This window comes from Camellia sinensis, chromosome 9 (assembly GCF_055761805.1).
Source record: "Camellia sinensis isolate YWXY chromosome 9, ASM5576180v1, whole genome shotgun sequence".
NCBI lineage: Eukaryota > Viridiplantae > Streptophyta > Magnoliopsida > Ericales > Theaceae > Camellia > Camellia sinensis.
Genome location: NC_138969.1, coordinates 25,957,534 through 26,029,622, shown reverse-complemented (window position 1 = coordinate 26,029,622; position 72,089 = coordinate 25,957,534). Strand labels below are relative to the sequence as shown.

The window sequence follows — 72,089 nt, the reverse complement described above, 5'->3', positions numbered from 1 at the left end:
TCAAAGGTGGAATGTTGCATAGTTGTTAAAAGAAACCTCCCCCCTCCCAAAAAAAAAAACTATATTTTAATTAAGTGAAGAAAAATAATGTTCGAAAAATTTCTAAAAATAGAAAAAATAAACTCCAAGATAAATTGCCCAAATTAGAATAACTTTAAAAGAAATGTCCCTAACCCAAAAAACAAAATATTTCATTCAGAGGCCTGAGTAGAGTTTCATTATTTCTAATTCACTATTTATTAAGAATTAGATCTCTTGTAGATATAAAATCTCTTAAATCAAAACCCTAATACCATCTTTGTATATGTAGTGAGGCTCTTAAAATTGGGGTTTTCTTGTGTCTTGACTTTGATGGAGCACTAATACGGTGGAGCCATATCTAATTTTTGGATGGTCCAAAACTTGGTAACTAACTTAGGAATTAATAAGGTGAAAGGATTTATGATATGCATTGTCAAAACTCGAAGGGGAATAGTTATTCATAGATTGCCCAACTCTTTCTATACTACTATCCTATAACTTTTTTTTTTGTTTATTTGTTTGTGTTTTTTTAACATAACCTTCTTTCTTTCTTTTTTTATGTGGTAATATACTCTTTGCAAATAATTATAATTTTTTAACCCTAATTTGTGACTCTAAGGGTAACTTGTAAATGTTTTCAAAAAAGAGGGTTGATTCCAATAATGATGAAGGGGAGAGCACTTAAATTTAAAAAGTTGAAAGGTCTTTCCCACCACCCAAACAAATGTCAAGTTGAGAACTCCGTCATTCACTTACCCTTCCTACTAATCAAAACTTTTCACAAAAGCTGTTTTTTTACACAATTGATTAATTAATTACAAAAAAAAAAAAAACAAAACAAAACAAAACAAAACAAAAGGGTTTGAGAGCAATATATTACTGTTATTATATTATATAAAACTAAGCCAAATGAAATAAATTATGATGTGTCCCGTTGCCTCCCGCCATTTTTATTAATTTAGTTGAAATAATAATAATAATTATGGAAAGTAGCATTTGATGGGCCATTTGAAGTAGACTTTGAACCCTCTTGCTCCCAAACAAAACAGCAACTGATACTTAAAATTAAAATAAAAAATTTAATTAATTAAAAAAAATTATTACTAGTTTCGACTAAAAAAAGGTTAAAGACCCACCCAATTTTTCCACTAACAAAAAAAAATTAACATTTACTAAACGCATTAGCTTTTCTAAATTAAGTCCTGATTTGACTATTATTTTGGAATTAAAAAAATATAAAATAATAAAATATGTTAAATAAGTTAATAAGATAAAATATCACATCTAATCTATAATCATTACACTTTTTATCTTACAAACTTCAAAGAAGCTAAAAAATCCAAGCCAAACTAGGCTAAAAAAGTTTCAACACAAAAAAATTGACTATATTAGCCAATGCCAAACGAAACTTAAGAAAAATGAAAAATTATAACTCAATGTAAATTTTTTAAAATAATTTCAAATTAATACTAATCTTTTATAAATGTTAATAACTAAAATTTTAAACTTTTTCGACGAATTTATAGTTATTTTGTCAAAGAACTATTATAATTTCAAAATAATAATACTAATATTACTAAAAAAACTATAGCCAAACCAATCCTATATAAGGTTGGGCTAGTCTACAATGTACATACAGTTGACTAGATCAATCCAATCTACGTTTATGGACCCACACACAAAGAATTCAAATTGTTGTGTTCATTTTATAAATTTTATAAGTATATAGATTTTTTTGTTTATAAATATGATAAAATCGTATAATTATAATAATCAAAGTAATCTGATATTTTTATGAATGACCTACACTCAACAATAATATAAAAATCAACGAGTTAGATTATCAAAATAGGACTTTCACCAATGCCCTGAAAGAGATAATAGGACTAATAGGACTGAAGAGATATGCCCATTCCAATTATACATAACATAATGGTACTTGGTTTACTAGAACAAAATGGAATAATTATTCGTTAGTTTTCTTATAAAATAATTATTCTCTTACGCTCATGAATGATGATTCTATTTATAATATATTTTTTATATTTTTTTTGATAAATCAAATATAAGAAATAATATTATGATGAAATGATTATTCAATTTCACTTCATTCATGTGAACCAAATAGAGTATAAAAATTTGTTAGTTTGGAAATATTTGTAAAGGCCAATTTTTTTTCTTCCTTTCTAGTGAATTTTTTCAGTGTTGGCAAATTTTTAAATTTTTTAACTAATTTTAGAAAAAATTACTCATAAATCCCATTTTGGTAAATGTTACTCTAGTTAGTCCTAAGTGTTTTTTTAAAACCATTTAATACTTTTTATTTTTGGTATGATATATGTTTTTGGTATATTATATATGGAGTTTACATTTTTACCCATATTGATTTCATTTTACAGGTCCCCCAATCTCTCCAACAATGGCAGCTCCTCTGGTAGAGTCCGTCCAGTGCTTCAGCCGAAAGAAGACAGCCGCCAAACCAACAAACACAAGGTTCTGAACAAACTCTGAGTATCTATCCTGATGCATTTGCCCTCCGAAATCCTCACCGTCGGCACAAACTCCTTTTGTGCTGCTCCGAAGCAGCATATCAATGGCAGGTCTTCGTATGGAAAGTCAATCCCATCATCATAGTCTTCGTCTTCAACATCGTTTGTTGATTCTATGGTTCCATTTGCTTCAATTGTGTCGTTCTGGGACTGGGTTTTTCGGGTTCGTTTCGGTTTCGATGAGGATTGAGTTTGGGAAGTTGTGGGGTTTTTCTTGCGGCCTCGGCGATTGGGTTTGGGGGTTTGAGGGGAGGTGGTAGGCTCGCCATTGATGGAAGCTCTGGGAGGTTTTGGGTTATGCAATTTGGGAGGTCTGGGAATGGGGATTGGAAAGGTTGTTGAAATTGTGAAGTGGGTTGATGAGTATAGGAGGAAAGAGTGAGAGTTTGGAAGATTTGATGGAAGAAACTGAAGTGCTGCCATGGAGGATTGCTCGGGTTTATCCATGCGTCTTCTTCACGATTCACTCTCTTCCAATTTGATGATATTTGATGATGTTCACGATGTTGATTTCTCTCTCTCCTCTTCTAATAAACCCATTTTCAATGATGTTGCTCTACAAGATTTCATCTCGTTTTCCAAGGACCATCGTGGCTCAGTACCGGAACTCCTTGCTAATATGTACCCGTCACTACCACCCTCTTCCGATCCCCTCCAATTTGATGATGTTCACGATATTCACAATGTTGATGATGTTGCTGATGTTCACGATGTTTTGATGATGTTCATGATGGTTTGATGATGTTGATAATGTAGTTGATGTTTGATGATCTTCACGATGTTTGTTGTTTTGAAGATGTTTGATGATGTTTTGATGGTGTTGATAATGTAGTTGATGTTTGATAATGTTTAATGATGTTCACAATGTTTATGATGTAGTTGATGTTTGATGATGTTTTGATGATGTTGTTGATTTTTTATGATGTTTTGATGATGTTGCTGATGTTCGGAAAGGAGAGAAATCATAAAAAAGCATATAGTAAACTTTTTGGGTATTTTTGTCATATCAACATCAGTAAAAACTTACTTTTGCCTTTCATCAAAAAAAATTACGTGTTAAATAAATAGGTATATACGTAATTAACATTCAAACAGGACTTATCAGTCTACAAAATAAAAGGTAGGACCAAATGGCTCAACAAATTAAAATTTGAGATTTATTGGTGTTTTGTCTTTTTTTTATATATAACTATATTTTTTAAAATATAATATATGAGCTGTTCCTGTATAAGTATAAGGGAAAAATTCAAATAAGTGTATATTTTTAAAAAAATACAAATAAATAATAAATTTTATATATATTTGTAATTAAAGTTATAAGATTTATCATGAATTAGTGATAATTTTATGGTAGTACCACTGAGAAGTAACCGTAGAAGAAGAATATGAAGTATAAAAAAATAAAAAAATAAAATCCTCTTTTGAGGGCATCAATGCAAAGAGCTTTTTTGAGAAAAATAATTTAAGACAATAATATTATAATTGTTACTTTTTTATATTAATTTATTTATGACATTATTAGTCGTCATGGCATTAGTAATACATACAAGCACTTTGACCGATTATTAAATTAATGCAATGATGACAATTTTGGCTTAAATGATAAAATAAATATGATATAAATTTTTATGTACGTATTACTAAATTTAATAGATTTTGTATGAATTTTAAAATATTTTTTTCTCAGTTTCTCACTTATTAAGCATTTGCCCACTATTATAATAAAATCAAATAAAACTTTGTGTCACAATCGCATAGGATCGTAGTTGTGCCCCCCATTAAATACGTTTAGAAAATAAAAATAAAATAGTCATATTTTATTTGGTTATTGGAGTGACACTATTTATATTTATGGACTTAACTTTTCGTTAGGAAAACTAACACATGTATATGTATGGGGTGTGTTTAGATTATAAATTTAAATACTAATTTTAAAAGGAAAAACAAAAAAAAAATAGTATATATTTCTTTCATATTATCTTTACATTTGCTCTTTCTATTTTTAAATATTTACTTAAATCATTGATCAAAACAAAACCATAAATTTTGTGTAGATTCTACGTAGTGATAATAATTCTTGATCAAATTTGTGAGTATATTAATAAAATTGTCAGTATGTATTGAAAGCATCATTCAAATAAACATAAAGGGTGAGTGAAAAAAATTATATAAATTTTTTTTTAATAAATATTTGTGAAATGTAAGAATAGAGCTATAAAGTTTGGAACATAATTCACATAAACATTATGGGCTGGCTTGAAAATTTGGCTATTTTAGTTAGTTTTTAAATTATTTTAGCTTAATTAAAAAAGTTGTGCTTAGGATGAAGTTGATTTTTTTTTGCAATTGATTTGATGATTATAAGAGAAAAAGTGAAATAATTATAATTTAAATGTAATATTTTATTTTATTAGTTATTTTAACCTTAACCAAAACCATCTTTCTAAGCACTATGGTTAAAATAACTCATATGACTGACCGAAAAAATTTACGAATTTATTAATTTATATGCTTTTCTTTTTATTCATTTTTATATGCACTAGTGGGTATGCTTCCATCCGATGAGTGTACTATTAAATCTATAAAATAAAAAATATATTTTGAATTGAGTTAGCTTTTTGACTTTTTTGACTATTTTAGCCTGGGCTAAAAAGTTTGGTTTGGGAATGACTTTTTGGCTTTTTGACTTTTTTTACTTTTATTGTGAGAGAAGAGTGTAATAATTATGAGTTGGATGTGATATTTTATTTGTTGTAGCTAAAATAACTTATTTTGTCTTTTGTGACTATTTTAGCCAAAAAAACTTAAAAAACCTCTTCCCAAACAGAGGCTTAGGGTCTATTGCTTAATTGGCAAAAGTGTTATTTACTTAATTATAGTCTTAAGTTCAGGTCCCTTTCACTATATTAATATTTTATTTTTTATTTTTTCTTAGATAAATAGATGACACATGGCATAAGAAAAAACTTTGGAAATCAAATGATTTGTTCGCTTTATGCCCGTTTGGGAACCATAGCTTTTCGCCTTTTAAATTGTCACACTATTTTTAATTTTTTTACACATTTTTTAATAAAATTTTAAAAAATTAATTAAAATTATTAATTTTCAAACAGGGTATAAATAAATAAATAGATGACCAGTGTGATGAAAAACAGATTAGTGGTTCAAACTGATGAAATAGTGACGAACTATTTCAGTTATAATTTAATTATATTAATATATTAATTTTATTTTTTTTTAACAAGTAAACTCTTTAAATTTGTCATTCGTCGATTTTAAAATCAACTATCTAAAATTGATTAACCAAAATAAGACTAGAGACAAAAACATATTAATGTTATCTCTACCAAAAACAAAAAAATAAAACAAAACTTAGGGAGGTTTACAATGATCTAAATAAGTGTATTGAAATATGAATTAGGTATAAGTTGAATTTGAAATGATATAGTAAAAAAATAATATAACTTAAATAAATAAATATAAATTAAATAAAATAGTAACTTTTTAATTTTTTTATTTTTTTTAAAAATATCTCAGACAAGACCTTAAGTGACACGATCCATAGTGTGAGTGTGTGTAAATTTAGAGAGAGAAGGGGAGGCAAAGGCCCGTGTCCTGGTCTGAGAGAAGGGTCAGGCGTGGAATCAACGAATGCGTTGGTCTGGACTTCTCGATGAAGGAGACAGAGACCACGTGTCGCGGTCTTCGTGAAGCACCAGAATATGGACTTTTTTCTTTTTCTTTTTATCATTTATTTTTTATTACAAAATATGTAATTTCGTTAATTTATAAAATTAACGTAATCAAATATTTAAAATTTTGTGATAAATATTATAAAAATTTATAATTTAATTATAATATTTTTTATTATATTAATTTATAATGAGATTATACATTTTATAATAAAAATATATATGATATGAATGAGTGCACACTATAAGAGAACCGTACTACTGTTATTACCTCTTAATATAACATCCACCCGATCTCTTAAAATTAATTCGAATCAATTCTTTATAAGATGAACAATTTTAATAGTTTGAATAGATAGATATAATATTTTTCTCGATTCACCGTAGGTTCGATGGATAATGAATGGGAGGCTACTCGAGCCAACTTAATCCGCCAACACTCCTAAGAAAATGAAATTATACTTTTATATTTTATCTGTTAAAAAATAACTTTTTATTTAGTAATTATATTTGTTATTTATAAAATATAATAGTTGCCCCTTTTTTTATTATAAAAAAAATAAAGAATAACAAATTTTGGACACAAAATAATAAATAATTACTGAAAAAATAGTCTAAAAAAAGTCTAAACCACCAAATTAATATGCATTCACCCAAACGTACTGCCCGATTAGTTCTCATCCTCTAATTAAGCAGACTAATGCGAATTGATTTTTCTCAATTTGTCTAAGTTCAAACGTATGGCAGATGAGAAGTTCTGTGACCCAACCCAATTCTCAAGAATATGTAACATATATTTACTATTGTTTTTTTAACCTTCACTTGTCATTTTTAATATTGTACTAGATTAATATATATATATATATATATATATAAGTCTATTTTTAAATTTTATTTTTTAGATTCAATGATATATAAAAAATATTATTGATTGATGATTAGAGAAAACACGAGTGAGAGAGAATCGCTTTAAATAATCTAATAGACCGACACACTATTAAATTTAAAAAATAGATTAACTTTCAAGTTAAAGTTGCATGGGTAGATGTTAAGGATGCTAAAATGTTTGTATATTTTGTATAAATGTGTGTCTAATAAAAAATTATATAAATGTGTGTGCATATTAATAAAATTTTTGTTGTATTTTGGGTTAAAAAAAAGTGAGACCTATAATTTGAGTTTCATAGTTTTATATATATTAACATGATAGGTTATGTGTCAACTTTAAATTTGTCATGAATTCAATTTTATAAATCTTAACTTTATTATCATGTCATTGTGAGTAAATTATGAAAGTTAAATTGTGAGTCTCTAATATTTTTCTTGTATTACTGTTTAAAAATTGTAAACTAATGAAAAAGATGGTAAAAGTAATTATGAAAAAATAAAAATGCAAATAGAAGTAGAATCTTTATTAACATTCATTCATTTGAAATAAAATTAAATATTTCATTTCATGATTTACTCACTTGTATTTTTCTTCTTTTGTTTGTTTGTTTTCATTGTTTTCTCCGATGTGTTCTTAACCTCAAGTCCAATTTGAGCATCTTATCAAAGTCCACCAAAGTGGCAATGAGGAAGGTACATTTCAACACTAACTAACTTTTTTGGATTAAGAACAAAAAATTCTTGTTTGGTTCCAGTTTTTAAAAAATAATTTTTAGAAAATTTTATTTTTTTATTTTTCATATTTTAATGTTTTCAATGAATTTTTTAATATTTTAAGTAATTTGTTTTTAATTTTTAGACACACCTAATACAAACACACTTAAAAAGTATAATAATTGTGAAAAAAATGGCTAAAAAATACACTAAATACCAAAAAATATTTTTAAAAAAATATGAGAATTTATTACATTTTCATATTTTTGTGTATTTATTAATTTTTTAAAATATTTTTTCACAAATATTTTATTTTTAGATACATCTAAGTAAAATGCATCTAAAAAAGTAAAAAAAAAAAATACTTAAAATTAAAAAAATATTCACTAAAAACAAAAAAATATAAAAAACAAAAAAATCAATTTTTAAAAAATTGAATTCAAAAAATTTAAACCAAAACCCAAATACATGGATTTTCCCCTTTTTTTCTTATCCATGGGTAGGGTATGTGATATTCTTTAAATATCCACAGGGGACGGGTTGGGGATGGGTACCCACTAATTTCCCCATATGTTGCTTTTTTTTTTTTTTTTTTTTTTAAGATTCACAACTAAAACTAAATATACATTCAATCTTTTTTCTTTTATTTATTTATTTATTTTTTCAAGTTCACAACCAACTTCTTCTTCTTTTTCTTTTTTTTTTAAGATCCACAACCAAAACTAAATATACATCCAATCTTTTTTTTTATTATTATTTTTATTTTTAAGGTTCACAACCATTTTTTAAAAATTCAAATAGCTTCTCCTGAAATTACATCCTGAACTAAATAAATTACATCCGAGTAAGCTAAATAAATTTATAAACATCCTGAACTTCTCCGAATTGAACGGGGGAATTATCACCTGAAATTACAAAACTAACTGTGAATGTTACTAATATTCAAAACTTGGTTGCTAAAACTGGTAATAAAGAATAGAAATAATAGGGAATTATTTTTATTTTTAAGGTTCACAATTTATACAACATATATATATATATATATATATGAATGTATTTGAAAATAAAGAAATTGTAGAGGATCAAAACAAGCATGAGTCGTGATTGGTTAGAAAGGATGGGTACAAAGATTTATTTGCTGGAAAAATAAAAAGGGGATACAAAGTTTTACTAAATATTTTTTTTTTAAATAAAAGAATTTTTCTTAGTTATGAACAGATTTAACTGAAATCAGCTTGTTTCCCAATGTTATGCTTCATTTATTTAGATAGAAAATATTTTTTAATGAAAAATATTTTTTATAAAAAAAATTAAAAATATATTTTTTTATATTTGGTGGTGGTGGTGATGGAACGAAGGTAACAGATATCTTAAAATGAGTGGTTCAGATTTGTTAAAAGATATAATTAGATTTTGGATAAATTAAAATGAATGGTTCAAATTTGCTAAGAAAAAGATGGTTTAATGTTTAAAATGTCCGTGGCTAAGAGATCAACAAACAATTCCTTGTTTATGCCCTGATGCAATTTAATATGGGTCTTATAACACTTTCTTCAAACAGGTTCTTTCACATTTTATTTCTTCAAACAGGCTTTTATAACATTGTAATCAGATTCTTATAACATGTAAGGGAGAGAGTGAGAGTGAGAGAGATGGTTGTAATTTTTTTTTTAATCTTCCCTGTTTTTCTACATTTTTTTTTTCAATTACTAAAACTTATTTGATTGTCTCAAAATTATATATTTGATTATTATAAAACAAACTTTTTAATTAATTAATTAATACGTATTTGATTTTGTTGTTGAACCAAATAAAATAAAATAAGATTGAATGTATATTTAGCTTTTGTTGTGAACCTTTAAAAAAAAAAAAAAAAAAAAAAAAGAAGAAGAAGTTGTTAACATTAAATATATTAAAAAAGAAAGAAAAAAGATTGAAGGTATATTTAGCTAAAACCCTTAAAAAAAAAAAAAAAAAAAAGGTTGTTAACATTAAATATATTAAAAAAGAAAGAAAAAAGATTGAACGTATATTTAGTTTTTGTTGTGAACCTTAAAATAAAAAATAAAAAAAGTTGTTAACATTAAATATATTAAAAAAGAAAGAAAAAAGATTGAAGGTATATTTAGCTTTTGTTGTGAACCTTAAAAAAAAAAAAAAAAAAAGGTTGTTAACATTAAATATATATATATAAAAAAAATGGGGATTAAAGTGAGTTGGGAAAAATCCATACCCATTAAGAAATGGAGAGGGTGATACCCATGGGGAATGGGGAATGGGAAAAATTTATTATAGGAGAATGGGGATGGGGAATTAATATCCACCCCATTAACCCCCATTACCATCCCTACAAACACATTGATTAGCTTTTTTTCAATTTTTAGGCCAACACATTTAGACACTAATATAAGTTTTTGGAGTTTTGACTAGTATCTAACACTTTGGTGGGCATAACTAGAATTTGAGTCAAACCCAAGTATCTTTGTTAGGCAAATTTCCACAATCAGTCATTCCCAGGTTAAATGCGCTGGCTTGGTTAAATTTTGACAATTTTGATTTTCAATATCTAAAAATGATTTTACACATTTAGAGATACATATTGGTTTGGGAATAGGTTATTTATTTATTTTTTATTTTTTTTAGCTAAAATATAAGGTGAAAAAAATTAGAATGTTTAGAATACTTTTTAACTTTTTATGAAAAATGTGCGAAAAATAGAAATGAGGAAATTTTTAACTTTTTTTTGTTTAGTTCTTTGACTTTTTAAAAAATTTAGTGACTTCTTGACTATTATTGTAACTTCCCTAACATGTCCTAATCACAAAAAATAATTCTAATCATACATACCAAATGGTAGAAACTCGTGGTTAAAAAGATTGTTTTACTGAGATCAACCTCGATATTTTTATAATTAATTTTGTGACTTCATTTGGCTGCAGCTAATAAGTTGACATTTTGCTTTGTCTTTGATGAATATTTTTCAATTTTGAGTAGGTGTTCAAACCTTGTCACAAAAAAGGACTTTAATGTTTGGCAAAGGTTTTTTTTTTTTTGTTTTTTAAGCTAAAATTCACAAAATAGGTTAAAATAGTTAATAAAATAAAATGTCACATCAAACCTATAATCATTTCACTTTTTCTCTCTCAAGCATCACATCCAACTATAAAAAAATCTAACTACTTTTCTAAACACAAAAATTTTAACTTACTAAAATAGCCAAAAATTAAAATAATTTATTAAAATAGTAACTTTCCAAACACCAACTGTAACAACCCTCGCTACTGTTTACCGACAAACTATTGATTACCGTTAAACTGAACTGATTATGACTGATAAGTGAACCGATTAAAAATACTAAACTGACTGACTGAAATTTGAAACTGAATTGACTGAATATGTATGTTAATTTACATTCTATCTGTTCGACTGTTTGAATATCTGTTCATGTTTATATGTTTAAACTGTATATTGAAGGCCTTATCGGCGGCCGAACCGGAAAGCGATTGATGTTTCATGATCCTTAGAATTAATGTGATTTTATGATACATTTATCTGAAAATTGATTTAGTATGATTAAATTAGATTAAATATTGATTAATTGCTAGTCTTGGACTTAATTACCAAACTAACCCTTAGTGGCCCACTCAATACAATATATTTGAGCCTCCTTACAGACTTAGGCAACATTTTGATCAGCCATTTTCTTGCTCTTGCCGACTTGAGAGGGAGAGAAAGCTTGAGTTCTTCACAATTTGCTTAGAAACTTGAAGAATTTGTAGGGGATTTGCATAGTTGAGCTTGTGCATCTTGCATTCAAGACTTAGGTAAGGGTTTCAACCTCTTAATTGTGTCTTAAAGTTGATTCTTGCATGGTTCATGTCATGTTGATGGAGTTTAGAGCCAAAACATGGTTTAGATGTTGAATTGTAGCTTGATTGTTGCATGCATGTTACCATTCTTGAGTTTTGAGGTTGTAAGTTCATAATTCCTCACAGGCATGTCCATCTTTTGATCATGCTCCATGAGTTCATCTTGTTTTTGGAAGGTTTGAGCTCTTTTGAAACAGCATTAAAGCTTTGAAAATGATTTAAGCTCATGCATGTTCATTTGAATTGTTGTCATGAAGATTGGTTTGAAATTGGGTTTGAATTAAACACCCTTGGGCCTTGCTTTTACAAATTGAGGTTTGATATATGTTATTCTATGTGTTTACAAATGTTTTCCAGAAAAGTCGCCCAAGAGGATCGAATTTGGAGCACCAAGACTTGGTTTTGAGCTTGAGGTTCAAATCTGGAATTTCCAGATTTTAGACTCACGCTCGAGCGGGGTGATTGGCGCTCGAGCGTGGAAATCGTTGTAATGACCCCAAAGTGCGTATAGGAAGTAATCCTTATTTAATTAGGGGTTAATGTGTTTGCTATCGGAATTGAAGAACGATCCGTTGGGTTATGCCTTTGAAACTGGCTTTTGTGACCTTTACCAAACAATCTGGAACTTTTTCCCTCCGCTCGAGCGGAGCAGTAGGCGCTCGAGCGTACTTTTGGGGTTTCCAGCAAATTGTGCAGACGACCTGAGATTCTGGGAGTTGTGATTTTCCGTTCGAGCGGGGGAGTTGACGCTCGAGCGGACGTCTTTGTTGGTCTTCGCGCTCGAGCGCAAGGTTGGGCACTCGAGCGGGTCTCCAAGTTGAGTTGTATTTCTGAGGCACAGGGGTTCGTTTTTGGACATTTTTATTAGTGTTTTGGAACTTTCTATTTTATTTTGGAGTATTGGTTGAGGTGGTAATATGATGGTAAAGTAAGATTGGACCAAAAGCTTGAACTAGAATAATTTGTCTGCGACCAGCCGTCACTCTTTTGTCCTTTTCTTTTTCCACATTTTGAATTTGGATGTGAGGTTAGAACCATTGGAAAGCTTATTTCCGGGGCTTCAATTTGGACACAAGAACGACCTAAAACGGAGTTCGGATGGGAGAGTTACATCTGTTTGAAGTTTTGGAATCTGTGCTGAGAGCAGGTCCGCTCGAGCGGGAATAGGGACGCTCGAGCGGAATTTTCGGGACAGCAGCTTTAAAAACGGGATTTTGGATCATTTCTTATATTTTCTTCTTTCCTCTCCCTTCCTTCTTGCCTAAATCCGAAACCCTAACCCTCAAACCTTTGATTTCATCCATTTTTACCAACAATCCATCATGGATCGTGCATCAAGGGTGAAGAAGAAGTGAAGATCAACTTTTCCAACCAATTAGATTTTGGGATTTCGAGAGGATGCGTTCAACCTAGCTTCTTTGCTTCTAATTTCGAGGTAGGGGGTTCTCTTAGCCTTGAATGTTTTGTTGACATTTTAGAATCTTGAGTTGATTATGGGTTAGGGACACTTATGGCTTAATGTTTATGCACAATTGGGGCTCCCACTCTACTTCTCAAAGGATGTTGAATGTTTTTAGCATATTGGCATATAGTAATTATTGATTTGGCGATTTCACTAAGAAAAGAGGAAAACCCCCAATTTTCTTGGAAACCCTAGGTTGATTAATGATGATAACCAATGAATTGGCTCAAGTTGAAAGTAGAGTAATGAAATTGAAGTATTGAATTATGTGTGTTGAAGTTGAATTAGAATTTGGGAATGTTTGAAAATTGTGTTTAGAATTGCGAATGAATTTGTTATAAATGGTGGAATCCATGCTATCATGTAAAGGAAAAATTAGGGAAATAATCTATTAAGGATATAGATGATATGAACTTCGTTTTAGAAGGTTGAAATAGGATTCAAGGATTTATTGTGAATTATGTGAAGTTGCAAATGGTATTGATGAACCAAGTGATGCTGACTTTGTTGGATAATGTTGTATTGAATAATATTGGAAATTGAATGATGTTGTACTATGATGAATTGTGTAGGGTCAGCTACAGGGGTGGACCAAGCATCTGAACACTGTGAGTAATAGTACTGTAACCGTACGTTTACTTACCGTTAATAATTCTTATTGTTAATGCACTGTTCTTTGTAAGCATTTATGTTGTTAGGGATCGGTGAGAACTTTGAAAGATGATGTGTACCTCGGTATGACTCTGAAACTACTGTACATTCCGGTTAAGGTTAATGGTTAGCATTAATGTGTAATAATCTGTAACTTACCTATGACTCTGCACAAGAATTATTAATACCATCCGACTGGTTAACCTTTGAGGAATTATGAATATAAACCCCGCTTAATGGGGATATGATATTTTGAACGTCCTATCCTGGACTCCTACAGCCTTATTTAGTTCGATACATGTTTTATGACATAGACATCTGCCTAGAATGGATTAACGAAAGGAAAATCGAACAGAACCATGGGTTGCCTTAAACGTCAAAGAATTGAATATCAATAACATTGTTATATGACTCACATTACGCTGTGAATTGTTTTATCCCCATGAATAGTACTGTAACGACACATGTGTTTGTGTAAATAATTATTATTAATGCTTTGTTATACGTATGACGTCTATGGCACCATGTAATGACTCATGAAGGGAAATTTATGTGCACCATTGTGAACGGTATTCGTACGAACCTAGCATTATTCTATTCTGTTTATCCACTTCGTTTATGCCATGACATGATATGAATTGTTCAGTCTTCAAGAACTATTGATTTCTAGTATGGAACAAAGTGTTGTACGGAACTAAGTGCTGCAATGCGAGTCACCTCTAGAATCCGTACGAGCCACCCCTTGAGTCCATACCTATGTGAATTGGGCTTAAAGCTAATGTGAAAGATGTGAGGCCTATGGCCGTTCTATCCAAGATATAATTTGTGAAGTTATGAAGGATACAATTTGTGAAATTATGAAAGATATAATTTGTGAAGATATGAAAGATACAACTTGTGAACTTATGAGGCCGAGGGCCACTTTGTGAATTTGTGAACCTAGGAGGCCGAGGGCCAACTTGTGATTTCTGAAATTATGAGGCCAAGGGCCAACTTGTGAAATATGAATATGTAACTTATGAAACTATGAATCTCAAAGGCCGAGGGCCAATTTGTGAAGTTGTGCATCTAAGTTAAGCCAAGGGCTAATTTGTGAATGTGTGAACCTATCAGGCCAAGGGCCAATCTGTGAAGCTATGAATTGACAAGACTGTTCTGAAATGTGTACAGAATCAGACTAACCACAGGATTTTTGCATGTACTTATGTAATTAGATGAATGCGTACATTGTAAGTAAGTTAAGTTAATTTTTAAGTTGTTTATGTACTATTATTCATTGAGTTTTACTCACTCTGTTTTGTCTATTTCTGTAGGTAATCAACTGGGAAGCCAGTCCTGACTTAAGGGACTTGTCTTCTCTTGTCAACCTCAATGTGTCCAGGCACTTAGGATGGAGCCCACGCATCTAGTAAAGCTTTAACTAGGTTTTTTGGTTTGTGCTTTGATGAGTTACTTATGGTTGGATGTAAATGATCCTTTCCCTCTTTTGTACTTTTGTGTGAATGAGAATCACTGTAACTAAGCCCGGATATATGCTTCATGTGTATTATATATTTAATGTAATGATTGCGGTCCTGGCATAGTAGTAGTAGCTTAATGGATGTTATATTTAAGTTATTTTTTAAATTGCTAATGCTTCCGTTCGGGCCCCACTTATTATATATATCAGGTTAAATGTCCGTCTTCGAATAGGTCATGCCCAAATCTTTTAGGGGCGGGATTGGGGCGTGACAATCGTGCTCCCAGCATTTTTGTTCTGTTTTGAAGTCCGCTCGAGCGGATTAATTGACGCTCGAGCGGGACATTGTGTCTCATGCTCGAGCGGGTGTCGAGCGCCCAATCGAGCGTGATTTTCACCTATCCAACACTTTTGTTCTGTTTTGCAGAACGCTCGAGCGGGTAAGTCTACGCTCGAGCGGAAACCTTTGTCTGCATGTCCGCTCGAGCGGAGTAACCTACGCTCGAGCGTGACCCTTGTTTTCCGAAAAGTCTAAAAATGTTTTCTAAGTGCATCTTTGCATCCTCATCCCATCCTAGGCATTCCTAGGCCTAGTTTAAGACATCTTATGAGGATATAGATGTAGAACACACCAAGGCAATTTAGGGATTAAATTATTATCTTTCCCAACTGTGAAACTTAGTGTGTGTTCAATCTGTTAACTGTCTAGGGTTGGCATTCCAGGGAGACGCGCTCTAGCTTACTGTAGCCCAAAACTCTGTGAGTAACAATTGTGTAAAGATATGTTCAACTGAGAATGTTTTCTGACTGTTTAACTGAACTGTTTTCAAAACTAATACTGTTAATTGAATGAATGTGTAAGAACCTAAATTTTTAGACAACTAATTAGTTTATTAATAATAATATTAAGCCAATCAATAGTGATTGTTAAACCATTAAATTATAATATTAATAGGACCATAATTAATGTCAATATTAAATTCTTTTAAATAAAATTATTTATCTTGATGTGATTAAAATTCTGTATCAAAATACAGTTGTGAAAACTAAATGGATTAAATTGATAGTAAATAAGCTAGTTAGAATTCAGTAGGAAGAAAACCATCCAGTTGAAAATAATAATATTAAATAAGTAAACAAATAAATAAATTATATATACATATTAATATTGTATTAACACCAATTTCAATTCAATTCAATTCAAAAAAAAAAAAAAAAAAAAAGAAATGATCAAGTTGCAAGGAAAGTGGCTGACTGCCACTTCCTTTTCTCTTTATCTAGGTAACATGGCTTGCATGCTTATTTTCCCCAAGTGCCCACTCAACCTCCCTTAGAGGTGAGCATGCAATGGCATTCCAAGCCTTGATAAGGCAGCCACGGCAGCAACCTGCAAGCTGCCAGCTACCATTTAAATCATTGGATGAGAGTGCCTAAGCTAGAAGAAGAAGTCAGAATTTTTTTGGCTAACTTCTGCCCAATAAAGCTGTTGCCAAGGCATGCTATGGCATGCAAGCATACTCTAAACCCCTAGCCCATACTTGTAGATGACAATTCCAAGCAAAGAAGAGAAAATAAAATAAAAATAAATTAAATTCTCCAAGCTCTCCTACATATAGAACACAATCCAGCCCCTTGCTTTGTTCTCCACGGCTGAGAAAAGAGAGAGAGGGAGGGAAAGGAGAGAAGAGAAGGGAAGAAGGGCCAACACTTGGGATTTGTTTTACCTCACTAAAGTAAGAATACATCACCTCTACCCTCCCTTAGATTCATATATGCAAGCCTAAGCATGGTTAAGTCATCTATAGCAACATAGTCCATGCATGTTTAAAACTTTGATAGGATGAGAATTTCATTGTGCTATAGTTTCATATTCCTTCTTGATATAAATATATGGCTTAGCTATTGTTCTTTTTATGTAATTAATATTCTCCATTGTTGAAATAATCTTGCAAAAGAGTAAAATGAGATGAGAATGACCCCCTTTACTTGAAGTATAGATTTTTCTCACTGTTTTAGACTTTATCGGGCGAAAAGAGAGCTCTAATAAATTGAAATTAATTGATGTTAAAAATCTGTGTATACTGGAAGTATATTTAGATGTTGTACACTGTGTAAAATTTTTACAAAATTATCGGACACCATTTTCTTACCAAAACAAATATTTTCCCTAAGCATCACTTACAACACAGCAGAAGCAGCGACTTCAAACAGGTTCCATTTTCTCTACAAATAGTATTTTTCTGCACGACCACTTGGAAAAGTTATATTTTTAAGTTACCTTTCAAACGCCGCTGGTTTCATAATTTTTTATTAAGTATTGAGAGAGAAACACCAATTTTTCCAAAATGTGACAGAATCTGTCCAGTTTTCTTATAAAAATTATTTGACCATCTTCGACTGGTTTTCAGTCTTCACACTCTTCTGTAAATATGTTCTAAACTTAAAAATTTAGCAAACCTTTCCGACCATTCCTCTTTTCGACACCGTTTGAGGACCCTTTTTATTTTTCGAACACAGAACATCTGTGCTGGAAGTGAATGAAACTCACTGTCCAGAAAACCAGTTTTCTTCCAAAAAAAATATTCTCCATTTTAAAATCGTTTTTAGCCCTGGTATTCTTCTCGAAATATTTTCCTAACTCGATGAACTAGCACCAGTTAAAATATTATAATGGTTGAACATCATATGGTATGGGTTTCATATTTTTTTGGTTAACCATACAGTGCTGAAGGAAGAAGTATGCGAATTCTTAAGAAATCTTGCAATGACTCCTAAGACACTCTATCATATTTATTTTGGTTGCCATATATGATTGTGTTGTGCTATATAAACCTTATGTCACTGCGGTTCTCAAACTAAAACTCACACATGCATTAAAATGTGAATTCGATGAAGTAAAGAAACACGAAATTGAATAGATGCATTTAAGTTTACAAGTGATGGGGTGAGCCCGGTTTAGAATCTTGCGCAAGTGAGTTGCGAACCCTAACATGGCACGGGAAGGTATTTCGGCTCTTATCGGTGTAGGCGATATAAGGTTGGTGGTGCGGGTGTCACAACATAGACCGTTCCCTTGGGGCAGACCGTGATGTCACGACTTGGGTACATAACCCTGGTGCGTGGGCATCATTGGTAGTTACAGTAAGTAACATTTGAATATTTGACCAAGGGGGAGTCAGAATTGCCCGTGGCCATTGCTTAGCGGTTGAGTGGAAATAGTGCTCCGCGGGGAGTTACTTAAATTTACCTGATTAACTGAATCTAAGAAAAATTAGAAAGAAAAGCATGCATTTTCCTTATGATGAATCACTATTTCCATTTGTCATCTTTATTTATTTATCTATTGTTATTATTTCAACTATTAGCATGTCTGTTATGCTTGCTAAATGTTGCTTACTATTCTGTTATTATACGATATTTATTATTTATGAGTATTATTATCGGGGTGGGTATTTTCGGGTTGTAGTATATTACTGAGCTCGTCGCTCATTGGCATTCTCGTTGCCCTGGCGTTTTATGCCAGGTACCGAAGAAAACGAAGGAAACGTCGAGGCCGTGCAAGGTGACGTTCAGCCTTGGTTAGCTTGAAGAGTCCCCAAATTCCACAAACCATTTCCTATATTTCTCTATCTTTTCTTTTGCAGTGGTTTTAAACTTCTTTTTGTGTACCGAGACTAAGTTTTAAGTTCTATTAGAATTGTAATTTGAAAACCTTGAAATTTGTGGGTTATTAATTAATGGATATTAGTGATGTTTGATGGCAATATTGATTTCAAGCCCTAAATCTTATTATGATGTCCAAAAAAAAAAAAAAAAAAAATTTGGGGCGTCACAGAATGTATGTCCTATATTCTGAACTGTATTGTGGCATCCTTAGTACCTACTGTTTACTGCTACTGTCACAGAGATCTCTGTCGGTTCCCTTGTGGAACCATTACTATTTACTGATTGATGGCCATCATTTATTGCTGGGTCTGTTAAGACCTGGTCTTCCAAGACCTACTGTTTACTGTACTGCTATGCTAATGGATGTACCACATATGACTGAATGACTGAGATACTGATTGACTGAAATACTGTTTAATGAACTGTTTTTATTACTGTAAGGACATTCATTCTAAACCCCTTTACGCATTATGTTATTCACTGGGCTTTAGCTCGCTGCTCATATATATATGTAGGTGTACAGGCACCAGACCGGAGCTAGGAGCGTGGGGTAGACTTCCCTTTTGTCAAGCCAACCACTGTGCCTCACTGCGAGATTCCGAGCCTGCCAAGCTATGGCTTAGGGGTGTTTCGAATTCCCCCGTCTGTCTCTGTATATGCTTTTGTAATACTGTGTAAACTGGCAACACTGTTACTGTACTGAAATCAGGGATTAAGTCCCTGTACTGAATGATTGTATATAACGGGTTTACCGTTTTGCACTGATTGTGTATGTATGTTCTAAAAAGTCTTTTTGCATACAGACTGTCACAGCTCATGGACATTGTTTACTTACTATATTGGCTTCCGCCATGCCCCTGTAATCTGTTTTCCTGTCTTACTGTTAAGCAGGCCTTCGGTAATCTCGGATTACTGGTCTGTTACGGTGCTAAACCCATAGGGGCGGGTTTGGGTCGTGACACCAACTTTGTCAGTAGTCTCCCATGTATCCAAAAACAAATAAAAATAAATGATTTCACCCATACTAAAATAGGACACAATGTTTTGGCGCAAAAAGAAAAAAGAAAAAGCAAAGTTTGTAATTCAAATTCATATTAACTTTTTGTGTTAAAAAAAATTGGATCTGTTTTTTTATTCCTTTGGTTGATGAGATAATGTGCCTGTTTGGCACAACTTATTTTCAACTTAAATCCACTTATAGCTTAAAATAAGTGGTTTTGGAGTGTATAGTGTAACTTAATGGGTATAGATTATAGCTTTTTATAAGTGAAAAATGAGCTTTTTGGTTGAGTAGGGGAAGGGGTGCTTAATTTTCAGCTTAACCGGCAAGCTGCATGTGAAAGACTTAAATGTCCTTCATACTTTGAAGTAATTACCAGTGAACTAGGTATATAAATAAAATACACTCATTTTCTCCCTCTCATGAAAGGACTCTGGCGATTTCCGATGGACAGAAGCGATTTCCGGCGACGAATGGAGCGATTTCCGACACTTATTTTCCCCCTCAACACAACACAACATCTGTAATGCCCGCATCCCTTAATCCTTTGGAGAGTGTGTTTAATATCCTTATTTTTATCATTGGAAGTCTTTAGAGTTGTTGTCTATTGGTTTTGAGGGAGTACAATCCGATTTAAACTCGTTGGGTTTGATCGTTTGCGTTTGTTCTTGTCAAAAGTTCCTTGAAAACTTAGAAATTTTGCCTTAGGGTCGACACCAGCCTTCCTAAGGGTCGACCCTTACCTGTTGGTGAAGTTTTTGGAGGTGTCGTTGGAAAATAGGGTAGACACCAGTCTGGAGAGGGTCGACCCTCTTATGTTGCAGAATTTCTGTATTGGTGGCTAGAAAATAGGGTCGACCCCCTTCTGTCTAAGGGTTGACCCCCTTGCTTGTACCAGATCACCTTTTCTACATAAAGAGTCGACCCCCCTGCCCAAAGGGTCAACCCCTGCGTGTTTATTTTTCCAGATTTTTGGACTGGTTTTGGGCCCTACCCATGGGGGGTTTTGGGCCTATTATTTTATTGATCTTAGGGCTACTTCGTTACTACTATAAATAGGTTCCAAACATATTTCATTTCACTTTTTCTCCTCTTTCCTCTCTCTCAAACCGTGAATTCTTCTCTCTCTCTCTAAACTCAAGCTTTTGGCACTAAGATCTCTGGATCTACCCACCTAGAGTGATTGTTTCACCATGGTCCTTTGAGAAAAAGTGTAGATCTCGTCAAAAGCTTCATTTTGGTCTGATTGGTTCGTGGTTTCGTCGCCATTGATTTTTGGGTCGTCATCTCTTGGCTTCAAGAGGTAGGGGTTTCTAGTTCTCTTTCAATATCCTCGTTTATGGATAGATTTGTGGTATTTTCTTTATATAAACACAAAAGTTTATATTTTTATGCATATTGTGATGAATCACGAGATTGGGGGTTAGGGCTTGAAGAGAGTTTGGTTTATTTGTTGGGTTATTATCTTGGGTCTTGAGTTTGGGTGTAAAAGTAATAGAAGGGTTGGAATAAAATGTGTTTTCTGAAAAGCTTTAACTTCTCTTAAAAACCCTAGTTTGGCTCATGAAGATGGTTAATGGTTTTGCTTCAATTAATAGTAGAATCATGAAATTGAGGTTTTAAATTACACATGTACAAGTTTAATTGAAATTTTAAAGAATTTGAGAAATGTATGTAAAAGTTGCGATTGAACTCATAATGTTGATGTCTTAAATTATGTTATAATGTGAACTAAACTTGGGGGAAAGGAAATTACTGATGTCATGGATGGTATGAGCTTTGTGTTAAAAGGGTTGTGTTGAATCTTGTTGTGTGTTATGTGAGTTGTATTGGGTTATGTTGTGTTGAGTTGGTTGAGTTGTGTTGTGTGGAATTGAGTTGTGTTGGGTTGAGTTGAGTTGAGTTGAGTTGAGTTGGGTTGGGTTGTGTTGGGTTGTGTTGTGGTTGGTACCCGCGCGAGGAGTTGAAAAATGATTTTTCGGTACCTATGACCGTCCGTATCATAGCCAGTAAATGTGAGGGATTGTTTTAAAAATTAAAAAAAATGATTTTTCAGTGCCCACAACCATCTATATAATAGCTGGTAAATGTGGGGGATGGTTTGAATTTAAGGTGCCCAATTGCCCTGTCTAGGCTTATCGCTGAACGAATGTGGGAAAAGTATTTTTGGGTGTCCACACAGTCCTGCCGTATTGTAGCCAGCAAAAGTGGAAAAACGAATGGTTTTCGAAAATGTTTTGGATGCCCACGTCCAGCCGTATAATAGCCGACAAATGTGGGGGACGGTTTCAAAAAGTTGAAAATGGTTTTTTTTGAGAAAATGATATTGGGAGTTCACTTCCCGCCGTATAATAGCCGGCAAAATGTGGAATCTGCTATGAATTTGGTGCCCGCTATCCCGCTGTATCAAGTCGGCAAAATGTGGAATGTGTTGTGAAGTGTGTTGAGGTCAGTGATGATATATGTGACTTGTGATGAACTTGTGAAATTACCATGTGATGTGTAAATTGGTATGGAATGGAAATGTATATAGAAATTTATTTGAAAAGAATGGATAATGAAATGGTAACTGGATAAGGGATTGGAGATAAAGAACTCACCGGGTTGTTTGTATCTATAAGGAAAATTTAAGAGTTTTGTTTTATGATTAATTGAGAAATTGAATTAAAAGGATTTATTATCCTAGGGATATGTTGAATTATGATTGATAACACACATGTGGATATGATGTAGTTATGATATGTTGAATTATAGTTGATAATGCAAATGTGGATATGATGTAGTTATGATATGTTGAATTATAGTTGATAATGCAAATGTGGATGTGATGTAATTGTCATTAGACTTCTACATTAAAGAGTTATAGCAATAAAGGATTGACAAGTAGGAATGGAGTGTGTGAGGATTGTTTTGAGTATTAAGTGAACATGAACTTGAGGGATAGAGTTTTAGTAAACGCAATTAGTAAAAAGGGAGAGTGGAAATAAAAAGGGGAATGTCAAGATGGAAATAAGGAACATTTCAAAATGGGTTAATAAATTTAAAATGATGTTGTTCCTTAAATATATTCGTTTTCCAAAGGGATTTATGATTTTCTGATAAAAATGGATAGTTTTGATGGTTGAAGGTTTTCTTTAAATGTTCAAATAAATTTTGAGAAAAAGGTACTCTACGTATGATATTTTGAAACTACAAGACATTACTTTACTATATGGTATCACCTTGCATGCATGATCATTTCTATCTATAGGATGGTTATTGTTTTAGAACTGTGAGACTCCTACTGGGCAACTATGCTCACCCCTTGTTGTTTCATTTTTTTTTACAGGAAGAGATTTCGGATTGATTGGTTGAAGAATTAGGAAGTTCATGTATATCGTGTGTGTAATCTCATTATACTTTGTTGTTCGTAATTATTTATTTGTAACTTCGTAGCGGGAGCTTGGCATGTATTTTTATTATTATTGTTGTACTCATCATGAAAGAGAACATGTACTATTATGTTTCTATTATTCAAAGGTAATAGATATTTTTAATTAAAAAAAAAAAAAACGGACCTAAATCTCAAGCTCTTGGTAATGTTTTCAAGTAATTAAAATTTGGGGCGTGACAACATCCATATTTATTCCGTCTTTTCTCTCTCTCTCTTTCGCGATCGAGTGGAAACCCTAGCACCGTCGTGATCTCAATCTGCTCCGTCACAATCGTGAGTCGCGATCTCTTTTCTCTCTCTTTCTTTCTCTCTCATCTCTCTCTCTTGCACAAACCAGAGGAAATCCTAGCGCCACCACAATCGCGATCGCGATCTCTTCTCTCTCTCTCTCTCTCTCTCGCACGAACCAGAGGCGATAAAACCTTAGCTCCTCAATCTGAAACACTAACCATTATCTCTGGTTCATCGTTTCGCTATCGTCACTTTGCCACCGACAACGTACAGATGAAGAGGAGAAGGAAAGTAAAATAATTTTAGAATTAAAAAATAATTTTAGTATTAAATAATTAAATAATTGTAGAAAAAAATAAATATTAATAAAATATAATTGATAGAATTAAATAATTTTAGTATTAAAAAATAAATATTAATAAATTAAATTTAATATATTAATTAATATTAATTGATACTAATTAATAACAATTGTTGATTATTAATATTAATTGCTACTAAAAATGAAAATAATAATAATAATAATAATAATAATAATAATAATAATAATAATAATAATAATAATAATAATAATTAATCCATTAATTGACACTAATAATAATAATTTTACTAATTTTACTAAGAATAATAATAATATGAAAAAATAATAATAATAATAATTAATGGACAATTGACGATAATTTTAATAATTGATGAACAAATTAATAATAATAATAATAATAATAATAATAATAATAATAATAATAATAATTGATACTAATTTTAATAATTGATGAGCAATTGATAATTTTTATACTAAAATCACAATTAATAATAATAATAAAGAAAAGAAATATAGTTATAAATAATAAAAATGAATATATGAAAATAATATGTAATGAAATCACAACATTAATATAAATTAGAACATGAATATTAATTTTAATGAATTAATAAATCTAAAAAATTAACAGAGAAAGAAGAGAAGAAAAAAAGTTTTTAAAAAAAGAAAAGAAAATAAGGTGAAAAAGAAAAGAAAAGAAAATAAAATGAAAAAGAAAAAAGAAAAAAATGTATTATAAATGAAATCACAAATTTTATATCTTATAAGGGCAAAAATGACAATTATATAGTAAAAAATTATTTTACAACTTATTTACCAAACACTACTCTGCTGCTTAAATCTATAATCCTATAGTTGCACTAAACAAATTACCGGCTTATGTTCACAGTTATAAATTATAATCTGTTAAGGTATAATTTATAATCACTTTCCCACAGTTCTACCAAACTGGCCAATAAAAGTTTGGCTCACATCTAATTTGCTAGTGAGGAAGCCCAGTTGTATATGGGCCTATCCACCTCATACGGCCCACTATTGTTAGACAAAATCTTTTGGATCTACCCATGAAAGTAAATTCAAAATTAAGAGATTTTGGCCCTATTTAGTTTCATTCTATGATTTTTAAAATTAAAAAAAAAATATATATATATATATATAAATTAATTAATTTGATAAAAATAAATATCAAAATTTTATTTTAAAATTTTTTTTTACCCTCCAAGGTGATAAAACTATATAAAAATGATAAATATTTTAAATTTTAAATTTTTTTTTTCATGAAACTAAATTTTAGTTATTTAAAAAAATTAAAATAAATTTATGAAAATCAAATCGAATATGGTCAATTAATAAATTAAACAAAAGAATGGGATTCGAACTCATCATCAATAACATGGGGAGCTTGCTTGCCCAATTACTGACTTGGATGGCCCTTAGGGATAATTAATTTTTATTTTAAATACCTTTTACATATATATAACTTAACATTTAAGAAATTCAAAATACTAAAATATTGTCTTATTTTTACTTGTTTTTAGAATAAATTTTTAGTTTCTCCTCTCACCTACCACCTTCAGTCACCACTGACCACCACACTACAAGAAAAAAAAGGGTATTTGAGTCTAATAATTTGCTTTGGTAACAATTGCCATCACAAAAGTATCAAATTGGCGTCAGCAAAAATGACCATCTCAAAAAAGACATTTTCGTAGAACTATTTGAGTTAAGAGAATTTGCCGTCTCAAAAGATAGTTTTGCGTTAGCAAATACACCGTCTCAATTAGCTTACATCATTTTATTCCCCACTTTTCCTTTTTTCTATTTTGGCCCCTTTCAGTTCCCCATATCATTTTTTTTTCCATCCTTTTATTCCCCATTTTTCCTTTTTTTCCGTTTTGGCCCCTTCCATTCCCGCCTATCAATTTTTTTCCCCATAAATATTTAGTTGTTGTCACAAAAAGCATAAAACTACGTTGTTTTGTACCTTATGTTTGGTTTCAGTTTTTTGAATTTAATTTTTTGAAAATTGAGTTTTTTGTATTTTTTTATTTTTAGTGAATATTTTTATAATTTTAAGCAATTTTTTAAATTTTTTAAATGCACATTACTTAAATATATCTAAATAGTAAAATATTTATAAAAAATATTTTTAAAAATTAATAAATGCACAAAAATATGAAAAATATACTGAGTTTTCAATTTTCTTTTGTATTTTTGGTATTTAGTGAATTTTTTAAAGATTTTTTTCTACAAATATTATACTTTTTAAGTGTATTTATGTTAGATGTATTTAAAAATTTTAAAAATTACTTAAAATATTAAAAAATTCATTAAAAATAAAAAAAATACGAAAAATTTAAAAAAAATAGAATTTTCTGAAAAAGCATCTTCTGAAAATCAAAACGAAATAAGCAGCTTTTTTTTTTTTTTTTTTTTTCCTCCTACAACATTAGCCCTAAATCCATGTCGTTGTTTGCATTAGGTAAGCTCGTTGTTTGCCTTTCTATGAATTTTCTCCATCTGCAATTTAGGTAAGCTCTCTCTCTCTCTCTCTCTCACTTCGTCTTCCTTCCTCTTTCGGTCTCCCTCACTCTATTTTTCTCTGTTTCGAGATTTTGTGGTTTTAGGTCACCATTGCTGGCCAAAGAGATTGTCGACTAGGTCACAACCAACGATAAAATGTTTATCCCCTTTGTATGGTAATGGGGATTCAACCTTGTAAATATCCATAGAGACACAATCCAAATATATAGACTATGTTTGATGTAGCTTTGAAAACTTAATTCCACCATTCCATTTGCATACATTGTTTGGATGGAGTTTTGAAATTGTGATTCCACCACAGATTTCAAAACATTTTTCTCTTTCCTGTTTGGCTACTCTCTCTCTTTCGTGTTCTCCATTATGAAAAGCAGAAGGTTTTTGAATTTTGGGTATACCCAGTCATCCTTCCGGACGTTCCCCCAGATGTCTGATCGGTTGACCAGAACAGTATTCATGTTTTTTTTATTTTTTGGCACCTGTTATTTTTATATTTTAAATAAAATATCTTGGATTTTTTTTTATTTTTTTATGAGTTTTGAATAGAATTTTGGATTTATGTTTGGTTATGAGTTGTAAATTTTTAAATCAAATATTATATGTTATATCAATCAATTCAAAATTATTTTTAAAACTCATAACCAAATTAATTTTTTACACTCAAATCATAATATCCAAACTCTCAAATTCAAAAGATAACTCCATTCTTAAATCATAATTTTAAAACTCTATCATACGTAATCAAATCCCGTTGGATTAATTTGTGTTTTTTAAATATCCAAATGATATGGGTCGGGAATGGGCACCCGCCCAATTCCCCATATGTTGTGTTCAGGGTTCTCATTCGCAATCTCATGGTCTTCTCATTCTCATTCTCACATAGCAGCGAAGGCAACGATCTCCGTCGGATTTGCGAAGGCAACGATCTAGCGGCAGCGATCTCCATTGGCGTTACCACGATGGTTCTTCAGCGTGGTGAGTTTCGCTATCTCGTTCTCTCGTTCTCTGGATTTGTTTAGTAGATTACTAGCAGTTGGCACACGCGATGCGTGTGCTATTCAAATAAATGAAAATAAAATAAAAAATTTATTATATGTTGTGTGTTAGTCAAGTGGTGAGAGTGTTATTCATTTGATATAAGTTTAAGGTTCAAATCCCCTCCACTCATCTATCTAATTTTTTTTTTAATTTTAAATTAAAAAAGTGCATACGTGGCAGCATAAGAAACAAAGCTTCTGGACACCATAAGAGGTGTTCACTTTATAATAGTATAGATAGATAGATAGATAGATTTTGAATCATTTTTAGTTCCTTTGGCTACTCCAAATTCCATCAATTCAGCCTCTTCTCACTCTTTCAAGAATCAATCCAAGTCCCACATTTTTTGTCGGTTTCGGAATCGAAAATCTCTGCAGAGAAAGAGAATAACTTTCGCTTTTGAACCCTCTGCCGTATCAGAAGTTCTTCCCCAACTTGGCACTCCACTTTTCTTCTACTATTTGAACTCATTTTTCTTGGTGCCTATTGGGTTATGTTGATTCTTAGTTCAGGGCTAGTTTGTTGCAATTTTCACATTTTTTTGCCAATAACTTTAATGGGTTTTATTTGGTTTTAAGTCTGTAGGTAAGAAGTTGTGAAATCAGTACAATAACTAGTATTTCTGCTGAGAATTTGCAATTGTGTGCATTTTGTAAGTGGTTTTTGCACACCCATCATGTGCTTGTGTGTTTGTTTGAAAGAGACAAAAAGTTGCAGTAGACTATGATTTGGATGTGCAATTTGTTTGACTACGTGGCTAATTAGTATCATTTTCATTGTTTGAAAGAGGCAAAAAGCTGCATTTTGTACATTACGTTAAGAAAGCGCCAGTGTTTTGGAACACACATAAAGGGAAGTGGTTAAGTGTTTCTAAGAAGAATAGAGTAAGACACTTGCATTAATCATATCCATATGTTCCAAGGTTTTTGAAGGTTGATTGAATCCAAAACGTAAAGGCATAGCTACGGTTGACATGTATGACTAAGCCAGTTGAACATAGGCGGTCAATGAACAATGGCTATTGAAACAACTGATCTAGTTGGGTAGAGGGAACTTGAAAAAATATTCATTTCAGCTGTTAAAAGGGAATTGTAACTTTTGATTTGTATGTTTCTTTGGTTTACTATCCTGGTCTACATATATGGGTGGTCATGACGTAGTTGTAAATTTCAAATCACACCAAAGCAAAACTCCCTGCGATTGCAAAGTAGATAAGATGTTGCAAAATGTATAAAGAATTCGGAAAGTAGGTGAGAGTGGCAAAAAGAAATTTGATAGTTGGGTCATTAGAAATGTTGATGTAGAAAAAAATCTTTCTTAGATGAAAATTGGAGTCACAAAAATTTGTTGAAATTTTAGCACGATTGCTTTTCAGGGTATAATTTGGCATACACAACCAACAGAGGCTGGATAGAAGCCAAGAAGAAAATGCATTCTGAAACTAAATTAGGAAATATCCTAGAGGAGCTCAAATTAATGGGGAAGGAATGAATTAGAGAGGCTTGACTCTTGAGTAACGAAGTGATGAAAGCACTGGGCTGAAAGCAGCAAATGTTCCTTAGATCTCATAATGTTATCCTTTGGCACCAAATGTAGTAGTGATTTGCATAAGCCTAACATGATGTTAACATATTTACTTGATTAAGATTAACCATATTGGCAAAATGTTTTAAAAAATGGTGAATTTCATGTTTTGTTTATAGTAGCATGTTGTTTTCAACAATGGTATTTTGAATATTAACTCAATCATTACATAATGTAGAAATGTGATAATATTACATAGTTCTTTGAAATATATAGATTTTGTGCCTTCAATCATACATGATGTAGAAATGTGATAATATTACATAGTAATTTGAAATATATAGATTTTGTGCCTTCATGTGCATTGATCTGATTGCTCACTTATATTTGTCATTGTTACAGAATGTGCTTTTATAAAGAACCTAAACAACAATGTACAGTATCTCCTAGCTTGTGCAGTTGTCAAATTTCATTGGACAGAGTTAAATGCTATCATTTGTCTTTTGAAATGGGTTATTTAGGCCCTAATGCAATTTAATCTGGGTCTTATAACACTTTCTTCAAACAGGTTCTTCCACATTTTTTTTTAATTGCTAAAAGCTTATTTGATTGTCTATATATTTGATTATTTTAAAAAAACTTTTTAATTAATTAATTAATGTGTATTTGATTTTGTTGTAGAGTCAAATAAAATAAAATAAGCTTGAATGTATATTTAGCATTGGTTGTGAATCTTTAAAAAAAAAAAAAAAGAAAGGGTCAAGTTGGGTTGGGAAAAATCCAAACCCATTAAGAGATGGGAAGGGTAGTACCCATGGGGAATGGGGATAGGGAAATAATATCCACCCCATTGCCGCCCCTACTCTCCCTGGCTTGCACTATGTTTATAAAATCTGATTCAGTTGACAGTAAGTAAAATCTGATTCAATTGACAGTAAAATAAAATTTGATTCAAACATAAATAATGATAGTTTGTGATGTATAAATAGCTTCAACAACAAAATAATATTTTTGATAACTGCACCACGCCGAGGTAGTCGCGGAGGAGGTAAGGAACTTGCTTAAGGCACGGGCTATTCAGGAAGTGCACTACCCTTAGTGGATTTCAAACACGGTCGTAGTACCCAAGAAGAATGGGAAGTGGAGAGTTTGCGTCGACTACAAGACCGTCAACCGAGCTTGCCCCTGTCCCGAATAGACCAGATGGTGGATCTAACGGCCGGACATAACAGGCTCAGTTTCTTGGATGCCTACCGCGGTTATCATCAGATTGTCATGCATGGCCCCGACCATGAAATCACCTCATTCACTACTCCAATGGGACTCTTCTGCTACCGAGTCATGCCTTTTGATTTGAAAAAAGCCGGGGCGACTTTCCAAAGGATGGTGACCAAAATGTTCACTCCTCTGCTAGGCCAGGCGATGGAGGCTTATATCGATGACATGGTGGTCAAAAGCCGGTATCAAGTAGACCACTTGTCCGACCTAGCTGAGATGTTCGCCATTCTCAAACAGCATAAGCTACGCCTGAATGCGTCCAAGTGTGCCTTTGGTGTGGGATCCGGAAAATTCTTAAGCTTCCTAGTCACAAACCGAGGCATCGAGGCAGACCCCACACAAATCAGAGCCGTACAAGAGTTAAAGCAGCCAAACTCGGCGAAGGACGTGCAGCATCTTGCCGGTATGGCAGCCACGCTTAACAGATTCATAAGTCGGTCATCAGATCGCTGCCGTCCTTTCTTTCGAGCCTTAAAATCCAAGTTTTCATGGGACGAGAAATGCGACAAGGTTTTGGCCGAGCTAAAGGCATATCAATCTTCTGCTCCATTACTGGTGACGCCAAAGCCCGGCGAAGAACTCTACCTTTATCTGGCCGTCTCTCAGCATGCAGTTAGCGCGGTACTTGTCCAATCTGAAGGCATCTAGTATTTCCTCATTTTTTACGTCAGGAAAACCATGCTACCGGCAAAGTCGAGATACTTGCCGCTGGAAAAACTTGCCTTGGCGTTGATGATGGCCTCAAGGAAATTGGCGCACTATTTTCATGCTCACACAATCATCGTTTTGACTGAGTTCCCGCTCAAAGCCATATTCGAGCGGGAGGATTTCTCCTGTCGAATCCTTAAGTGGGCAGTCGAATTGGGACAATTTGACGTCAAGTTCCAACCACAAACTGCCATAAAAGCACAGACCTTGGCCGATTTCATTGCTGAATTCTCACTTGACATTCATTCCATATGCCCGGTGGATCTTGCCACGGCAGCTGAGGAGGTGAATGCAGGCTCAACCGAAATTACACAGCACGACGATGTTGGCAACGCAAAACCAGCGCGCCTCGCTGTAGAACCTCCAGTCGGCATGATATTGCAGACCGGCGATGTGGTAACGGACTTGGGCGTAACAAACCAACCTGTTGGGTCCGGTGCTGCATCGCTGAGGGGGGAGGAATTGGAACTGATCAGCATTGAAACTGAAGCCGAACAATCGAGCGACCGCGATCCCCTCAACCTTCAAGCCTCCCAAGACCCCTCAGAGTGTTGAAAGCTCTTTGTCGGCGAAATGCGGAAACTCTTTGTAGATGGAGCCTCAAACCGTCACGGTGTCGTGCTGGGCATAGTTCTGATTTCACCAGATAGTCTGACCATCGAACACTCCATCACCCTCGGGTTCCCTGCATCAAACAACGAGGTTGAGTACGAGACGTTGTTGGCCGGGCTCAAGAGCGCCCTTCAGGTACACGCATCCGAGCTGATGGTTTACAGCGATTCCTAACTCGTTGTCAACCAAGTATCTGGGGTTTACGAAGCTAAAGATGACAGAATGGCAAAATACCAAGCTCTAGTGAGAGAACACATCCAGCGATTTCAGGCAATCAGGGTCCAACAAATTGGCCGGGAAGACAATGGTCGTGCGGATGAGTTAGCCGGTCTGGCTTCTGTGGTCGACCGAACATCTCCCAGTCCTCTCCTGATTGAGTATCTTCCAAGGCCAAGTATCGAGGAAACCGAGCTGATAGAGGTACTTTGCACCGAGCTAGGTCCTTCTTGGATGGACCCTATTATTCTCTTCTTCAAGGAGCGGACCCTTCCGGCCGATAAAAAAGAAGCGCATAAAGTCCGGGTGAAGTCAGAGCGGTTTTGGCTCTCTCCATCTGGCGCTTTATACAAGAAGTCTTTCACCGGCCCCTATCTCAAATGTGTACACCCAAACAGCATGGACGCTTTCCTGTACAAAATTCATGAAGGCATATGCGGCAATTACATCGGGGGCAAATCTTTGGCCTACCGGGCTATTTCGCAAGGGTATTGGTGGCCATGCTTGCAAACGGACGCTCAGAAATATGTTCGCAAATGTGAGAAGTGCCAGAAGTTCACCCACCAAATTTACCAGTCGGCCAGAGAACTTCTTCCCCTCACAAGCCCTTGGCTTTTTACGATGTGGGGGCTAGACATAGTGGGACCACTCTCAACGGCACCAGACAACCGAAAGTTCTTCATCGCGGCTATGGACTACTTCACCAAATGGGTTGAAGCAGAGCCCTTAGCAACTATTAAGAAGAAAAACATCAAATGGTTTGTCTGGCAGAATGTGGTAACGCAGTTTGACATCCTTAAAATTCTGATCTCTAACAATGGCACCCAATTTGACGGGCGCATATTCAGAGGATTTTGTGAAGAATTAAAGATTGAATTCTACAATTCCACCCTGGCTTACCCGCAGTCGAACGGCCAAGCCGAAGCATCAAACAAGACCATTCTTGATGGGTTGAAGAAAAGACTTGAGAAAGCTAAAGGAAAATGGGTCGATGAACTCCCAAATGTCCTTTGGGCATACCGGACGACCCCGCGGCGATCTACCGGGGAAACTCTTTTTGCCCTGGCATATAGCATGGAGGCGGTCATCCCGTTGGACATTGATATGCCCACCATCCGCAGTGAAAATTTTGAGCCGGAGCTGAACGCTGAAGCAGTAGCCCTAGAGTTGGACCTTGTTGAAGAGCGCCGAGAAAAAGCTTTGATTCACGTGGCTGCGTACCAACAAGAATTGTCCAGGAAATACAACAAAACCATGCACCCTAGACCGTTTAAAGTAGGTGATTGAGTTTTAAGGAAGGTCATGGGTAACACCCTGGTGTTAGGCGAAGGCAAGCTAGGGGCAAACTGGGAAGAACCCTACAAGATAACCGGTCTGGCGAGCAAGGGGGCATACCACTTGGAAGATTTGGATGGCAAAGGCATACCCTCGCCATGGAATGCAGCCAACCTCAAACTATACTATTTTTAAGTTTCTCATAGTTTTTATGTTATTCTTTTGAGTAAGGATTTGTTTGCCTTACGCTTCAGAATGTAACTCTTTTTGTTAATATAATAGAAGTGACTTGACTTTGCTGGAGCATTTTGTTGTTTTCGATGCTAACTCTGAGATTTCGACCAAGATGTTTTATTCCGGTTGAATAAGTTGATGATTTACTCAACTCTTTGGAATTGTAACCGAGATGTCTTACTCCGGTTGAATGAGTTGATGATTTACTCAACTCTTTGGAATTGTAACTGAGATGTTTTACTCCGGTTGAATGAGTCAATAATTTACTCAACTATGAGATTTCAACCGAAATGTTTTACTCCGATTGAATGAGTTGATGATTTACCCAACTCTGAGATTTCAACCGAGATGTTTTACTCTGGTTGAATGAGTTGATGATTTACTCAACTCTGAAATTTCAACCAAGATGTTTTATTTCGATTGAATGAGTTGATGATTTACTCAGCTTAGACCGAGATGTTTTATTCCGGTTGAATGAGTTGATGATTTACTCAGCTTAAACCGAGATGTTTTTCTCCAGTTACGTGAGTTGATGATTTGCTCAACTCTGTGATTTAGATCGAGATGATTTTGCTCTGGTTAAATTCGTTAATGATTTACTCAACTTAGACTGAGATGTTTTATTCCGGTTGAATGAGTTGATGATTTACTCAACTTAAACTGAGATGTTTTTCTTTGGTTACGTGAGTTGATGATTTGCTCAACTTTGTGGTTTAGACTGAGATGATTTTGCTCTGGTTAAATGAGTTGATGTTTTATCAACCGAGATGGTTTATCTCGGCTATATGAGTTGATAATTCGTTCAAAGACGAGTTGATTATTTGCTAAGCCAAGGTGATTTACCCCGGCCAAAGTTGTTTAGTTTAAACACAATGCAAACACTTAATGAAATCAGAACTTTTCATTGATGAGGAATATAATTACATACGATGGGGCTGGCAGCCCGGTTACATTCTTAAAAACAAAAAAGAAAAAGACAAAACTAAACCAAGGGGGACAGGCCGGCGAGGTCATCCCCGGTTGAGGTTGCCTTCAGGTTGACCGTGATTGTGGTTTCTTTGACGCCGGTCTCAACTTGGCCGCCCTGCTTTGGGCGGTTATCTCCCTCGGCAGTTTCCTCGGCCTCCTCCAAGCCTTCTTCTTCCTTGGCCTCAACCTGCAAGGCGCTGAAGACGTCATTGGCATATGGCATCATGTATGCCGGCAGAAAGGCAATAGGGGAAGAGGCAAACACGTCAGTCCCAGATCCTTGGCCGAGCTGTTCGCAAGCAGCTTTCCATCCGGACTTGAAGAAAATGTCCTTGGTGGCCTCCACTTGCTTGGTATAGTTTTCCTCGGCCTCATTGAAACCTTCGTTGTTTGCCTTGTCCAGTTCGTCCTTCCTCGATTGCTTCAACGCTTCCAGCTCGGCCAGGAGAGCGTCCCTTTCTTTCTCAGCGGCACCCAGTTGGCCAAATAATCTGGAGTTGTCAAAGTTCGCAATCTCCAAAGAAGCTTTTGATCGCCCCAGCTCGGTCTAAAGGTGCTCAACCTGGCTGGCAGCGTCGGTTGCCTTCTGCCGGAGTCTGTGAATTCGCTCTAGTACAAGGTGTTGTTTTTGGATGGCCTGCAAGAAGAGAGTTTGATTAGAGATGGAACCAAGCAAACACTTTGAAAAATTTGAATAAAGCATGCAAAATTCTTACCCGGGTCATGGACTTGACCGAGGACTTCACCAGCCAGGTGTCGGGCACATGATCGCTGCCGACCGCGTCGCTCGGTAGTAGGAGGGCTTTTGTCAGGTTGAAGGCTAGAAGGTGTTCATTGTCGCCTTTGACCGAGGCGGTTGCCGGGATCTCCTTACCTCGGTGTTTCAACTGGGGCTTCCAGGGTAGTGGTAGCTCGGTTGTGACCGTGGGTTGCTCGCTGTTCAGCTCCGCGACGAGCTCGGCTGAGGGATCGGTGGTTCGAGGCCTTTTTCCAGCTCGGCGGGTGTCCTTGCTGGCCTGTGATGGGGGGGTTAAGGCCAAGGCAATGACGGCCTCAGATGTTTGCCCGGCTCTTGAAGTGCGATGTGGGATGCTCGGTAGCTCGATGGATGTGGCGGTGATGAGATTCTTGATGCGGCTTTGTTTGGCCATCTTCTCTGCCTCGGTCAGCCGGATAAAGGGCACGTCGGGTAATGTGGGGTCAGGATGTGGCGATGCGCTCGAAGAAAGTCTGTCACTCTACTCCGACATGGAGCAGAGTATTAGTAGGTCGATACGTAGCCGAGAAGTTCGTGACAATCTTGGTTTCGGTACCACAGCACGGTTCTAATGGCTGCTTCATTGGGATAATGGTAGTTGGCTTACAAAGCCTCAATTGCTGTAAAAGAAGAAAAGATATTAAGTACGGAATTTAGAAAGAAAAAAATTTGACCGAGCAGTTAGCACGACTTACATGTTTCACCGAAGTTTTTGCTTATATACCAGCCTGGCACGTCGACCGTTTCATAATTACCGGACACCCAGAAAAAGTCATCGTCGTGCATGTCTTTATCCGGGGTGCCGGTCACTATCTTCTCCTTGCTCGGTCTAATCTTTAAATAATAGGCAAGGCTGTCACCCGTATGGCCAAAGGTATACTGGCGAAGTATTTCGGCTAATCCTAGGTTGGTTCCTAGCCGGTTGTTCAGTTCGTGGATCCCGTTAATTATCTTGTAAGTGTTGGTTGAGACTTGGGTTGGCGCTAGCCCGGTGCGCCGCAAGAACTCGCACAAAAGGGGGTTAACCGGGAAGCGGAAGCCACCTTCTATTGTGGATAGCACGGTGAAAGGGCACTGGTCTAGTCTACCCCAGAGGGTTGTTTCCTCGGCACCAAGCTCGAGATGTATGTCGGTTGGGATACCGTATTCTTCCCAGAACGTGGCTAGAGCGACCGACGTGTCGACCAAGAAGTGGTAGCGCCCCATGTGTAGCCGGCTAGTTACAGCATGGCTGTGTTGGTTTGGCACAAACTCTTGTTTGGTGGTTGCTCGGTCTTTGAGAGTCTCAATGTTGGTGCGTGGTCCCCTTGGACTCTGCAGGAAAATGAGGGTAAGTGTAAGTGGGAGCGCGGTCGTGCAAAACGAGCTTGGCTTTAGCTTGGTCAGGTGGAGTGCCAGACCACCCCAGTCATGAAGGTAAATCCAGAAGCTCGGCCGCTCAAGCGGACCAGATGTTAGCCCGGTCAAGCGGTCAAACCCTCTACCTACCTCGGTTCCTACAGGAGTTTTTACAAACTCGTAATTTGCTCAGTTTAGATGTTTTTTGGGATCAAAAGAAGACCTGGAGCCCGGTCCACTCCAGATCTTCATGTGTTCATCATTTAGGCTGAAGAACAGTAAAGGGAACAGGGGTAGAGGTGGGATTTGGGGAGCTATGCCCTAAAATCTATGGTTTTGGTGCCTTAAAACGTGAAATACGAAAGGGAAAAGCTATAAAGAGATTCGAAGAGCTTACCAGTATAGAGGCAAGAGCTGGTTCCTCGAACACGAACGCAGAGGAGGGCAAGAATGGAGCTTGAGGAGGGCATTGCAGCTTCAGGTCATCTGGAACGGAAGAGAGTCAGTGAGGAGGAAATGAAATGGGAGAGGCGCGTATATGTAAGAGAAAAAGGCCGCCAAAATTCAAATTTGAAAGGACGTCTGGGTTGGCTGCTTGAGGCCAATAAATGCACGATGTGTGTTCATAATTGCGGCGACGTCAATACTGAAGAGACAAGATGGCAAGTTAAGGCGTCAACCGAGCAAGCCTAGAAACCAGGCATGGAGATTAGCGCGATTACTGTCTTGTAAACTGAGGACCTAGGAATAGTCTACCCCGGACGGATCATGTAATCCTAGTCACGCTTACGCGGACGGAATTAAGGGGCAATTGAGAAGGAGATTTATAATCTAGCTTTGGACCGTGGAAGAGGTCAAAGAGGTCAGGGCCGAGCATGTTTGGGCCGAGATCACTTGGGCCTGATTTGGAGTGGGATTTGCTCGGTCGAGGCCCAGCCCCTGTCTAGGCCGAGCTAACTGGGGCTTCCCTGGAGGTGATCTTGCTCGGTCGAGGCCCAGGCCTGAGGTCCGCGGCCATGTGATTGATCGAACTCCCCCGAATTTGGACTTGCTGGGCCGAGATGAGCATCTTTACACAGGTTTTGGGGGAGCATGGTTAGCTCGATGGTAAATTTTTCTGTTCACCGGCTCAGCTTATCTTAAACTCAGTTATGCCGGAATGCTACCGAGCTCGGCTGTTATGGAGCTCGGCGAGTGGAGCACTCGGGCATGTTACGTAGCACGGACGTGGAAGACCGAGGTGATTCCGCCGATCTGCCGAGATCCTGTTAATGTTGTCTGGCGATTTGGTTAGGTGGTGATTATGGGATTTGTGCTGACAGATGGGAGAGTAGCTCTACGTGTCAAGAGACTAATGGGAGCAGATATAAGCGCAGAAAGTATATAAGCTTGACTGCGCCCCCCATGCGGAGGATGGAATATCATTTGGTGAGAGAAACCTAAACATTCAACTCTCTTCCTTTCTCTCTCTATCTCTGAGTGTGTGCTAACTTGACCGTTAGAGGGATTTTCCGGCAACACATCGCCGGTTAGCTCACCGCCACTGCTTTCGCAGGTTGATCGGATAGAAGCGGAGCTTGGACGAAAGGAGAACGAGTATTGTGGAATATTTGCTCCCCGTACACCACTGAATCGTTTAATCAGTATATTGTATCATCCATATTAGGCATTGGTGGAAGTAGCCATTACCTCTAGGAGCGTTATTGACAAATTGATTGTGTATAATTGGACGATTAGATATGGTATGACGGTTTTCATCTCTTATTATAGTACATACCCATTTTTGCAAATTATGTTTGTATATATATTTATATATATAATTTTGGGGGAGTTATTGAATAGTGAGACCCCCCCCCCAAAAAAATAACAAATATGGAGGGGTGCAACTTAGAGTTTTTACTCTGACAATGTTTGAGTAGTACACCCAATGTTTGTATAATTTTTTTTCCCCTATCCCATTGTTTAGTGATTTTCCTTATAATTTTTGGCTAATATAAAATAAGTTATTGAACAAAGACTTTTGAATATATATTTTTTCAATTAATGAACTTGATTGGGATAAGTTTCAAATTTGTTGCCTTAAATATAATAATCTCTTAATTAAAAATCTAATTATTTTCTTTGTGTTTATAAAATTGGCCTTTTGTTTTTTATTCATAGACGCTTTTTATTTCCAGTTTGATTTGATTAATTTGGAGTTGTTTTAGGAATTGCCTCTATATGGTTTCTACTAATTTGCATTGAAAGATTATTTGTTGTCTCATATCTGATCACATTATAAGCTTATTGATACATAAGTCACACCATCTAGGGTGTTTTATTTTGTTTGACATCAATATGCATATGGATATATGGGTCGGGCCTATAACTTACCCTTTTGGGCCGGGTTATATACCCTTAAATTAATGGATCTGAAGATGCACACACTTTCAGCAGTCATTCACTCTTTCTTCCAAGTACCCGGCTGTTTCAGGGTTTCTCCGCTGTAGCGCCACCGCCACCGCCACCGCCACCGCCACCGCCGTCATTGCGGACTGAGGAGGAGGATTCAAGGTCTATTTGTCTCTCTCTCAACGCTTCTCTCTTTGTAAGTTCAGATTCTTTTCTCTCATATCATTTTCTTATACTCCCAACATATCAGCTTTTTGTTTCGATTAGAGCTTTCAAATTCGAATCAGATCATAAATTGAATTAATGAGAATGCTTTATTTAGTTTATTTTTCATCTTTGTCTTAATTTACATATATTTTGAATGCTTGGTTTTGTTATGAATGAACTATTCATCAATTGCTAAAAACTGTTTTTTGAGTGCGTACTGTGATATTGACTTCATTTTTGGTTGTTAATGTTATAATTTGTTATTGTACTACAAATTGCTTTGTTACAATGATATTAAATTATGAAAAGAGGGATTATTAGTGCAATTCTTTGGCCTATCAAATTGATTATTTATTAAAATGATTTTAAGTTGTCATGAGTAAATATTTTTGGAAAAAACGTCTTTAAACAGAAAAGGGAAGATGAGAATTTTTCTTTAGGCCCTGTTTGATTAGAAAGAAAATTTGATAGAAAGTGAAAGTAAAAGAAAATGAAGTGAAAGAAAAGAAAATATATTTTCTTGCAAGCATTTGATTAAGATGGAAATTTTGTAAGAAAAAGATGGAAATTTAAAAGTTTAGTTATAGATAACTCATTCATTCAATTTTTCTTGTGCTTTCTTGTATTTTTAGCAAGAAATAAAAAAATTAATTGCAATGCTAAGATGGGTTGTACAAGAAAATTAGTTTTCTTATACTTTCCACCACTTTCAAGCTAAACAAACTCATATAAGTTAATTTTTTTTTTCTCTTTCTTTCACTTTCTACCTATTTTATTCTAAACAAACTAAGCCTTAGGCCATGTTTGGATCATAGACTTGGTTAGGGATTTGGAAAAGGAAAGAGAGAGAGTGTGTAAAAGGTGTGTGAAATGTAACTATATTCCATTCACATTACATCCCCCTTTAGGTTCTGTTTGGTTCATGGATTTAGATAGCGATTTAGAAAAGGAAAGAGAAAAAATGTGTGAAATGTAGTTGTATTTCATTCATACTAGCTGGATCCCCACGCGCTATGTGCGTGGGGGTCGCATTATTGTTGCGAGAAATAATACGCGATAGTAAAATTGCAATATTTTTTCAAAAAAATATGCAACACAAAATACACAATATTTATTATTTTCTATTCAATAATCCTAACCACGTCCTACATTTAACAAAATTGTGAACCAAAAAACAAACCAATTCCTTGCTGTCTTTAAAAAAGAAAAAGACAAACATATGTATGCCACACTTAAAAACAGGGGTTCAAGTAACAAAGACTTAGAATCAAATTTGTAAAGATTAAGGTGACCAAAAGAATATCTTATTTCAGATATTAGAGAATGTAGAATTTTCTCATCTTTCTTTTTGCCTCTTAACATCCCATGGAACCAAAATTTGGGTAAAGAATTACCTTTGTGTTGTTTAAGAATTGGAGACTTCCATGTGCTCTTGGCCACAGATGAGGTATACTTCAAAAGTCTTCCAACACTTGCATTGAACATGGATGATCCACACGTAAAAATTGAATGCACCACTATCAAAAACAAGTTCGCAGAATCAGTATTGATCCATCCATTGATCAACATTTCTATAGCAAGTGAAGCTTGTTTGCTAAACTTTCCACTTCACCCTCGACCTTGTACTTGATTTTTCAATCCTGGTCTCAGTTGAAGTGTCTCAGGATCAAGTACTATATACCTGCTGTCATTTATCACTACCAGAAAGAGATAGGAATGGTTATCTCAATTGCTCTTCGATGCGTTGGTAGGCTGCCTCCAGTGACGTGTTGGTCTGCCACTGCACATTGTTGTCATTATCATTGTCTGTCTCTTCTTTCTCATCAACCTGACTTATAGTTGGTGAACTTTGATCCTCATCAGAACCACTGGCTTTCTTTTTGTTGTAGTTGACTTTTGCAGGCCCATCCTTGGAATTGGAAGACCCCTTCTTCTTCACTACTTTTCTTCAGCTTCTTCTGCTCTTCATCAGCAGCCTCACCTTCCTTCAGTCGCTCCTTTTCAGCCCTTTGCATTGCCTTATTGTCTTTGGAACCGTTCTTTGGTTCAGGTGGGTTCTTCAAAATGAAGGCTGTGAGTTTGTCCCTCACATCCACATCCGAAACAAAACCACACGCCACACATCTCAGTTGAACCATCTGACTTTTTGTATTTAAGACCTCTGTTTCAGGATATGCAGTATTTCAGCATGTAGAAGTCTTCTAATGATTTTTGGGCATGAAAAGAGAGATCCTCCTCTGTAGTCAAGGAATGTTGCACCCAGCTGCAACCACAAAATTGTGGGTATTCCTGAAATGACCCGTGATGCATGCAGTCAATTCTTTCTGGCAATGGTGAGTTTTTACTTGACATAGGACAATACTCTCCAAGCAACCCAATTGATCCCAAATAGAAAATGGCCTGTTCGGACATGAAAGAAACTTCAATGTTGACACAACGATACACTTCAAGGTGGCAATTTGAAGAGGGCAGATGAACCTGTGAGCTTCCTAAGTAAACCAAGTTAATTAGATAGGAATGGGTTAAAAAATAAATGGTCACATTGTAATACAATGTTATCAGAGAAACAATGTAATGTAGAAAGGGAAAGAAATTGAAATTAAACCCTTCCACACCCTAAAATTTAAAAACTATAACAAACTTAGGAAGTAATTCAAACTCATGAAACCAAAAGCCACCAGAAAACATTGTCAACTATACAAAACCTCCCACTACTACTTGTTCACCCAATAACAATGTGAGTCATGTGACTATTCAACAACATTTTGTTTGATCTCACAATAGGAGAGCCAATTATTGTAAGACTATTTAGGAATGCCAAGGATGAAAAAGATGCGACTCCACACAAGTTACTACATTTCAATAGTTAAGTGAACTTCAAATTTTCAAAACTAATTACGGACAAGGCAAAAGTAAAAAATCTTCTTACACAAAAGGGGAGGCTAAGAATAAAAGGAGAAGACCGATTCAATCAAATCAATATCTTGCCATTTTCAGAAGAAACAAGAATAGTTAACGTATGTGGGGAAGACATCGCAAGAGAAGAAAGTGACCTTCGTGCTGCATCATGATCAAAAGAAACGAAAGAAGATGTATGCACCAGTAAACTGTGTAAATAATATATTAATTCCGTTTACTTGAAAGCTTCAATTTGAATCTACAAATATTGCAAAATTAAAATATTAGATAATTGGGATGGAACAACTAACCATAAAATATTGCTTAAACTTGTCAAGCTATCCCAAATTTGTTTATTTGAATCTTTTTCTTTTTTTATTTAAAGCAAGACCATAAAATATTTTCCATTGGCACTTTTTTATTTTGCCCTTTTCTTGCGACTCAATTGGTACTTCTTTTCTTTTTCTTTTAATTTTGATTTTTTTCTTGCTTAATATACTGTATTTATTTACCTATGCATCTAAAGTTGTCAAGTAATTTCAAAAGGTTATTAATTATTCAATTGCAAATTAAACGAATTGTGCTCCTTAGTCCTACCCAGGATGTCTTAGGTTGAAGTGTAATCGACATATATTCAAATAATCAAAGGTATAGTCCAAGTTAGTTTACAGTAGGCAATACGATAAAAAATTAATTAGACATTTGAATTCATCTGCACAATTTATACTCAAATTTATATAGTGAGAGACAAACACCTGATTGAAATTTTCTGGTTGTGAATCTTCAATTGAGTTCACTAATTGAAGATTATCAAATGTATTGAGTAGTGAATCCTATTTTGTGATCATCTTTGATTACCTACAATCCACGGGAGGATTAGATGCGTCGACTTCAAATGGCTCGTGAAGAGTTGCACTTTCAAGAAGACTATTAACATTTTATCAACAGCTAAAGAGAACACATAATATTTCTCTAATATAAAAAATTGGTGACACATAGTAATATATTAAACAAGTTTTTTTTGAAGAGAAAATGTAAAGAAAATAGTGATTTAAAAATTTGATATCATATTTGAATGGATTAAATTGAAACTTTTTTTTTTATAATGGCAAAAGTGTAATTTTTCAAAAGTTGAGAGGAGGCATGTGCACCCCCCCCCCCTCCCCGGGCCCTAGGTCCTTAATTCCCTCTACCCCTGACCAAGTCTCCTCCAAGAAATTATAATATTGTTATTAATAAATTGAAATGAAGTTCATAGTACAAGAGGTAAATCCAATTTTGGTCAGCTATAAAAATATAAAACAAATAAATAAATAAAATAAAAATCCAAAAACCCAAGTCATTGATATCATCAAAAACATATAGGAAAACCATTACCCATAAAAAATCAAAAAGAAAAAAAAAAGAAAAGAAACCCATTAAAGGCGGCTCATGAACCAACCTTTCCAATCCAATCAACAGCCTCTTTTCTAGTCCCACAAATCCAAATGAGACATAACAAAAAATGAACATGGAATAAATATTAAAGATTAAAACAAAACTAATTTTTGATATTGGAGTTATATTAGTTCAAAGTCCCTATTAACAACTAAGATTTGTTTTAAAGGAATGGACTGGGTAGCTTTAACCCCCACAACTTTCTTTATCCTATTCTTATTTCATTTTTTTTTTCTTCTATTAGAGATCATCACTTAACTGCAATACAACCACCTTAAATTGTTAGATTGATAGAGACACCATTTAAAATACTAGTGTAGTCCCTACAAGGAAAAAAATGAAATGGTTTTTGTTGGGTCTCCATTCTAGCCTTGCAACCTTGCAAGAGAAAGAACTCAAGAATTTCCAATTGAGGTTGTCCATGAATGGTTGGAGTAGGCATTTCAAGGCTTTTAGTCTGTAATAAGGCAGTATCTCATTGGTAATGTTCGAATTCCATTAGTTTCGATTCGAATTGGTGGGTTTGTCCCCATTTGTTGTCTAATTGGAAAAAAATTACAATGTCTCTATAAAAAAAAAAAAAATGTGTACTTCGTGATTTCTGTTTAATGACTCCATGCATCAATTTTACTATCTAGGCATTGAATAGGGAATGATTTTGTAGTTACTATTATTGATGTTCATTGGTTAATGATGTTCTACAATATATATAGTCTATGTCTCTTCAATTGTCCCGCTCAAAACAATTATTTGTCCCAAAATGTAGCACCTGTATTTCTTTATTTTCTCTCTCTTCTTCTTTTCAACATTGCACTTGGTTTTCATTTTCGTAACAAATTTTGGTTAGTTGGGTTTTTTCAAGGGCACTTGTTTTTTTTTTTTCCTTTTCATTTGGTTGTTGACGCTTCCAAAAGGAAATTTTCTTTCCTAGAGCACCAATAATGAAGCTAAGGAATCTGTCTAACTATTTGGCAAGGAAATAATTCAGCAGGAAAAATTTATCCTCTTGTGCTATAAGAATGTTGTTACTTCATCTACGTAATCATATAGGTACTCTCTTTCTCTCTCATACACACACATTCACAAAAACCCATTTCTTAGTGGACTATGTAAGCAGTTCTTGTTGTCTGTACGTGTATGTGTTGGTGTTTTCTGAACTTAGTTGAAGGTATTTTTGGAAATATCAATTCTTTTGACACTGTTTGATTTGTTTGAGTTCAGACTGTTATTGGGTATTATTTTTGTTCTCTGTTTCCTTTTTTTTTAAAATAATAGTTTGGTGATTTTTTGTTTGTTGTATTGAAAGTGAGGATTCAAGATCAATCTTTAATTCTTATTGAAGTAAAGCTTATTGCTAATTAAAATTTAAACAAAGGGTCAGGACTTAGGGCATATATATATATTGATTTGGTGACTAAAAGGTAAGGTTTGTTCACATCGAAAGCATCTTGCTCTTGTGAATTCAGTAGGAATTGATGGTTTTCATCTTGGTATTGCATTGGGATATGTTTCTTTATTACTTATCTTTATTTGAAAATCTTTTATCTTTCATTTGTGAATTCTAAATTTTTGCTGATTCACTTTCATACAGAAGTAAGCATGCAGGTTCTCTTATAAACATTTTCACAAACACCTTGTAGGTGTATTCAATGGCTACAAACCTATAATCAATACTACAAAGAAAACAGAAGAGGGGACCATGAAAGCCAAACCTTAGGTGAACATAAGTGAGAATAAACTTTTGTTTATTTCTCTTCTCTGGTTTTCTGTAGATAGGCCTTAATTAAGGTAACTTCTGTGAAAAAAGAGCAGATTTGTGCGACCTGAATGAGGTGCAAATGCAAACTCAAAATGCAGACATCTGGGTATTCCTTTGTAAGCAGTGCAAGCTTCCAATTATTTGTCTACAAGCGGTGCACCAAACAAAGAAGGTTCTAGGAGAGACCATAGAAAGACCCATCAGTCAGAAGCAAGACTTGGATAATCTGGGTTGGTTGTCCATTCGGTACCCACTGAAACAATCTGGGTTGGTTGTCCATTCGGTACCCACTGAAACACTCCTCCTCACCCACATGGAAGAAGCAACGTGAGGCATGTCATCTCTGGAAAACATACGATACAGAAAGTTGAGAAAACAGAGATATAGATAATTGGACAGGTTGCAAGGCTTTCTTTGAGCACATGGCGCACCAAGAATACAATCAAGCGGTACAATTTGTCTCTTGTAAAGAGTTAGGAAGCAAGCAAGAGCATTAGACGCTTAGCAGCAGGAAGGAAATAGGAATTTGTAGGAGGAATGATGGAATTTGTTTTTCTTCTACTGTTTGTGGCTAATTTGAAGCCCACGTGGCCAGCCCAAATCTGCAAGGGAAGAGCTCTTACAAACCAAAGAAGTAGCGGAGTTACACCAAGAAGCAGCGGCATTACACCATTCTTACATACTTTTTATATAGGTTATAGATTTCACGCATCTTTGTGCTTTCCAAATTGCTACCCAAATCTATGTTATTGACCAGAGAAAAGAAGAGAATATGAGGAATTCCTTGTTTTTATTCTCATACTTTCAATCATGGTTGTTCAATTTCAGGCAACAATTCATTTTAAACAAATTCTTTGGGTATGTTTGGTTTGGATTTGTAGAGTGATTTCGGGAAAAAATTTCTAAAAAATTTGTTTGGTTTGTAAATTTTCCAAAACAATTTTTAAAATTACTTTCTCTCTCTTACTTATCAATCAATCACTTTCTCTCTTCTCTCTCCTTCTCAATCACTTTTACTCTCACACACATCTACTCAATTATAACAAAATATCAAATCATTTCAAACTCCCAAACACTAAAACTACTTTCAAAATACACAACCAAACAAACCAAAAAAATTTCTAAACTCTCTCCCCAAAACAATTTTTAAAAACTACTCTTCCAAAACCAAACCAAGCATACCCTTTATTTCTGTTAATGATTTTGCTTTTGGATAAGATTTCTAGGATCATGTCTTGTCCCTTTTTGTTAAATTGTGGTTAATTAACCCAAGCATATAGAGCACATGTTGTCTTTGGAAGAAATGTCATTAGTACTGTTTTTGTAAATATGATGATTTTTATGAATGTATTTCTCAATGTAAGAATTGAAGATTTGATGTAATTGGCATTTATTTCACTTTGACAGGGAAAATTGGGGACTGTCGGTTTTACTGGCATAGCAATTAAGTGCAAAGATGGCTGCAGCTTTCACTTCCAAATCGTTGCGTGGTATGTGAGCTTTATAGTTTTTGAAGTGGTGACTGACTGGTTAGTATTTTTGAGTTAGTTGACATTACATTAGTATGACAGTTATCGTTAATTAATTTCATTTCTTCAAGTGTTCTAGTAATTAAGTTCTTAGTCTATTGTACTTCAAATATTTTTGTGCATGAATTTTTGTTCTATTGGTTCTAGTAATTGGGGCCACTGGTTCAACGGTTAGAACTCACCTATTAAATATTTTCTTTGTTGAAATTGTTATGCTCAGCTTGGTCTCCACCCCAGTTCAGCGTCTCTGCTCTACTTGTTCAAGCTTTGCCTGATGCTTCTTGGGACTAACCGAACTGTTAATTAACCTAGCAAGATGTGTATATCAACCAATGATTATAGATTCAATAGACCTAATAAGCTTTGCTTAAGCGTATGTAGAGATCTGTTGTGTGCCTAAATTGATGAAATCAAGCTACTATAGAAATTGCTTGAGAGCATGAAATCTAGAGTAGAGGCCACTACAACTCATTGTGTAGTCTATTCAAGGTTGTTAAAATCGGGATCCTACATTGGATCGTTAGAGGTGTTTATAGGATCGGATCGTAGAATCGGATCGAGGATCGTAAGATCCTATTGAAAAAGGCAAATTACATAATAATTTAATTTAAATAAATATTTCTTAAAAGGTATACACAAAATAAGCTTATATTCTACTAAAAAGAAGTGAAGATACTATAAAACATATAATACTCCATGTAAAATGTAAATATAATATTACATAATAGAAAACTTGATGGTAAAAATTTTGCATTTCATTAAAAAAGGAGGTGAAGAAGAAGAATTTTATAACATAATACTTACAATATGCATAAAAAGTGAAGAAACAATATTTAATAGAGTCAGATATGAAAATAAATTGAGAAGTTAAAAGAGCGGCTTAACTGAATGATAAGGTTTGTCATTAGCATCCCTTGTGGAGCGGGTTCAAGTCACGAAAATTGTCTCTCCAAAAATTAGGGTAAAATTGCAATAATTTTACCCTCCTTAGACACCGCTAAAGCCAAGCTTGTTTTCTCAACTACTTAGTTTTCTTAAATTGGTATTATATTTTTTTGGGTGAATAAAATTGGTATTATATTAAATGTTTGTTTCCTAGTTTGTTTATTAAATTCAAACTATTTTTTTTTAATATTAATTTGGAGTACATAAATTGATATTTAGATAACAAATATAAAATTTACAATAAAATAGATTATACAATATAAAACAAGGCTTACAAATTGGATTGGATATGATCGGATTTGGATCGGGATTCTACGATTTTATAAGATCCCATTACCAAGATCGAAAGATCCTACCTATGAGGGATTTTTTACACGATCTGGATCGATTGTGCCCAAATAGATCGTAAGATCTTAGGATCGTAAGATCCGGATCGGGATTCTGATAACCATGAATCTATTGAAATTCATCCCATCAAAATCAGTTGCAGAACATGAGCATGGACATGCTTCAGTTCAACTGATTGCATGCTTACTCATGTGGCTTCTTTGATCTTGGGAAAACAATTGCTTCACATGATGTGGATGTGAGATGGCTTCTGCAGGTGATGTCATTTCGTTACTCAGTGGCTAATGTGGGTGATTGGATGCAGAAACATACCAGCATAGTACAGATTCGATCATCTGTCTAGTGGTCGATGTTGGGTTAACTTTATGTTTGGATGCATTGTATGACCTGGACTGTGGCATAACTGCATTTGTGGCTAATACCCCTATTCTCCCAAATTAAAATTGACATTAGTTTTACCTTTTATGTTGTAGTTTGTCTTGCACACATGTTTCCTAATCCCTGATTGCTGTCTGTATTTTGCTTAATGTGTTGGTCAACAAAATTAGCTGCCCGTTCATTGTTGGGAGGCCTTGGCAACAATCTTGGTGTACAGGGAATGCCACATGAGATGTCATGCAGTGAGTTCTTGTTTCAGGTCAGTGTGTTTCTTTATTTGATGTTTCTTTCACCTTTAACGTTTCATTTCTCATTGTATTGTGGCCCTTGGTTTTCATGCATTTATCTTTGATGCAAGGTGTTGATTTTTTTTTTTTTGCTGGCTTTCTTGGTGCGACTCATTATCATTGCTTATTTGAATACTTGTTCGCAAGGCCTTGCAAAAATTATATTTTCACTTTGGCTTCTTTATTCATGATAATATATTTTAATTTATTTCGGAAAGTGAGTGAATACTTGTGTTATATGGTCTTTCAAAAGTGGAAACTTTAGAGGGTGGTTTTTGTATGTTCTTGTGAAGTACTGTGCATGGGTTAAGATAGATTTTAACGTCTATTGGCGTGCTGAAATGGTGTAAATTCAGCCAGGTTGACAACCTGAATAGTTGGGATAAGGTCTTGTTTATAGATCGAATTTTATATCTTCAAAGACTTATCCCATTCTTTTCTCATGTATAAGATCCTTCAAAAATTTGGTGAGAAGAGATAATTAAATTTCTGAATTTGGAATACCCTGCGTTCAAAGATGCCAAAGGGCAAATTGAGTTGGCAACCAACGAGCCTGGTCTTTAACCATGACTGGGTAATGCCAAGAGTATAACGTTTGAGTTTCTTTTAAGTGCATGTAAGAAGAGGCCGTTCATAAATGCCCATCAAATTGAAGGGTTTTTCTTGGTTATTTATCTGATGAAATTCTTATTTACTTGCCATATTTCGTCAATTGGTCCAAGATGAATTTAGTTAATTTACTAGATTGATATCCTTAAAACATAAAACACCATGTATGTCATGGTCTCAAGGCTCCCTTGGTCATTTTCACTGGTTAATTTGAATGAATAGTCATTAATTAACCAATTCTTGATGACAGAGAGCAATGCGAGTAGTCTCCAATGAACTTTCATGTCGTGACTCGTGACCTACTTTAATATATCCATTTTTGTAATCTCTCACCTCTTTTTTTTTTTTTTTTTTCCCCCATTTGTGCAGCAATGCAGGACTTTCATTCAGATGAGGACCAATCTTAAAGTGGTGGACAACTCAGGGGCAAAACGAGTGATGTGCATACAAGCTCTGAAGGGGAAGAAAGGGGCGAGACTGGGGGACACGATAGTTGCATCAGTAAAGGAATCCCAACCTGGAGGCAAAGTGAAGAAAGGAGATGTTGTTTATGGCGTTGTCGTGCGTGCTGCCATGCCGCGGGGCCGTTGTGATGGAAGTGAGGTCAAGTTCGATGACAATGCTGTGGTGCTTGTCAACAAGCAAGGCGAGCCAATAGGAACCAGAGTATTTGGGCCAGTCCCACACGAGCTAAGGAAGAAAAAGCATGTCAAGATTCTTAGTCTTGCAGAGCATATTGCCTGAGGTATGGATCTCTTGTTGTTTGAGACTTCCTGTCTAATTTTCCCATCCTTTCTGTGACACATGAAAGGTGCAAGAAAGTAGATTTTCTTCACAACAAACTGAGATCTGCATTGCTGTTTAATCTTATGTCAAAACCTGTTTATGGATGTTATTCTTATGGAATTAGGGTATTTTTCCAAAATTTGTTGTAAATTATACATCGTTTAAAATTTACTTTCATGTTTAGTTGATTGATTCCACTAATAAGGGTACTGGTTAGGCGGTTAAAATTTGACCCAATAACTTTAAAGGTTCACTTTGTACTCAGAAGTCAGGTTTCTAGTTAGTCTATCCCTCTGAGGATTTCATTAACGGAGATTAAATTATGTGCACTTTTCGTTGATCGATTCCACTCACTTCTGTACCTGTCAACCCTCCATTAGCAGTGCTTGCTCAGTCTAAGCTTTGTCTTTCAAAAGAAGATTTTGGAGGCCATAGAAGTACAAAAAAGGACATGAAAATTTGTAGACTATTAAGTACAAAGACACTAGAAATAAGATCATGCACGGAAAAGTAGTTAGGTTTGGACAGGGTCTGCTCTCTTACCATTTGTCACGCCCTATAGGTTTCGAATAAAGCTTGGTAGCTCAAAATTTATGGCTCAAATGGCCTGAATTTGATAGAAAGCGTTGGCAACCACTATCTCTCCAAAACCCACTCCAAAAACAAACATGCGCACGTTCTCTCTCTTCTCTGTCTCTCAGACCAGACCCAAGAAAGCTGTGATAATTGTTCTCTTCAAAACGCACTCTCTCATCCCCTCTCTCTCATCCCTCTTCTTCACTCACACTTGACACTGAGCAACCGAAGCCGACACATCTCAACCGACGCTTCTTCAAAACACTCTCACCCCTCTCTCATCCCTCTTCTTCGCTCACACTTGACACTGAGCAACAGGAGTTGACACATCTCAACCGATGCCGGAGATTTGGTTGGTTACTCATTATCGACTAGAACAACAAGAATCTTAGGTAAACCCGATATTGCAAAATTAGGCTTTTTGTTTTGATTTCAATTTATGTAGGGTTTTTGTTTTGATTTCAATTTCTGTACAAAATCATAAATTGTGACTGTTTGGGTTTGGATTTTGCCTTTAATTTTTGAAACTAGGGTTTTTACTTTCTATCTCTAGCCTGCTAGCTCTGTAAATTGGTCTGTGATCTTTAAAATAGGAATTTGATTCTTCCAATACCATTTCTACAAGTACCCATTTGGTGAATTTGGTTTTTCCTTGGAGAATTTAAGCAAACATTTGATGCTCTCCAGGGTTCTATCAAAAACCCAATTTAGGAGCACTGTTTAGAGACTCTGCGCATTTCAGTTCTTGTATAATTCAAGTAGAATTTGATGCTTTCTGGTCCTGTTTTGGGTAACCCCTAAAGGGTCTATGCCACTACCCTTTGTTTGGGTTTTTGTGCTTTTGATTCATATCTTCAACTTCTAACAACTGGTATATTTCCATATCAAAAGTTCTTTAGACTCCATTATTTCCTAGTTTGAATCTTAATTTGTTCTCATCATTTGTGTCTCAAATTAAGAGATTCAAATAATTATTTTCTAGTTTGAATCTTAAAGCATATTATGATATTCAAATGTGCTTTAGACTCCATTAGAACAAGTTTATGAATTTTTCACTCATATTGAGCATATTTCAATTGAAAGGCATCATAGTTTTCCTTTTCGGGGTCTTAAATCTTTATATATATTTTCTTTTGAGGGTTGAAATAAAACTGAAATGTTCAAAGTAAACATTGATGATAAAGGAATAATAAATACTCTTCGTTTGAACATGCAGGTTAAAAGGCCAAGTGCACTCAGTCAAGCACATCTAGCATGCCAATGCCAAGGCAAAGGCCTACTCCATCAAGCAAGGCATTGCCAATTCACCCAAATTCCAGTCAGTCAAGCAGGGGTAGTAGGTTAGTGCCCACTCACCCACATTCCCATCAATCAAGGGTAGCAACCCAAGAATTTTTCTTTTGTTATGTTTGTGTATCAAGGGTAGCCGAGAAAAACAATTGCTTTTGTGGGATTTTGTTTTGTGGACCGTTGCTGCTGCTATTTTATATGATCAATTGAATGTTAGTTTATATTCTTACTATTTTTTTTTGTCATTGCCAATGGTTTATCTATGATGAATTTGTTTAATTCAGTTAGTGTTTAGTTGTCAATACATGTTCATTTTCATGTCACATAACTTTACATTACAAATTACCTGTTTGTTTTCATTACATTAGAAAACATTTTGTGTTTAATTGATTATGTTAGTTCTCGTTCCACATTTCAACCAAAACATCACAACAAAAAAAAGAGTTAATATTCAATTCACATAACATAATAAACATCACAAAAAACATATTCATTTTCAATTTACATAACAACATAAATATACAAAACACAGGTTCATTCTCATTTCACAAAACAACATAACATTACTAAACTAAGTTTCACCCCCATTACAATGCATTACTTCACCCCCATTACAAAACATAGCTTCAGTACCTTTCATATCCCCAAAACCCCATACATATGCCCAATTTACATCAATTTCTAATTCCATTTCTCATTTTCAGTGTTACTGGTCAACACCACTAATGATCCACCAACAAAACAGCACCTAAGAAATCACAAGACATGCTAGCAACCTTCTTTCTCTTGCTCTCTGAATCAGGAGTTGTTCTTGGAGCACAATTGTTCTCCTTAGCAATCCTGGTATAGCATCTCTAGCTCGAGTGCGCATGGGGGGTATCAAACCCTGATAAAGAAGCCACATGCACCAATCCTCCTATATTGGCCTTCATAGACTCACAAATTGCAACGACTCAGAATTGCAAATTGAAGGTAAACTCATCCAAATAGTTCTGCAGGTTCATTTAATTGGCTACATATAACTGGGCATAATACAAAAAATTTATATTCAATTTGGATATTAAATAAGTAATAATTGCAATAATTGCAACCTAAAGCAAAGATTAGAGCTTAGAGAAAGATGGGTTCATACATAGGGCTTCAATTTGTTTTTTTTTTCCCTCAAAAAGTTCAACTCTTAACACCTCAGGTTGTCAATAGGGCTCCAAATGATTTGTAAAATCATTTTTATTACTACATAATGTATATATTGTTATATAATTTCAATTAATTCAGGATTTTAGGTTTTGTATACTTAAGAAATATATACACAAAAAAATTTAATAAAAAACACACTAACAGCATACTAAATTCTTGCCAAGCTTCACATTTTTCTTTTTGATCTTAACAGATTTTCCATATACAAGCAAATGGGATGCCAGATTTAATTAAATTCAGGATTAAACGGGTTCGATGGAGAGAGATGATAGGAGTTAAAGGGGTTTTGAAGATGCAATCCTTTCAATCTCAGGAAAAATTAAAAAAAAAAAAAAAAAATCCAACTTAAGAATAGAAGAAAGAAAAAAAAAAAAAGATTATGGCATCAATATGAAATAGCTGCAATCAATTAAAGCTGTACTCATCACAAACCCATCATACCCAACATATATACAAGCAAAATCACACAAACCTAGAAATCTATTCGAAGAAATCAGAGCTAATTGAGTGCTAATTGAAAGAGAAAGAGTGATCATAAATTTATTTTGCGTTTTCTTCGAGTTTACCTGATTGGAGAAGAAAGAGAATGAAGAAGAAACAAAGAGGAATGAAAACAACAAGGTCCCAACAACAACAAAAAGGTCGCTGATTGAGATGAGAGAGAGAGAGAGAGTGGTGGACGGTGGTTGACGGTCGCTGATCGACGGTGAACACCATGGTCGGTCGCTCGACTTCAGAGGCAACATAGCTCTGTTCTCACATTCAACTTCGTGGTTCTCTCTCTCTAGGGTGTAAAAATGGCCCAAGGCCCAAGATGGGCCCGACCTGTTTTGGTCCGGGTTTGAGCTTAGCCCAATACCCTGGGCCTGGGCCTTGGCCTTCTATTTGTGGCCCGACCCGGCCCAAAAAATTTAATAGTATAACATTAATAATTACACACCACCCTACCTAGGCTAGCCTAGCCACAGGAGAGAGAGAGTGTTTACAATAGTATAATAGTGTAATAATTTACCTACCACCCTAAGCTAGCCTAGCCATTGCCACATGAGAGAAAGAGAGAGAGAGAGAGAGAGTAGGAGTGGGTTGCTAGTGGCAGTGCTGCGTGTGGCAGACGACAGTGCTATAGCACTACTATAATAACATTATAGCAGCCAAAAAGAGAGGAGAGGAGAGAGAGAGAGAGAGAGTGTGTGTGTGTAAAGAAACCAACCGTTATAATTCAAATCAACAAACCAACGGTCATAATTCAAACCAATGGATACAATTTAAATAGAAATACGTATATATTTTTTTTATAAATTTATTTTACTTTTTAAAATTACTATAAATATTCTTCATTTTTCAAAATAAATCTCACAACAAATAATTATCTCTCTCTCTCTCTCTCTCTCTCTCTCTTAAACTCTCTCAATCTCTCTTAAACTCTCAACCTCTCTCAACTCTCAATTAATTTTGAAGTGTCATTCCTAAGTGATAATTGTAATTGTGCAACAAGAAACTTTTATCAGAAGAAGCAAATTTCTGTATCGCATTCACCAATCGATAACATTAATTAATTTAATTAAATTTATTAGCTACTCATTTTTTTCATTAATTATTTGTGCACATATATTAATTATTATTTTTTACTGATTGTATTTACGCATTATTTAAATTAATCATTAATTCTTATATATTGTTTTACTTACATTACTATGGATCCTAATATGCTTAATGTTTATGTCGATGTTGATACGTATACTGCACAATATGAATATGTTGATTCTCTTTCTAATATCTCTCTTCCAACAGTTGGATCATCATCTAGGAGCAGAAATAGTAGTGCTTGAGAATATTTTGAAAAAATATCTATAAATAATCCTGATGGTATAATTATATTTAAAGCAAAATGTAAATATTGTGCACATTTACTTAGTACTACACCTGCAAGGGATACTAGTCATCTAAAAAGATATGCTAACAAACATTTACAAAGTTAATAACCTGATATTCGAAATCAAATGCAATCAGGGGCTTCATCAACTGGTAATTTGCAAATATTTTCATATGATTCTATATGTGCACAAAATTTTGTAGTTGATTACATTATTAAAAAAGAACAACCTTTTACTGTTAGTGAATGTCCCGATTTTACCGAAATGATTCACAAAAGTTTTGCACCGCAATATCAAAGTTTTTCAAGAAATACTACTAGAAACAGGATTTTAAAGAAATTTGAGGATGTTAAAAGTGAATTATTTGACATCTTTAAAATTTTGAATGGAAGAGTTTGTTTAACATCTGATCTGTAATCAAATAATAGTTTTGAATATCAATGTATCACTGGACATTTTATTGATAATGATTGGAAATTAAATAAAAGAATTATTTCACTTAAATTAGTTGAACTTCCATACACTGGTTATTCGGTTGGTGTACAAATAAGAAATGTATTATATGAATGAGCTTTACAAAATAAAATATTTACGATTAGTTTAGATAATGCATCATATTATAATCAAACTGTAGCTCATGTAAAATTAACTTTCCAATTACTTGTTGGTGGTGATTTATTTCATGTTCGTTGTTGTACCCATATTTTAAATTTGATTGTTAAAGAAGTTATGCATGTATACGAGACTTCTGTACTTGTAATAAAAAATGCAATTGTTATTACTATTATGTCTTCTGGTAATTGAATTTCGGAATATAGAAAAATTTGTCAACGAGAAAATATGTCATTTAAGAAATTAATTTTAGATGTAGATAGTAAATGGAATTCAACATACAATATGTTAAAAATAACTTGTAAACAAAGAAAAGCAATAGATTTGTTTTTTGCAACAACATCAATAGGAGGAGTACCGACTCTTACATAACTTAATTGGCGCAAAGTAGCATTGTATAAAGATTTTTTAAATTTTTTCGATACTTCAACAAAATTATTTTCTTATATATATATATATATATATATATTCCTATTTCACCATTTGTTTTATATATGTTAACAAAAATAATTAAAGTTTTCGTAAAATATATGGGTAATGAATATTATATAATCATTATTCCTTCAATTAAAGAAAAATTTGATAAATATTTTGATCATTTGCGTCATCTATTAGGTTTAGCCATAATAATTGATCCTAGGTGTAAAGAAATTGGTTTACAAGAATTTTTAGAGCTTCTTTTCGTTGATCATACACAGTTTGCCCCTATTATGCAAGCATGCAATAGATTATTTGAAAAATACAGGGCAGTTGCATATGTAAATACATCTACACACACTATACTAGCAGTCTTATCTCGAGGCGGGAGATTAAGTATTTTTTCAGCAATAAAAAGTAGAAGAATATCTCAACATACAAGTGTAAGTAGTTCTGAACTACAATGTTATTTGGAAAGCCCGTCAGTGGATCATTCCGATGATTTTGACATTTTGGAATGGTGGAAACAAAATGAAACTATGTGGCCTGTGGTTTCATAGATGGCTTGTGATATACTAACCGTTCCTATTTCTACAGTTGCTTCAGAAACAGCTTTTAGTGCAGGTGGACGGGTGCTGAGCGATTACCGGAGCAGGCTTTCACCCGAAATACCCGAAATGGTTGAAACACTAATGATATCCAAAGATCATATGCATGCGCTTATAAGAAGACAAAATTATAGTGAAAATGAGCAGATTCAAAATGATTTGGATGACATATCCTTGAGCAACGTGACTGTTACGACCTAAACCCACCCCTATGGGTTTAGCATCGTAACCGGCCAATAATCTTGAGATTACCGAAGGCCTCTGAGACAGATTAATTTAACAATAGGGGCTGGCGGAAGTAAATAACAAATATACAACATCCATTGAGCTGTACAGACTTAAATGAGACAAAAATTTTAAACTTTTATATACATATCTACACATCATTCTTACGTCATCATATACACATAGACTAGACGAAAGGGACTTGGCCTTATTTACAAAATAAACGAAAACTTGTTTAACCAAACAAGATAACAAAACTTAAACTTTATGCACTTAGCCATAGCCACTAGACATATCCGGAACCTCCACGGGAGGCACATAGGTTGGCTGACAAACAAAGAATCCAGGCAGCAACTCTAGGACTAGTCACACGCCTGATCACCTACATACATAAACAATACAGTGAGCTGGAGCCCAATGAATAAGAACAAAGTAAAGGGGTTTTAATGAATGTGGTCCATAACAGTTACAGAAAACATAATTCAGTAGTTATCAGAAATGAATTCATAATCATGTTCAGAAGTCATAGTTCATAACAGATACAGATATAGATTCGGATTCAGAATCATATTCATAATCAGAATTTGTAGTTAATCATACGTGGTACATTTATTAGCAATAGCAGAAACAGTTGGCCCATAAAGGAACGGCCATAAAGGCATACAGTTGACGCATAAAGGGACGGCCATAAAGGCTTACAGTTGACCCATAAAGGGACGGCCATAAAAGCTTACAGTTGACCCATAAAGGGACGGCCATGAAGACATACAGTTGACTCATAAGGGACGCAACAGAATAGATAACAGATGTCATTTGAAGTTAAGAATGTCACGCATACATTTCGGAAACATTGAACAACCATTCATTTATACAGAAACTAATATTTCAAAAATAGATCATCTTATATCATTCAGAAAATACTTAAAACTCAACATAGGTTTACAAAGTTACTACTCACAGTATTCAGATGTCTGGTTCGCCCTTGTAGCTGACCCAACACAATTCATAATACACGTAGAAATCGGGTCACAATATAATTTATTCCGTTCTTAACTTGTATAATTCTTTTTATACTAAATTACACATCAATTTGCAATTTTGCAAATTCATCACAAGTCGCAAATAACATCCTCAACTCAACACACTTTAACTCAATATTAGTCAACTCAACTTAATTCAACATAAGTCAAAACAACTTAATTCAACAATACTATTTACAATTCAACATAGTTCAAGATAAATTCTTGAATCCCATTTCAACATTCCATAACCAAGTTTATGTTGTCCATATCATTAACACATCTTTTCCCCCAAAACATTTCATATTTTAGCATAATTTACAATGCTCATAACAAGGTTCAATCGCTAATTTTTAACACAATTTTCGAACATTTCCAAAATTCAATTAAACTTGTGTATATATAATTCAATATCTCAATTTCATGATTCTACTTTCAATTCGGACAGAATCTTTGATTTTCATCATGAATCAATCTAGGGTTTTCAAGAAAATCAAGGATTTCAAGAAAAATCCAAACTTCCCAAACCATTACTTTTTATTCCAATTTTCCCATTAATTACACACTTAAGGTTCATAATCCATCATCTTAACCCAACAATTGCACCCCCAACATTTCAAACTCTAAACCCCCAAAGCTCATGTTGGACACTCTATGCTCAAAAAAATATAGATTTTGTATTTATATAGTCAAAATATCACAAATCCATCCATTAATGCATGTATTGAAAGGGAACTAGGACCCCTATCTCAAGAATCAAGCAAAAGAACGAAGCTCGAAGAAGAATTCTTCGCCAATCCGAAATCCAATCGGTTGAAAAGTGAGTTCTTCAAGCCTTCTTCACTTTTTGGCGGAAGATCTTGATCAATCCAAAGGGAAATGGAAGGCATTTGAGGTCAAAGACCTAGGGTTTTCGGACCTAGGTGAGAAGGATGAAGAGAGGAGATGAAAAGTGTGAAAAATGATCTAGAAAAGTTCTTTTAAACTTGCTGAATTCGCGCGGTACGCTCGAGCGTCTATTTTCCCGCTCGAGCGTACCTGTTTTCAGCACAGATTTCAAAATTTCAAACAAGTATAACTCTCTCATCCGGACTCCGTTTTGGGTCGTTCTTGTGTCCAAATCGAAGCCCAGGAAATAAGCTTTCCAATGGTTCTAGCCTCACATTTAAATTCAAAGTGTGGAAAAAGAAAAGGGCAAAAGAGTGACGGCTGTTCATAAGAAAAATTGTCCAAATTAAATTCTTGGTTCACTCTTACTTTACCATTATGCTATCACTTCGATCAATACCCCAAAATAAAATAAGGAGGTTCCAAATACACTAATAAAAATGTCAAGGGCAATCTCACTTTCCACGCTCGAGCGCGCAGACCAACAAAGTTGTCCGCTCGAGCGACCACTTTTACGCTCGAGCAGGAATTCACAACTCTCAGAATTTCGGACCGTCTGCAAAAATGCTGGGAACCTCTCAAGTCCGCTCGAGCGTCAACTCCCCCGCTCGAGCGGAGGGAAAAATTCCAGATCGTTACAGCGACCGAAATATCTGTCTCCTCTGATGATTGATCAACAATTTATTTTTTACTATTTCATTTTTTTTTTGTATTAGATCATTGAGTGGAGTATAATGCAAATGATTGGTAGACTAGTAGGTGTAAACCTAGTTAGGATGTACTTGACCTATAGTAATGCAATTACTCTACCATTATCAGTAATCTACATCTAATTTATTTAATAATATCAATTTTTGTAATATTTTATTTCATTTTGAAATAAAAATTATTCATTCAATAAATGTTACATAAATAATTTAATATTAGGAACATGTTTTTTTAGTAACTTTTAGACTTTTGGCTAAAATATGATATAAAAAAAAGGGTGAATTACACCAACGGTCCCTATAGTTTGGGGTTTGTGTCACTTTGGTCCCTGACTTTTTAATTGGGACACATTTGACCATGAATTTTGAATATTGTTCCAAATAAAGACAATTGAAGATACTATTGAGTTTTTTAAGGGCAAATTCGTCAATTTGATAAAATATAAATTAATTTGACAAAAATAAATATCAAAAAATTATTTTTGAATTTTTTAAAATTATTTCTACCTACTAAAGATAAAATTATATAAAATTGATAAATCTTTTAGACATTTATTTATTTTTTTTACCAAATTAATTTTTATTATGTATTTAGATGATGATCATGTAAAATTAATTTTTAAAAATTAATCATGTAATTTTTATTAATTTTTATCAATTTTACATAATTTTATCTTTGATGGGTAGAAATAATTTTTAAAAATTTTAAAATATTTTTTTGACATTTATTTTTGTCAAATTAGTTTATATTTTATCAAATTGACGATTTTGTCCTTGAAATTAAGCAATTCAATTGTCCTTATTTGAAAGAATATTTAAAATTCAGGGTCAAATGCGTCACAATTGAAAAGTCAGGGACTAAAGTGACACAAGTCCCAAACTATAGGGACTATTAGCGTAATTTGCCAAAAAAAAGACTTGTATGTTTGAGAAGAATTTTTTAACTTTTTACGAAATGATGTAAAAAAAAATAATATAAATAATTATTTTTTGTACCCGTGTCAATGACAACGACGGCATTATACCCGTGCATTGTACTCGACAAACTTGTAAGCATCAGTCATGTTTAAATTATTAATTTTTTAAAAATAGAGTTGAACTTGAAAAAGTTTATAAGTTTATAGGTTTGTAGGCTTGTAGGTTTGTAGGTTTGAAAACAATTATTAAAACATTTATAGGCGCATTGTATAGGTTTGTAGGATAAAAATTCTAGGCTTTTTAATTTTTTAGTGACTTTTTGTCTTTTAAATTAAAATCACTACTTGCCAAAATATCATCATGAAACATTACATAACCAAACAAAATATCTCATTAATCTTAACTAAAATACTCTAGTATAATTTTTTTTAATTTTTTATTTCTAATATAAAAAATAATAAAAAAAGCTCGACTAGGCTCGGCTTGTGGCCCAAGCCCTAGGCCCTATTATGAATGGGCTTGGGCTTGGGCTTGGGCCTGGGCCCTACATTTTGGCCCATGGCCCGGCTCGGCCTTGCCTGGCTCGCTAAAAAGACGGGAGCTCGCGAAACCCGCTTGGGTTGGCCTGAGCCCGGTCTCGGATGGACCGGGCCAGGCCATTATTACAGCCCTACCTCTCTCTCTCTCCTCTCTCTTATGTTTCTTTGTGTTTGTAAACGCATGGGTTTCACGTTGACTTGGGGCAATTGGGCCAAACCCTACAATAATAGATTCTAACTTATTCGAGCCATTCGGGGGAGCCTTATTCGAGCAATGTAGCGAAACCGATAGGTTTCTAGCCTAGTAATTTGAAGAAAATGGAGAATGTAAAACAGAAATAGAAATAAATGTGATGATTTTTAAAAATTTAGATATTTTTATACATGGACGGAAATGTCCTCATATTTGAAATAACTAAATTAACTTATTTATAAAAAAAATATAGCAAAATAAAATGATGGTACCCTCTTCAATAAAAAAAAAAAACAAAAAACATTAATATTTCATTATAAATAAAAATAAATTTATAAATCACATAAAATAGTATTACTTTCTTTATTTGGAAGCTCATTTAACTTGAAACAATTATTTGAAATAGATTATTGAATTTCACTTACAATTAGATTTTAATCTATTAATTTTATAATATTAGAATAAATAAATAAAAAAGTCCATTGATGCTATAATATTGCAACCAAAAAATAAAATAAAAATGCATTTCAATTTATTTCAAAAAATAATAAACCAAATAAATAAAAATACTATATTTAAAATTATATAATCACCGTATGTGTTGCAAATTAAAATATATATATATATATATAATTATAATAAAGTAAAATAATAGAAGCCAAATTAATGAATGAAATTGAGGGAAATATAAGGAGGGTATTTTGATCTCTATCTGTATAAAAAAAAAATCATTAATCATAGAAGAGGCCTAAGTAATTACGAATATTTTGTAATTTTCAATTTGTTCACGCCATACTATTGCTCCCAATTAACAACATAAACATAAGGAAAAACTTGTAGAATAATATTCATGATACAACTAATATTTCTGATATATCTTAGGATAAACTCTTTTCCGTCCCTTATTTTTTCATACTTTTTCATATTTTTTTTTATAAGTTTTAATTCGAATCTGCATTGACGATTTAAATATCTTATAAACCCCTCAATGGAGGTCATTCATGCAAAATATTAATTTTATCGGATAATTATAAATATAAAAAAAAATTACATTTTTGTTTTATAAAATAAATGACTTAAATTTAATTATATGAGTAATGATTGAGACCCCCACCCCCACAAGACCCCTATAAATTTGAACCACTCATGATGTGAATCTCACACATACATGGAGGGCCATGATCACTTTGGGAGTGTAGGGGTTATCCCCAAAGGGGGTCCCAAACATTTTCCTAATTATATTTACCATTCATTTTATAAAATAAAAAGTGATTTATTTATGTATTTATAAATTTATAATGAACTTGATTTTTTACATGGATAACTTTCATTGTAGGGCTTATTAGATAGATGATTTGAATTATCAATATGAGTCCAAATTAAAACTCATAAAAAAAAGTATAAAAAAGTATGGAAAGATAAGGTATGAAAGGGAGCTTATCCTGATACTATAATATTGATTTAAATTTTTTTAATCATTATTAACTTTTTTTTAGCTCTAATAAACTTCTTCCTTTTTTTTAATTTATTATTATTTTTTTAACTTGTAACTTAATTCAAGCCAGTAAACTAACTTGTTTATGTACTGATTATTATTTTTTGGTTCAGCTTGGCCTTCTCAATTTCTGATAGTTCTTAGGTTTTCTGAACTGCACATTTTCCAACTCTGACGAGCAGGTTGGGCGGGTGGCACTTCCAAGAGTGGCGGGTCGGTGTGGGTGACGTTTGAAAATTGCCAACCCGCATAAGTAACCGACCCGACCCGGATATCAATATTTCAAAGCCTGCTGCTACATATACAATACAAAACACATGGCAGCAAATGTAAATATACTCTCTCACACAATAATTCCTCAATTAAACACACCCAAAACATCTCATCCCATTCACGCCCAAACATCATCGCCGATTCGCCGCTGCTCTCATTCACCCCTAAACACCCAAACATCATCGCCGATTGCCGCTGCTCTTCACTCGCCGTTGTTGTTCTCTGCTCACCACCGCTGGTCTCCTCACCGTCCACCAGCCATTCATTCTTCTAATACAGTTTGCACTTCCACCAGCCATTAACATAGGTATGATAATTATAATGTTTTTGAATAGTCAATTTTTGTTAGCTTGATTTTGTCGACCGAGTTATATTATGCAACTATTGCCTTTGCTTTCTGCCATTCATTGCTTTTTTATCCCTGAACTTCTTTCTGTTTGTGTTACTACCAATGGTGAATCTGTGTTAAAAACCTATTTGGTTGTGTTCTCATTTTTTGTTTTTGTTTTTGGAGTTTTCGGAAACAAAATAATGACGAGTTCAAAAACACCAGTTGTTTTCATTTGTGCGAAATTTGTTTTTGAAAATATCAAAGCAGCTTTTTGAGTTTTCTAAAAAGTGGGTTACTTTTAGAAGTTTTTTTCCCCCAAAACTGATTTCAGAAAAAAAGAATCGCAAGTGTGCTTTTGAAAAGAATAAAAATAGAGATTTATAATTGTTTGGTTGTGTTTTCGTTTCTGTGTGTGCTGTTTTCCGATCACACTGCCAAACAGGTACTCAGATGGATAACACCGGCAGAATAGATTACGCCCGAACGACCTGTCACAGAAAAAAAAGACTCCAATGGCGGTTCTTCTACCCGGGGGCACTCTGACGATCAAGTCAGTAATCAATATCTCTTAAAGATAACCAATTGTGCTTAACTCACAAGCCAGAATACAAAAAGCGTACTTTAGATCCACGAGGGTGCCTTACTTTTATAGCCAACACTGACCTGATCCCTGTAGAAGCCTAGCTTCAGTAGACTCTGGCTCAATGTTTGTCCTGGACTCTCCAATAGATAAAGATAAACTCCTTAGGAGTTTTATCCTTATCCAGTTTGAGGTCCTCCCCCATTCTAGGACTCTTATCCCTTATCCGATCATCTCGGATTCTGGTATCTCCGCAGATAATCTCGGCCTAACCGAGATCACCTCGGCGCCATGACCAAGACACGTGGCACCTTGGCTGGCACTTTGGTGCCACCTTGGCCATGTGTTGTCATTCAAGAAATATGTCTCCACAACTGCACCTTAGGTTCTATTACATCGGCATCCTGAGGTGATGGAACCTATATCATTTGAACCCATAGCACGTCGGCTAAACTTGCTCTATCATTTGTTACCGAGGTCATCATTAATCGGCTCCACATGACTAAGACTTGTAGTCTGTTTTCATCAATGCCTTAGAACCAAGGACCAAGTTTTTCCAAGTTCTTTAACCGACATCGTTCCCTTAGCTGAGCTCTTTGCTTCATTAAATCAAGAGCTCCAAGAGTTTTTACACGCATATGAGCTGTCATGCACAGTAATTCAACCGTTTTTGCCACCCGTCTCTTCCCCATTGAACCGTATCGGACACGCGCCATTAAGTCGCATCGCATTTGCGTGCGCCGTCTGACAAGCACGTCGTCCTAGGCACACTAATTGCGATTTGCCGCCTTTTCGCGTTTTGACAAAATTACTTCCCTCTCTCTTCGTCTTTTCACTTCACATTTTTTGATTCCTCTCTGTGCTTCAAGCTTTTCTCTCTCTAAACCACCATTGTCATTTTCTCAAAGCTTCCTACAACCACTCCGTTTACTTCCTCCGGCGAAGCATTTGCTGCTCTTTTCCGCTCACTGCCACCATCTTACCCCGGCGTTCTTTACACCGGCCTCCATTTCTTTGGTAAGTCAGTATTCCCCATTGTTTCAATTCCTTGTTTTATTTAAAAAACTCCACTGCTTTATTTGCTTCCATTGTTAACCTGTTCACGTTCTTGATTATTAATTTGTGCGTTGAATTCTATCATGTATTTGGGCATGCTTGTCTCATGATTTTGCTTCTGTCAAATCTCCTTCTGCGTATACACACACTACTCACATACTTATTTATTTTTGCCACTAATCTTGGCATCGCACCCTTGTACACATTTTGTCACAGTGTTCTTGATGGTTCATCACTATTCTTGATTCTGAATCATGTTCTTGTTTTCGTTTTCTTATTGTGTTCTCCAGATTTCTGCCTTCAATTCTTGTTTGCATAGTTTTAGGTTTTGGGATTTGTTGTAGAACTCACAAATTTTAGGAAAAGTTGAAACAAATTCCCCTTAGATCCTCAAAACTCCTGCCCCAGCATACATTTAGGTTTTGCCGAGGTCCCTCAAACCTTAATAAACCACTTCCTTCTGAAATCCAACACCCTCTCTACTTAGCCGACGTCATGGGTATGTTCAGGTGGAAGGTAAACACCCCAACTAAGTTAGAATACTTTAGGCAGGAGTTTGCCATCCCTGCCGATGTTCATCTTAGGTTGGTTCGGGAGGAGGACTCCATCATGCCCAAAGACGACTCCATGCCCTTCCCAGTGGTAGCCTTCATAGAGTGTGGACTTAGGTTCTCTCTTAACATCCTTTTTCGAGAAGTCTTTCACTACTACAAATTAAACCCAATGCAGCTTGCCATTAACTCTTACCGAGTCATCAATGGTATAATTGCCTTAGCCAAAAAAGAGAACGCTAGGGTTATTCTTGCCGACATCCAATACTGTTACACCATGTGCGGCCTGAAGTTAGAACAGGGCTATATCTATTATCTTAAGCCGAGATCCACATAATACAAACTTGTCACTGACCTCTCAGACTCCAACAAGGGTGCTGGAGACAATTACTTTATTGTCTCGAGTAACTGGGAGTTCCCACCAGATAATGACCTTCACCTCTATCTCCTAAGCCGAACAGTTTTTAGAGAGGGAGATGGTAAGAGCCAAGTGTCACCTTTACTTGCTTTCAAGTGTTTCTTACTTTGATGTTTTTGTATGCTTTAACCTTTGTTTGTTTTATTTTGCAGTTCTTCCTCAACCACCCAAGGACTTTCGCAAATCCTTCTATCCTAACAAGGATTTCAAGAGGCTGTTGGGTTTGCCAGTTGACCAGCAGAAATCCCCCCTGCTGCTCAACTATATCTCAACCTACAAGTCCATTTTGCCTAACGTCCCGAAGAAGAGCAAGTCTCCTCCCTCTGCTACAACTCCCGCTACAACTTCATCACCTCGGCTTGATCAGGGATCAACCTCTACTCTAGCAGAACAACCATCTACTTCAGCTCCACAATTGATTCCACCTTCTCAACGGCAACGCCGACTTCGAGCTCCACTGCTCGCACCAGCAGACAAGACTCGAAGCCGAAGACGTCGAAGTGCTGAGGGTCGTCTTTCGACCCAACAAATCCACCAACAGCTCTACCAACAATCCGCCTTGGCACTAAGGTTACCGTTGCCATCTTCTCCGATGAATTGGGGCGACAAAAGGCCGTTGCCGAAGACCTTCTTGCCGATATCCCCAATGTCGTTACAGTTCAATCTTTTTAGTCTCAACCTAAGCCGAAACCAAAGAGTCTGAAGAAAGCCCAAGCCAAGGCAATGGTGACTCAGATCGACTTTGAGGACACCTTGCCAATCTCAAAAATGGCTGAGGTAGAAAAAAGTACTTCTGCTGCCGAAAAGAGGCCCACAGAGGTTGCTCTCTCTGAATTCACTCGGTCAAAGAAGCCGAGGTCAAAGTCTGCTGCAACCTCGGGGTCCTTGAAGTTCGAGGCCCCCTGGGCCCCTCCAATTACCATCGAGGACAAGCTAGTCAGAGTCGGCGACCGCGCGACTGACATCGAAGTCGGCGTTGCCCTCTCTACTGCCTTGCTCCTTCCAAAAGACCTTGAACGCAATGTCGAGGTCAGCGAATACGAAAATTTCGCTCTGCAGTTGCAGCACTCCGTACAAGTAAGTCCCTAATACTTGGTACTTTCTGCTTCTTCCATACTTAGAGAGTTTTACTAACTTTGTTTTTTCCTTTTTTTCTAGGCGATCCAGCACGCCCACTCCTTCACGATGCAGGCCTTTGATATTAAGAAAGAGTTGATCTGTAAGACGAAAGAGGCTGCTGGCTTGCTCAAGACCATCAATAAGGCCGGGGCCAAGATGAAGACTTTGATAGATCAAGCTAAGGCAGCCAAACAAGCCCAAAACGAGGTCGAGGAGAGGGCAGACGCTGCTGAGGCCATTGTTGAGGTCCTTAAAGCTGAAAAGAAAGAGGCCGAAGCAAAAATTGTCGAATCCCAAGCCGAGCTCCTAGCTGCCTTGACCACAAAGGACGCCGAGATCAAAGCGGCGGACGAGAAGGCATATGCCGATGGGGCAGCCGACGTCCGCGAGGAATACAAGAAGCAAGTGAAACAGGCATGCAACAAGGGTTTCACCCTTGGTTGGATGATTGCCTTAAAGGAGTTGGCTGTCCCCGAGGACTCAACTCTTCGAGATAACAGTCTCCTCGTCCTGCCATTCCCCCCCACTCCAAGCCAATCCGAGGACGAGGCTGAGTCCGAGGAAGATGCCGAGGCCGACAAGTCTGAGAAGGTCAAAGCTGCTGGGGCCAAGTCCCCAACTCTGAATGAGCAAGTCTTGGACTTAACTCAGGATGAGGGAGACAAGGTCCAGAAGACCACCTCTGAGGCCGAGGTCGAGGCTGCCAACAAAAGCGTTGATGATACACTTCGCCAGATTGATACTGAGGTAGAGGTTGACAAAAGTGCAACGCCTCCAGCCGACGAAGCTAATCCTAGTACTTAGGATATTTATGCTTTTCTTGTATTTTTTCTGTTTCCTTCTTAGCTGTAATACTTTGTCTTTAAACAATGTTAGCTTTGCATTTGGCCAATGTGCCATTTTGTAATCTGAACAAGTAGTCTTTTTATAGGCCAAAGTGCTATTTTTCCTCTTTTAATGCAAGTACAACTTCTTCTCTGCTTCCATACTTAGAATAATTTGCATGTTTTCAAGGTGGACCTTAACTGTGCAATTTCCTTGGGGTAAAATACTTCGGGTATAACTGTTGATTGTTTATCTCGGCCATGGCTTAATACTTGAAAAACATTGTAAGAAAGTTTTCACAAGTGTTTATCTAAAACATGCCACTTCACTTTCAGTTATCAAGATTTCTGTCTTCCATTATTTTCTAAGTTTTAGCAACATGATAATCTCGGCAAGTACGTAGATACTTCTTTCAACATAACCTTGGCTTAACTTCAACTTGTAAATTGTTTTTAAAATTTCAACAAGTGTTAAACCAATTTTCTTTTAACATGACCTCGGCTTAACTTCAACTTATAAATTTTTCTTAAAATTTCAACAAGTGTTAAACAATTTTCTTTCAACATGACCTCAGTTTAACTTCAACTTGTAAATTTTTCTTAAAATTTCAACAAGTGTTAAACCAACTTTAGCTTGTAAATTCCAACTTCCAAGCATTATTCTCCAACTCTCTGCCCCCTAATGTGAACTTAAGTTTCACTTATGTTCACATTAAGTATGTACCTATGATCTTGTCGCCGAGATCAGATTCAAATAGAGACTGGTCGAGGTTATCAACCTCGGTCTCTGTTAATCTAACTGATATGTATTTAGTGTCATTCAAAGTTTTTATTCTGTCGACATAGCAAATATAGGTTAATTCAACTTAGTTCAACTTGATTATATGCAAGTATAATTCAACTCTGCCATATAATAAGTCTAAGTTATTCATCATGTTTCAATCAGAAACATCGCCAACTTAGTTCAACTCTATTATATGCAAGTATAATTCAACTCTGCCATATAATAAGTCTAAGTTATTCGTCATGTTTCAATTAGAAATATCGCCAACTTAGTTCAACTCTATTATATGCAAGTATAATTCAACTCTGCCATATAACAAGTCTAAGTTATTCGTCATGTTTCAATCAGAAACATCGCTAAGTGACTGGTCAATCGTTTTACACAAGTTTGAAATAAAAAATCGAGCTAAAATTTTATTAGTTACTTCGGCTAATAACAAAAGATTTTAAAGAAAGAAACAAAATGAAATCTTAATGATAGAAGAACTTCAGGTTGCAAGTATTTCAGGGTCTTGGTAATTCTTTGCCTTCACTGTCTTCAAGCCGATATGGCCCATTGCCTAGGACCGAGATGATTCTATAAGGTCCCTTCCAGTTTGGGCCAAGCTTGCCCTTTCTGGGATCCTTCTTGTTGCCGACGACCTTTCTCAGGACGAGGTCCCCAACTTGAAACTCTCGTGGGTTGACTTTTTTGTTGTAAGCCTTGGCAAGCTGTTGCTGGTATGCCCCCAGCTGAATTACTGCCTTCTCCTTTCTTTCTTCTAATAGATCTAAGTCTCGGGCTAAAAATGCATAATTAGTCCCATTCTCCACTCCCTGGGCTCTGACCCTTGGGATGTTGACCTCTAATGGGATTACTGCCTCTGTGCCATAAGCCATAGCAAATGAGGATTCTCCAGTTGATCTTCTCGGCGTAGTCCGATATGCCCAGAGTACACTGTGCAACTCATCCACCCATTTTCCCTTTGCTACTTCCGGCCTCTTCTTAATCACATCCAATATAGTTTTGTTGGATGCTTCTGCCTGTCCATTGTTTTGAGGGAAGCTTGGAGTGAAATAGTAGTTCTTGATCTTGTACTTTGCATAGAAACTCTTGATTAGCTTACTGATAAACTGCGTACCATTGTCTACTATTATTGCCCTTGGGATCCCAAACCTAGTGATGATGTTCTTCCATATGAAGTTTTTCATATCAACATCTCGAATCTTTGCAAGGCGTTCAGCTTCCACCTACCTGGTGAAGTAATCTGTTGCTACTAACAGGAACTTTCTTTGCCCAGTTGCCTGAGGCAGTTGTCCAACAAGATCCATGCCCGATTGGGCAAATGGCTAAGTACTGGATACTAGGTTTAAATCTGCTACTGGTTGGTGTATCAAAGGTGCAAACCTCTAACACTTCTCACACTTTCTGACATAAGCTTCAGTATCTTTCTGCATATAGGGCCACTAGTATCCCTGAGTAATGGCCCTATGAGCAAGTGACCTGGTCCTAGTGTGGCTTCCACATATTCCTTCATGTATCTCATACAAGAAGTCTTCAACTTGTGAAGGATGCACACACCTCAAAAGGGGTCCAGTAAAAGATCTTCTATAGAGATGCCATTCTGTTGTCAGATTGAATCTTGTCGACTTCAGTCTGATCTTGTGTGCTTCTTTATGATCATCTGGCAGTTTTCCTCTTTAAGGAATACTATTATTGTATCCATCCAGCTTGGTCCCATCTCCACACACATTACTTCATACTTTGTGTTCAGTGGTTCTACACTTGGACCTGACAAGTAGTCAACCATTATTATCCTTGCCTCTTTTGGTTTCATTGCACTAGCCATGTTGGCTAAGGCATCGGCATGGCCGTTATCATCTTGGCTGACTTGCTGTAGTCGGCAATTTTGGAACAATGCCATCAGTTTGCCCACCTCCTTTACATAGGCCATCATCCTTTCATCTCGGGCTGCATATTTGCCTGTTGCCTGGTTAACGATAAGCTGGGAGTCACAAAAGACCATTACCTTATTGGTTTCCATTGCTACTGCTAACTTTAATCCTGCTATCAATGCTTCATACTCTGCTTCGTTGTTTGAGGCCTTAAACCCCAAATGAATGGATTGTTCCAGCATCTGCCCATTCGGTGATACTAGCACTACTCCTGCCCTCGCTCTTTGTCGGTTTGAACTTCCATCAACAAACAGATGGAAGGAGTCGCCGACGTAAATAAAGCAGGGCCTGAGTTTTTCTTTTTTCCTCTATTCTGCTATCCCTAGCTGGGTTTCTCTTTGTTCACCTGGACATCGTGCACCTCGGCTTAACAGAGCCCGATGTATGATGGCGCCTGGTGTGAACTCAGCCACAAAGTCGGCCAAAACTTGGCCTTTGATTGTTGTTCTGGGTCTGAATTTCAGGTCATATTGCCCTAACACCACTGCCCATCTGGCTATCCTACCTATCAGATCTCCTTGCTGCAACAGGGACTTTAGAGGATGCTCAGTTAACACCACAATCTTGTGGGCTTGAAAGTAATGGTTCAGCTTCTTGGAGGCCATTACCAAAGCTAGTGTTAGCTTTTCCAAAGGTAGATATTTGGTCTCTGCATCTGCTAGGGTTTTACTTACGTAGTAAACTGCCCTCTATTCTCCCTTATCTTCCCTGATTATTACTGCACTTACTGCATGCTTTGAGACCGCCAAGTATAAGAACAGCTCATCTCCAGGTATTCGATTTGAGAGAACTGGAGCTGTGGTCAAGTATTTCTTCAAGTCGGCCAAGGCAACTTCGTACTCCTCTGTCCATAAGAAGTCTGTGGCTTTCTTTACTAAACTGAAGAAAGGTTTGCATTTATCAGAACTTCTACTTATGAATCTATTTAGGGCTGCAGCCCTTCTAGTCAGCATCTGCACTTGTTTTGCTGACGTTGGGCTCTCTAACTCCAGAATGGCCTTATTTGATCCGGGCTTGCCTCAAAGCCCTTTCTGGTAACCAGGTACCCCAGAAACTTCCCCGACCTAACTCCAAATGCGCACTTTGATGCATTGGGTCGGAGTCGAAATGTCTTTAAAATGTCAAAGACTGTCTTTAGGTCGGCCAGATGATCTTCAGGTTCCTTGATCTTTACGATCATGTCATCAATGTATACCTCCACTGTTTTGCCTATTAGATGTTTGAACATCTTAGTCACCAATCTTTGATAAGTTGCTCCTGCATTTTTCAACCCAAAAGGCATCACTCTGTAGCAATACAACCCTTTTAGGGTGATAAATGCAGTTTTCTCCTCATCTGGGGGGGTACATGACTATCTGATGGTACCCGCTGTAAGCGTCTAAGAAGCTCATCCTTCCATGTCCTGAAGTGGCATCCACCAATTATTGAATCTTGGGTAGTGAGAAACTGTCTTTGGAACAAGTCTTATTTAGGCTGGTGAAGTCCACACAGACCCTCCACTTCCCATTCTTTTTCTTCACAACAACCGTGTTTGATAACTATATCGGGTAGTTTACCTCTCGAATGGCTCTGGCCTCCAGAAGTTTATCCACTTCCTCTTCTACTACCTCAACATGCATCAACGTCGGCCTCCTTGCTCG

The 72,089-nt window shown here is 35.3% G+C and overlaps 2 protein-coding genes across 22 annotated transcripts in view; both read left to right on the top strand.

Moving 5' to 3' along the window:
- The first annotated feature begins 38,641 nt into the window (after positions 1 to 38,641).
- LOC114291115 (large ribosomal subunit protein uL14mz) lies at positions 38,642 to 52,119 on the top strand. Of its 17 annotated transcripts, none has more exons than XM_082886338.1 (9): positions 38,870 to 39,034; positions 40,935 to 41,095; positions 41,216 to 41,378; positions 45,021 to 45,097; positions 45,193 to 45,833; positions 46,547 to 46,629; positions 48,510 to 48,598; positions 49,605 to 49,980; positions 51,814 to 52,119. In XM_082886338.1, exons 6-8 carry the CDS (start codon positions 46,596 to 46,598, stop codon positions 49,977 to 49,979), a joined length of 498 nt encoding a protein of 165 aa, XP_082742464.1. In that variant the 5' UTR covers positions 38,870 to 39,034; positions 40,935 to 41,095; positions 41,216 to 41,378; positions 45,021 to 45,097; positions 45,193 to 45,833; positions 46,547 to 46,595; the 3' UTR covers position 49,980; positions 51,814 to 52,119. The 17 variants fall into 17 exon arrangements, with proteins under 17 accessions (XP_028090961.1, XP_082742462.1, XP_082742465.1 ...); XM_082886335.1 differs by having other exon boundaries at positions 38,882 to 39,034; positions 41,203 to 41,378; XM_082886347.1 differs by having other exon boundaries at positions 38,882 to 39,034; positions 41,203 to 41,378; positions 46,547 to 46,668.
- Positions 52,120 to 62,923: 10,804 nt separating this feature from the next.
- The window catches only part of LOC114291128 (pentatricopeptide repeat-containing protein At1g28690, mitochondrial), a 26,758-nt gene continuing 17,592 nt past the window's right edge, over positions 62,924 to 72,089 (top strand). For all 5 annotated transcript variants that reach the window (XM_082886323.1, XM_082886324.1, XM_082886321.1 and 2 more), the window contains exon 1: positions 62,924 to 63,159. The gene's annotated coding sequence lies outside the window, so the exon portion shown is untranslated. The remainder of the gene's footprint in view (positions 63,160 to 72,089) is intronic.

Excerpts from the sequence above, each read along its gene's own strand:
- LOC114291115 (XM_028235160.2), top strand. The coding sequence starts at position 46,596 with ATGGCTGCAGCTTTCACTTCCAAATCGTTGCGTG. Across the intron at positions 46,630-48,509 it reads CACTTCCAAATCGTTGCGTG|CTGCCCGTTCATTGTTGGGA; the intron begins GTATGTGAGCTT and ends CAACAAAATTAG. Across the intron at positions 48,599-49,604 it reads GCAGTGAGTTCTTGTTTCAG|CAATGCAGGACTTTCATTCA; the intron begins GTCAGTGTGTTT and ends CCATTTGTGCAG.